This window comes from Pseudochaenichthys georgianus, chromosome 17 (assembly GCF_902827115.2).
Source record: "Pseudochaenichthys georgianus chromosome 17, fPseGeo1.2, whole genome shotgun sequence".
Taxonomy (NCBI): Eukaryota; Metazoa; Chordata; class Actinopteri; order Perciformes; family Channichthyidae; genus Pseudochaenichthys; species Pseudochaenichthys georgianus.
Genome location: NC_047519.1, coordinates 10,042,092 through 10,104,959, shown reverse-complemented (window position 1 = coordinate 10,104,959; position 62,868 = coordinate 10,042,092). Strand labels below are relative to the sequence as shown.

At 41.2% G+C, this 62,868-nt stretch overlaps 1 protein-coding gene across 1 annotated transcript; it reads left to right on the top strand.

Moving 5' to 3' along the window:
• Positions 1-21,363: 21,363 nt before the first annotated feature.
• On the top strand, positions 21,364-62,299 carry sgip1b (SH3GL interacting endocytic adaptor 1b). Its single transcript, XM_034105314.2, has 23 exons — positions 21,364-21,723; positions 28,260-28,323; positions 28,754-28,799; positions 29,168-29,224; positions 29,491-29,548; positions 30,641-30,816; positions 36,486-36,497; positions 38,069-38,080; positions 38,899-38,923; positions 39,522-39,585; positions 43,959-44,029; positions 44,141-44,215; positions 45,085-45,153; positions 45,236-46,003; positions 48,849-48,970; positions 49,645-49,795; positions 51,186-51,297; positions 52,765-52,920; positions 53,348-53,480; positions 53,570-53,772; positions 56,040-56,104; positions 57,637-57,801; positions 58,671-62,299. Exons 1-23 carry the CDS (start codon positions 21,714-21,716, stop codon positions 58,691-58,693), a joined length of 2,637 nt encoding a protein of 878 aa, XP_033961205.1. The 5' UTR covers positions 21,364-21,713; the 3' UTR covers positions 58,694-62,299.
• The last annotated feature ends 569 nt before the right edge of the window (positions 62,300-62,868 follow it).

The following is a 62,868-nucleotide window of genomic DNA, read 5'->3' as shown; positions in this document are numbered from 1 at the left end:
CTATGAAAGAAATGTTTGCTTTTAAGAAACCAGGATGTAATACTTGGTATGTTTGCGATTTAGCGCTCTTACAACTTTATAATGCAATTCACTTACACAGCATTGTCTTAAAAATGGACAGCTATACAATGAGTCATTACATAAGCTTTTCTCCTAATTACATTACTAATGATCAACATCTAGCGAGTCAACAACTTTGCCTACACAGCCGAGCAACGAGCAGGTGCATAAACAAAATACTTAGCAAGCTAGCTAATAAACTGCTACCGTAAAAGCTATGTTTCCGTTGTGCTGCTCCAATTCTGGAACAGCAACGGTGAACACCTGAACACCTTGTCGTCCTTATCACATCATTACAAAATAGATAAAGTGCAATTCACTGATTCATCGGTGTTGCTAATGTAGACAGCTAAAGCGTTACAAGTGCATTGTTACGCTAATAAACACACACTCAAAACACAGCCAAGCATGTATCACGTGCACCAACAGAAGACATAGCTAGCTAGCTACTATGACTCACTGGCCTGTAGAGGTTAGCGTGTTGCGTGGCTATGTCGCCTTACATGTCAGAAACAATGCAAACATTTCCATCACAGTTTCCAGGAAGTTGGAACTTCGCATTGCTTACCATTTGGTTTTAACAGTCACAAACCCAAAGCATTTGTTGTGTGTTTAAAGTTGTCTCTCTGCTTTATAAATTATACATTACTAAAATGAATCATTCCAGGAATAGTCGTGAATAAGTTCTTAAAATGACCCATTTGTATCTATAAAAACCCCTCCATTACGTCTGACTCATGCGGCCCACTTGCAGATTGTCATCAGCAGAACTTCTCCTGCATTGCATCTTTATCTGTGACTCAACTACGAGTCTTTACAAAGAGGACGTCATGTGTGTCAGTGAGCAAGGGACTCATGGCTGTAAGCTCAGAGAAGCTAAGTCACCTCACTCTCTTCTTCACGCGCACACGCACACACGCACACACACACACACAATCCCAGGCTTTCATGCAAAGCAACATTGAGAAGCCGTGGACTCTTTCAAGCTCCTTGCCAGTCCCCCCCCCTTTATATAAAAGGACACGACTCTCCTCGGCTATGCAGCCATCACATCAGCACTATAACTCTATTAGGCACAGCTCCAGGACACACTAAGCAACCCATAGCCCACAATGGCATCATTGTCAGTGGGGATTGCATCCATTGTCGTCCATGCTACAGGATTTATTCCCCTCCTCCCATATTGTGACCTTCACCTCTGACCCCGCCTGCTATCTCACATGCTCGGCGACTGAGAGCTTGTGAGGCTTTATGCCTTCCAGATCTTAAATGCTCCTTTTACAATGACCCAAACCTGCTAAGTGGCTTCTCTCCACAGCACCAGTGTTGAGATGATTCAGCCTCACAGCAGCAGCAGAAAGAAAGAGAGAGTTGAGATGAGGGAGGGGGGGGGGGGGTCGCAGCATGGAGTTGTGGTTGGACTGATTGACCCTTGGAAAAGGTCAGTTGGAAGGCTCGAGAGGAGAGGAGCAGCCTAAATGGCTCTTTTCTCTTCGTGTTCTCCCCCTGGTCAGGGCAGAGGCTCTGTATGGTTATTTATGAGCGTGTGGGAGAAGAGAGAGGGGCTGCAGTGAAACCCACCAGCCCTCTTTGTTTCCAGGGCTGGGCTGGGCTGAGGTGCCTGTCATTGGTTCGGTTCTGTCATATATACATGCACACGCACGCACACGCAGGCACTCACACACCATTAAGATCCCAGAGCTGCAAGGACAGAGGAGAGGACTCTGTTGCGAGGCAGATTGGGAAAACGAGGTGTGCTTCACACAATAGCTGTCAGCAGTTTGATAGATGCCTCTCAGGCATGTAAGCCCCATGAAACTTCAACAAACTAGTCCTACGACGTGATCCTGAACCAAAGCTGGCAGATATGTTAGTGTTATGTCCGAATTGTCCCCAATCAAGATGTCTGTTTTTTTAGATAAGCGTTGATAAACTTTTATCTACCTAATTGAATGTGACTGTTGTAGATTACGTGGCTATTTCTACGCAGGTGATGAATCTCGTCTTAAAAGTTTTCATTCAATATTATGCAAAAGCAGAGCCATAGCATTATCATGTTATTGTGCCTTATTGTTCGGAGAGCTATTATGCAATCTATTACTTAACACGAGTCTTACGAGAGTACAGTTTACAGGTCGTGCATAAAACGACAAAATAAAAGATTTGAGTTGTATAGAAAGATAACTCAGAGTAGTTTTGTTTGACTGGAGAAGAAATGGTTGAACTTTACCATGTGTGGCCAAAATGCATTGTTTTAATGCACAGAAATGCAAAAAAGTCGTTTAAATTCTTGAATCGTGACTGAAGTTGCAATATGAGCAAGCTGCACAATGTAGTCAAACCAGCAGTCAAATACTTTTCTTCTTATGATTTTCAGCATTGTCCTCTCCAATTGTAGCCCAACCACTTCTTAATCAAGTAAGTAGTCGATGCGTGAGATTGTCACGAGTCACATATTCCCCATGTGTTTGATATCCCAGAGAATACATTAGCTGTGCTTTCCCTGTCATGCAAAAGTGACTGTTCACACCAGCGCTGTGCTCTGCCAGCGTAACACACACCACTTCTTCTGTTTTCCCCTGAAAAAGTTAAATCAAGCTTGAATTTCACGCTGAAGTCAAATGGTCATGATGTCATGGTTTGAGGACAGAATGACTCGGTTTGTCTGTTGACTGAGAAGGCCTATTCTTGCATGTTTGGGTGGGAGCGTAGCATATAATTGCAGAGCGGGATAGCATGAGGGGATGGGGGAGGGAGAGAGTTAGCACGCAACATGAGTTTTGGCCCACAGTTGCTGGTGTGGGTGCCAAACTTGTCCAGAGGGCTGCTGTGTATATCTGTGCGCGAGCAAAGTTTCTGCTCAGCCTCGAGGCTCGCGCTGTTCCAAGACACATCTTTCATTTGCACACGCTGAATAGCTTAGGGGAGCCCAAAGGCAGTTTGGACGGGGGGACGGATCGCTCTTTTTGGGGCTTTTTCAGAAGGATGTTGGGTGGTTGCCTAGCTGTGTGTGTGCGCACGTAGGACAGATATTTTCTGGACGTGCAAAATTCTTCTGAGTGTCCCTTTTCAGCGAGAGCCGTTGCATTGTTTAGTTGTCAAGTCAGTTGTTAGGGAGCAACCAAACCGCTGTACACGTGTTGCAGCCATTTGAGGATTACACTGATCCAAAAATCTGACAGTATAAGAAGAGAATGGAAAGCTTTGTCGGGCCTTTTCATATCCTCTCAGTGGGAGGTAGAAAGGCAAGACCTCCAGACCTGGGCTTGCAGTGGTGGGTGTTAATGGGGATGGAGGGGGGGCTCTCAACTGCCAACCAGATGGACAACCAAGCCCTGTGTATTTAGGGAGATCATATGGGATAACCTTGCAAAGACAGATTGACATTTTGCTGACAAAACAAACCAACCCTGTCTCGCACGCAAGTGGCCCCCTTTCGAATTTCACCCGCACTCTCATGTTCCGGGCGTACAAATGCTTTGAGTGGTATTTGCTTACATTGGTCTTAAGGAAGTTATTTCAGCATGTGTTAAGCACTCGGCCAGGAGCCATAACAATAAGAGGATAGTACAAAAAGAGTCTAGGATTACACAACTCCTAGACAAACAATGGCAGCGCCAGTGACCTGTGTAAATGAGACAACCTTGAGCCGTGCGGGGGGCGAGTTAACTCGTTTTCTGCGTCATACACTGGGATTTATCTTGATGGTTTAAAGCCACAGGTTGGGATGTACATCCAAGAAGACTTGAGAACGTCATCATTTGTTTAACTCGATTTTGCGACCTCGTTTATTGCGTTAAAAGCATTACACTACTTATGAAAAGATCAAGTAGTGTATATCAGCAGTAAACTAAAGTAGGTCTTAAGAGTTGTACATCTAAATCTATTACGTTGGATTTATGTTAGCTAGTTAAGGAATCACACCAGATTAGATCCCTCACCAACACCATTTTTAATCTATTGATTCGTGTTGCACAGCACGATTTGCCCCTTTGTATCGTGTTGCACAGCACGATTTTAAAAGCAATGTATTTCTACTGGTAACGTGTTTCGTGCCTGCAGGCTGCAGCACGTCTTTTTCTCCGGTCGGGTCGTGGGAGACCGGAAGCTGTGTGGTTCATAAAAACATGTTCTTACTCAATATCAAGCCACAGTTATTTCGGACTTTTGTTGCCGTCTGTGAGGAAAATAAATGGGGCTCAGAGCCTCAGGATACTGAAATCTGTATTTTTAAATATTTGTTTCCTTCTAATTTGTTATTATTTTCAAAATAACACACTTTTATTTACTCACCAATAACACACAATTATCCTTGCTTTTATTTATTGGTTTAATTCCATAATCTCGGGCTTTTTTGACGTCCGTCAGGAACTGAATTTCAAAATAAAAATAACCGCAAACAGACGTAGGCCTGTAAGGGACATTTCGAGCATCATTGCGATTGTCAACATTTCTGAGTTTAGGATGGCCGAAGACACTACACTACCCATAATCCCCAGCTATCGTTTAGGACTACAGTCCCCGTAAGGTTACGCAGAGCGTCAAACAGCTGTGTGAAATGGAACGAAACCACGCCAGACTATCCAAAACTGGAATCGAACACCCCCCCCAGAACTACACATGCTGGCTATTGTGTTTCGCAAAATGTTCTATGGGACGTCTCTACTGAACGTTTTCCCCACAATTAGAAGTTGCCATTATTAAACACATTGGTGTTATCAAATGTAAAACATATAATTAATAAATGGGTGAAAATCACTTGTGTCCATAATGCGCAGCATTAATATATACCCACATGACAGCTCATTGCTACTTTGTAATTCTACTCCACTACAATTCAGAGGTTAACCTGGTATTTTTACTCCACTGCATTTATTTGAGTTACTTTGCAGATTCTGATTAATTATGTGAAATATAAACAACCCTTAAATCAGACTTTAGTTACACCTGAGTAAAATTCAGGTAAGGTGATTGTCAAGTGCCAACAATCAGGAGAGATATGTGATAGTTGGTGCTTGAGAAGACTAAACATGTATCTGCAATTGACATGAATGGAAACAAGTAATAAAGTATATTCATTACTCGTTATTCTCTACTAATAGTTAATTAAAGACTATATATTATGGCTATTTTGCACATCCCTTTCAAGATTTTCAAAGGTTTATTGACATATCATACACAACTACGGTGTAGTTATGCAATGAATGAAAAACTTGGGTCACAGGTTCCTCAACAGTGCATTACAAGACATCTATCAATATGTGTGTACCTCCACCATTAAACTGTCATATTCTGCACATTTCTTATTCTATCTACATACATAAGAGTATAATTAATGTATATAATATCAGTTAAAATAAGTGCTTCAACATAGTTAACATTGCAGGAAAGCAATATATTAGATGTTAAGTACTTTGTCAGGCTTAATATTTATCTGTAGATAGATACCCCCAAAGTTTTTTTCTTATTTAAAAGAAGACCTTAATCTGTTATTTAATGTTTAAATAAAGGTTAATTAGTTTGTCTGTTTTGCACCTCCTCCTATTCATATCTTTGGACATCCTGCACTAAACTGTTTTATTGTAGAGATCACTTATAGTATCTTCTTGATTTTTTATATTCTATATTTCTATCACAGACCTTCTACTTTCCCCCTATGAAAGTTTGTACTCTTCATATTTGTATTCAAATATTCAAATAATATTTGATGAAAAAAATATTAAGAGTACATTATTGTTTTTATGTGTTATATTATAACACATAAAAACAATAATTCAATAACATGCTTTAACCACTAGGCGGTGCACACAAGGTACACACAGCCATAATCACTTTGTATTATTAGTGTAGGACACGTTTTATTCATGCTTTCACATAATTTTACAGCATATTGCTATACTATTTCAGACTCAGTATTTACATTCTTACATTCAAAGAAAATCAGTAATATCTTTAAAAGCTACAGTCCTTTTATATCAGCTGTGCACCGTTATGGTGTAAATATAACCAATCTATGAATTAGATCAAATGTAAAAGTCAGCCGAATTAGTGTTGATACTGCAAGGAGACGTATTGTGTGAAGAGAAATTGAAGATGTTGTTTAATTGTTGATATATTTATGATCCACGTCAAGTATTCAGTTTCGGCGGCATTTTCTCAGTTTTTCCAAAGGTCTTCTCATCAGGGCTCTCTAAATAAAGAACTACGGCAGATCTGTAATATACAATGCGGCCGAACCGTGCATTACAATGCCGTTATGTGATGACTTTCAAAGAGAAAAGCAAGAACACTCGGAATTAAGTATTATTTTATTCTTTTAAAATGTTTTCCGGATTTCATATCATATAAACACCAAATCCCAGCATGCATTGCGGCTAAAACATCCGTGAGCTTAAAACCATAGCTGAGGATCTTGGGTAATCGCTCGAAATGCCTACGTCTGTTTCCGGTTATTTTTATTTTGAAATTCAGTTCCTGACGGACGCCAAAAAAGCCCGAGATTATGGAATTAAACCAATAAATAAAAGCAAGGATAATTGAGTGTTATTGGTGAGTAAATAACAGTGTGTTATTTTGAAAAGAATAACAAATTAGAAGGAAAAAAAGATTTAAAAAATACAGATTTCAGTATCCTGAGGCTCTGAGCCCCATTTATTTTCCTCACAGACGGCAACAAAAGTCCGAAATTATACGATTTAAAATAAAAGCAATAACTGTGGCTTGATATTGAGTAAGAACATGTTTTTATGAACCACACAGCTTCCGGTCTTCCTCGACCCGACCGGAGAAAAAGACGTGCTGTAGGCAGTAGAAATACATTGCTTTTAAAATCGTGCTGTGCTACACGAAAAAAAGGGGCAAATCGTGATGGTGAACAGAACACGAATCAATAGATTAAAAATCGTGTTGGTGAACACGAAATGCCGTGAGACTGGGTTGAGTATGTGGTGCCTTTTCTGTTCCTCCAGTCTAGTCAAAATAGTCCAGTCAGTTTGGGAAAATGAGTCACGGGAACAAAACATTCTCTGCCATAAAAGAACAGAGTAAATACGATTGAAATGATCAAGAGTCACTCTGCTCTGTTCCTTAAAAGTGTATCTGCAACAATCTAAACTTTACGGCCCATGAACTCCCTCCCACACCTCAAATGATACAATATCAATCAAATAGGGACAGATGTAAGACGATGTATCACACTATGTACAACACAAGTTTGTATATAATAAGGAAAGATCTACCAACAAATCCAGAAAGAGCATTGGATCTCATAAGATGAGGCATTGTTTAACTATGAGATATTATTATTATACAGCAGAGAACTATAGGAGAAATCAAAAGGGAGGTATCTAGTTTATTGGAGTCTGGCATGATTTCATGAAGAAAGTAATTAAAGAAAGTCGAGTAAGCAAGTCCAATTTTCTCACCCTTTCTTACAGCTGCTTTGTGTTTTAATGTCACACCACAATGGTCTGTGGTACATGTGTGGGACACCAGAATGTTGTGGTGACATCTGTGTGTGTCTGTGTAGACTCAGAGACTTGAGCGCAACATGTGTCCCCTACAGGGGGGCGATTTGAATAGAACATAGTTATTAAGGGGGTATTCCAGTGAAACACTTTGTGAGTCACCAGAGGCAGATTGGAACATAACCTTTTTTGTTTATGGGTGGGTTAACTGTGAAATCGTCACCATGGGGCCTTCTTATTTCATATGTGTTACTTATTCAGTCTCTTTTTCAGTGATAGTGATTGTTGGAACAACAGAATTACTATTTTATTTCTGTGTAGTTTGAATGAAGCGCATTTGACGCATCATATTACCGTTTCTGTTGACGGAGTCTGGTGGCTTTGAGGAGAGCATGTTAAATTGTTTAGTATATAAATAAATACGAGTATTTAAATCCCTGTTGATTTGATACATTTTCTGTTTACTTAAACTAACTTCATAGCAAAGGGGACTGGATTTGGCTTGTCCATCCGAGTGTCATGTTTCCATCTTAGCCAATCAGAGCTTTAGCCAATATATTTCACGTGAATAATAGTAATAATAATAATTCGAATGAATGCTTATTGTAACTTTTCCTACTTTAGATCATAAAAGCAAGATGTTAGTGGGTGCGGTAGTGTTTTTTTTGTCCGTTTAGAAATGGGCTAAAGAGTCAGAGTTGAGCACAGCAGTGTCACTCTTAGCTTAATGCTAACATGTTGTTTCAAAGTAGGCTTAGCTACGCGTGTTAGCATGCTAAAGTCTGCTGATCAGTAGGTTACCAAAGGAGTACAGCTTGGCACTAGTGAATATCTTCAAAGTACATTGTTGACAGTGTGATTGTGTAAAAGATGGCAACCCTTTACAGGCTAAGAAGTACTTCCTTTGACAAGTAAACTCGGGGGTTGTCATGTTTCCATTTCTGCCAATCAGAATTGACAAAAAGCCAGATGTTAGTGGGTTTTATGTCCGTTTAGAATTGGACTAAAGAGTAATACACAGCAGTGTCACTCTTAGCTTAATGGTTACATTCTGATTCAAAGTATGTTTAGTTGTGCGTGTTATCATGCTAACATCTGCTGATTATTAGGTTACCAAAGTACATTTTGACAAAAAGGCGACATGTCTTTTTCACAGGCTGAGAAGTACTTCCTTTGAGGAGTTTACTGTCAACGTCCTGTGTTAAATTAGTGGACATTCCTCTAATTAAAACATTGATTAAATGTGTTTATTGGGGTCAAATGTGACTTGGTCTTGTTGCCCCAATCTTCCTGTAAATCTCTCCGGCGTTGAAACAAAGATGAGCTTAGTGAGTGGATTCAATCCGGTCTCGTCATATAACGAGGATAGAGCGAGCTGCTTGAAGGTCAAAGGCCTCTTAATCTCCTATGACTACCTTTATTTGACAATTACGCATGTCAGAGGAGGTAAGCTATTGTCAACAGAGGACATGTCAACAGGTAAGCAGGTCCCTAACAGCCTTTATGGGCTTTAACTGCAGGGACGTTGTAATGTAATAGAATGTCCTGGGAGTCGGAAAGACGGAAAGACAAGCGGATAAACAAACATCACGGCAGAGAGGCAAACACAAAGATGAGACAAAGGAATCCTCAACATCACATGGTCGCGAAGATGGTTTATGTCCAATGTCTAACCCTTCTCAGTTTGATTACACTCATCATGTTCAAATGTATGTTACCCGCAGTGATTCTTGCCTGTGCTATTTTTGTAAAAGGCCGTTGCTCGGGCTTGTCTCTGACGATCCAGCTCTCTCCAGCTCTTTCTTGAACTCTCTCCATCACACACACACGCGCGCGCACACACACACACACACACACACACACACACACACACACACACACACACACACACACACACACACACACACACACACACACACACACACACACACACACACACACACACACACACACACACACACACACACACACACACACACACACACACCTCTCTCCCTTTCTCTGTCTTTCCCTCCCTACCGCTCTAGCCACATTGCCACACTAACTTTTCCATGGCCTCTCATTCCCGAGTTCTCTGCGAACTAAGTAAATGAACGACACAATCCGGAAATAGTGTTCCAGCCGGAGATGGTGGGAAGGAAAATCCCTTGACTGGTCCTGGCAGGAGGGTGGGAGAGAAAAGGAAATGGTACTGCAGCCATTCAACACTTCAGACAAAGCTTTTCACAAGACTCTCTCTTAAACTCCAAGTCCTTATGTCATTTCACTCCCAAACTGCCACTCACTACCAAAACTGTTTGGTACGGACATTTCTACTTCTGTGCGCTAACATAACAGCGTTATAAGACACCGCGTTGGCAGCTTCACGAGATGATGGTGGAGGTTAACTTATCTTTAGCCCGAGGGGTCAGAGATCAACATTAAAAGAGGGGCAGATGTCTCTGAGGAGCCTGGTGTGGAGGAGTGGAGCCTAAGGCGCTGGAGTTTGGCAGGGGGGGGGGGGGGGGGTGCAAGGTGAAGACAGGAGGTGTGCCAGCAGGTTAAAAGCAGGGTCAACTCTATACCAGGGTGTTATCTGGATTCCTCTCCACAGCTGCCAATCACAATCATACCACAACGACCCGTCGCTTGCACTTTTCTTTTCACCAGGATGGTGGTTCAGTGTCTGCACTCTAACATGCTCAGGACATGTTTCAGCTCTCTTGGAAAACCTCGTGCAACGGCCTCTTGGTCAGGGTGGTAAAATGGTCCTGCATTTGCCGGAGGATGTGGTTAAAGAAGCTGCACTGGTGAAGCAACACCGGGCATTTTAGATCAGTATAATTAAGAGTATTTTAAATGTGCCACTGTAGGATAAGCAAATAATGCCCCGTCACGCATCTTTAGTTCTGTTTAACTTGTCGAATGGCAAACAAATGCTTCGCTGACATTTTCTAAAGGGGAGGAAAGCCTGCGTGAGTACATCTCACTATAACAGTCAGTAACATGAGATGGGGAACCACACAACCGCTAAATCAGTCAAATGGGAGGCCAGAGTCACTGTAATTTGGGAGAGAGCTGGTTAACCACTCCTCATAATGGATGGTGTTTCTGTTTAGCCTAAGCGTTGGAGCTGAGGTCATATGCAAACAAGGCAGATCCAAGGCCTTGGCTTTAACACGGTGAACAATGCTTCCCTCCACTTGTTTGATCACTAAATACATTTGCATAAATATCATGCAAATATTAAACAAAAAAAGTAAGTTCCTTCTATTATTAAATGTTATATTCTACTCATTTTCCAATGCCAAAATGTTTGCAACACTTTCATTTAATGTACTTTACGTGAAACAAACTGTCTCACATATTTATTTTGCTCCAAACTAGGTACATATTTGTGAGAAATATTTGATGTCACGTTCAAATTTGCCTTCAGGACACATTTTTAGTAACCATAACAATAAAATCATGTCCTAGTATAGTATGTTGCATCCTTTGAGGAGCCTGGGACTTTTATTTATATTTCTGTAGCCATAGTACACATAACAATAACGCTTTGATTATTTGAGACATATTTCATCTACATATTACCACACACACCTTTAGACAAACATTAGAGCTGATACAATAGTCTTTATACTCAAAGACACTCAATACCTGAAATGACATGGAATCAATCGGCAGCTATTTTCATAATGGAGTAATCAAGCAAACAATGCCCACTAACACTAGCTTGTTTCAGCTACTCAATGTGTACTCTCTACCTTTGTTTCTGAACCGCTGGTCTGACACAACGAGCAATGTGAAGACATCACTTTGGTTTCTGGGGAATTGTGATTAAGAAAATAATCATTCATTCAAACGCTTGTACATGTCGTCGTCATGACAGCTCTACTGCACCCTCGCATCTTTTGTTCCTACATTTTATTTTTGCGCGAATGTCCCTTTAAAGGATTACATCATCGTCTTCGCTCCTTTTTCCCTTCAGCACATTTCTCAGTGTTCAGCCTTTTCTGCCCAGAGACAATTGGTTCATTCACCGGTGTCTAACACTGCCACCTCCTGATCCACGGTTCCATCGACACAGCTTTCACTGGCAGGTTTAGTTCGTCACGATATCATCCATCACACCTCGGATCGCAGTGCTAAAAAACAAACTGCGCTACCGTATTGAAGGCAGTTTTCATTATCACATGACACGGTGCCTTTGTGGTACGAACATGTACAGCAGATGCTTTATGTTCATGAATCCACTATAAGAGCTGATTTGGTGCTTCGGTGTTCATAGTGCTGTTGCGGCATCTAGTGGCAGAACATAAGAAAGAAACTCTCACTCCATTATCCATAAACTCAAGGACATGTTCAGTCAACAATGTTCCCCTCATTGTAAAATTCCTGTTGCTTCCTGTTTGTGTTATTTTTTTTTAAGTTGCTCAGTAGCTCTTTGTGTTGCCGACCGGGTCAGTTGACATCCACGAGTCTGTGACTTTAAGAGGCGCTCGTTCATAACACCACTACACAGCTTCCATGAACACTTAATGTCTCTTTGAAAAAGCCCCATGGAAAGCAAATGCTGGAGGGAAGATTTGTCAGCACAAAGAGATGTTGTTTGGCCACACAAAAATCCCCTTCTGGAAATATTGCACGAGCTTTGAAATATCCTCAGTAATAAGCAGACAACAATTAACAAACATAAGTAGGCCTGCCATGATAAACACTTAATAAAGAATATCATTTACATTTTAAGACCCTCTTAACTGATATAATAATGGTAATTATATAATAGCATAGTAATTCAAGAGCATGATCTAGTTAAACATTTAAAAATGATCTAGGTCATGTCAGTATATAGCGCGATATGTTTACAATTCAAAGTTTAACAATTTGATGAATAAATATGGTTCATTTCACGTCGTCAGTAAGTCAAAGAATATCTACATTAATTTATCGTGTGAAACAACACACATAAGCCAGCCTGTCATTTACACTTGTTGAATGATTTTTTGTCCCAGAACTATATCTGCTACCTGTGTGTGGACGATAAATTGATTACGTCAAAAACTGATTGAGGATATTACTTACGATAAGTTAAAGGTCCCATGTCATGCTTTTCCGGTTACTACCCGTCCCCTTGTGTGTTATGAAGGGTTTTCTGCATGTAACGGTCTGCAGAGTCACACACCCTCAAAGTACACCCTGTAGCGAGTAAAACTCTAACACAGAAAATACGTTGGAGATTTATCTTTTTCCATTGTTTTCTTCCTGGTCACAGTGACGTGCCCATACTCAAATGGACCAATCCGTGGAGCCGTTACGTTACGTCCGCGGAGCCGTTACACACACTCAATCTTTTCTCAGCTGCAGCTCCGCCGATTTCTCCTGCCTGAGACGGCGGGATGCGGCAAGGCTGTGAGTGTGTGTGTGTTCGGGCTGGGTTTCGCCGTGTCTCGCTGTCTCGCAGACGGCCACTGGGCTCACAGGGAGGGGGGGGGGCAGGAGCTCCAACAAGCTGTTTAGGACAGAGTGAATACACATACTATACAGAGTGATGCTGTATGAGAAACCAATGTGAGTTTGGAAAATTGCACAATATAAATCTATTTTAGTAGACCTTAACAATGGAATTATGATCAGTAGAAATGGCCATGACATGGGACCTTTAATCATTAACATTTTTTATTTTGATAATGTAAAAATTATCTGGGTCTTGAGAGTTTATCATACAAGTAATCAATAACGCAAAAACTCATGTTAGTATATTGTACGATAAGTCAGTAACGTTAAAATGATCGAAGTCATGTCAGTATATCGTCAGTAAGTTAAAAAACGTATTAATTATTTAGGTCATGTCATTATATCGTAGAATAAGTCCTTAACGTTAAAATGATCTAGGTCTTGTCAGTACATGGTCAATAAGTCGATACGGTTAAAATGATTCAGGTCATGTCACTATATGGTTAGGTCGATAACCTTAAAAGGATCTAGGTCACATCCATATATCGTACAATAAGTTAGTAACGTAAACTGGTTCCAGTATATTGACGATAAGTGGATAACATAAAAATAATCTAGATCATGTCAGTATATCGTTCGATAAGTCGTAATTATCGTGACAGAATCAGAATCAAAATACCTTTATTTGTCCCACAGAGTGGACATTTACATTTGTTACAGAGCCAAAGATTGCTTAATATTAATTAAGAAGCATGCATAAAATATTTAAAGATAAAAGTAGAAATTACACAATTTAAAATGTACAAAATATGCATCCAACCTATTTAAAGGTACATTCATGATGATAATCACACTTTTGGTCTAATGATATTTCACTTTCCTGCACATTTGATTATCTCTGGGTTTTTTATGTCACTAATTCAGGAAATTATTTCTGTGTGAAACAGGGATTCTTAAATCTGGCTGTAAGCTCACACGTCTAACGATAGCAAAGCAGACATCAAATATCTCATGTTATTCTCATGGTGATGTAAAAATAAAGGTACATTAGTCCTAAAAAAATAAGAAAAGCTTTTAGTTAACCTGGAGCTAATTCTATTCATACTTTTTCCAGAAGTTTCTGCCTAAATATTTTGCAACCAGTTATTCTTCTTGCCCTTCTGTTCCACCTTGTCCCAACTGAACCCCTAAAACCTCATAGAAAAGAACTGTCACTCACTCATTATGTGCCAAAACTGTGCCCTGGTTGCTGCGTGGGGTCTGCGAGACAGCGATACATCGCGAAACTCAGCCTGAGCACCATGGACGTGGGAAGGGGGGGTGCTGAGGGGGCTGCAGCACCCAATCTACCATCTGCGAGGCTCCACTATCACCCGCACCCCCAAACACGGCGCACCTACAGTGTAAGCGCACCACAGGCTCCACTAGCACCCCCCCCAGCACGCCACAGTTTCGCCGCTGAGAGAGTGTGTGTGTGTGAGGAGCTCCACGGATTGGTCCATTTGGACCAATGGGTCCATTTGGGTTGATTCACGTCACTGTACCCAGCAAGAAAAAACTCCAACGAGGCGTTCTGGGGCAGCATAGACAGGTCTTTTCTGTGTTAGAGTTGTACTCGCTACAGGGTGTACTTTGAGGGTTTGTGACTCTGCAGACCGTTTACATGCAGAAAAAGCTACATAACACAAGGGGATGGGTAATAACCGGAAAAGCATGTAATGGGACCTTTAACAACTTATTTAATTCACAAGAGATCTTTCCGCAACTCTTTTCCCTCCAAATTGGAACAACCTATTGAGTTCTAACCTGTCAAACTGAATCATTAAGTTCAGCTTGTTTCAATATTTGTCAAACTGTAGTGTTCATTCATTCAAACAAACCTTTATGTAGGCTTTTGAATCAATTCAGGGAGACCCTTATTTTTTTGATGATGTTGAGCATGAAAAAAGACATAAAACAATCATAAGATTATAAAATAGAAATATAATCATAGAAAACAACAAACAATATCAATTAAAATACTACAAGCTTAAAGTATTGAGTTTTAGGTTTATGTGGAGAGAAATTCCATGAGTCTACTACACTGTTATATTAAAAGAGATATCTGAATAAATTTTAGAATCAGAATTTATACCAAAATTATGTTTTTCTTACACTGGCTCCATTAGAACTAAACGATTTACATAAACAAGAGTAAGTGTACAATAAAACAATGTAAATAAAATAACATAAATATACTAATATATACGTACAAAGTTAAAGTACAAATGCCGAATTGCACAGTTTAAAAGGGTTTGGGTTGATGGTGAAGTCCAGTGCTAGTAAATAAACATCATCTGTCATCTGGAGAAAAGCAGTGGTTCCACTGAGGAGCCATGTTGCACACACACAGGAGTAACAATGAATTGAGAACAGTCTCTCCTGCAAGAGGCAGACATTATGTGTTGTATACCTTGATTGTGAAAATGTAACTACAGTCTAAGCTTCAAATACAGTATGACCATTTAAATACAGGGATATACTGCCGCTTTTATCAGTTCTCTGAGTACAGTATCATCTTGTAGTTTGGGGAACTTTTCAGATTTTCCAAAGTGTGCAGAAAGTTAGTGCACACACCAGTGTGGAAATTAAATTACATAGTGTCATTTAACATTCTAAAAAGAAAAGATCACAAACTGGTTTCCTGATATTGTTTGTTTGGTATTTTATTCAAAAGATTCTACTTATTTTTCAATGAAGTGATGACACCTATATTATTAAAATGATTGATGTATTAAAGAGTTTATTTTACTAGAGAGCATATACAGCTGGGTAGCTGGTACATTTCAACAAGGGAATAGAGAGGCCAAGTCACGCCCATCTACTTCCGACCCATGGGACCTTATTTCGGAAAAATTATGTATTGAAGTCAATGGAGAGAGAAAACGTATCTTTCGATCCCGTTTGAATTGTGCCACGAATTACACATATGATGTTTGTCAATCTTAAAAAATAATTTCCATGTCAAAAAAGTCACAGTTTGTCGTAAAACTGTTCAAATATAAGACTATGAAAAATACGCAACTAGAAAGACTACAAATCCCAGAATCCCGGTCTCGCATGCTGGCTCTTACGGAACCGACTAACTCCCCTTGTGTGTATGTACAGCTCTCAACATGCCCAGACTTGTAGTGATTTTCACCTCTTTTAATACTTTTCGCCTCATTCTGAAAGAAAGAAGTGAAATATGCGAACATGACGGCCGTCTCGGTGTGTGGTGTGAGATGGGAGATGTAGTTCATTGAACGGTTTCACACAAAAAAGTGTTACTTCACAGTAAGACACATTTTTATTTTTTTGACTTGCAAAATTATCTTTTAAATTGACAAACATCATATGTGTAATTCGTGGCACAATTCAAACGGGATCGAAAGATAATCTTTCTCTCTCCATTGACTTCAATATATACTTTTTCCGAAATAAGGTCCCATGGGTCGGAAGTAGATGGGCGGGACTTTGCCTCTCTATAATAAAGTTTATGCTAACTTATATAATAAAACATGATAAATGATTACTTCATAATAGTTTGTGTTAAGTAAATGAAGTGGAGTAAAAACTGTTCTTAAGAATATTACTCATAGTACTAAATGTAGTACTTTCCTCCTCTGCTGATGATGAGCTCTCAATAACTCCATCAGTAGGTGGCGGTATAGAGCCACACACAGTAAAGGGATTTACAGCACATAGTAATCCTGTCAGCCATTATATATCATCCATCGTTTTTATTATCACCCTGAATTTAATCTATATGAATATAATACAGCTTGGTTTATATGTTGAGGAATAAAACATGGCTCAACCCACATGGAAGAGGCTTTTTTTCACTTGGTACGTTGGACATATTTTCTCAAAGATATTCAGAATAATCTAAATCCATTTACTTCTTGGTTATGTCATTTAGTATACTTTTGAGGTACTTGTGCCTTAACTGAGTCTTTTATTTTTATGCCACTTTTTAATTCTATTACATACATTTCTGAGGGAAATAATGTACTTTTCAGTTTACTAGAGATATGTGACAGCTTTTTTTTACTTGAAAGTTACTGTTATGCTTTTGGGGGTTTTCCCTTTCCTGTAGTGTGTTCGAGGTTTTGGTGCATGTAAATGGTCTGCAAAGGATACAATCCCAGAGGGAGTTTCTCTCCACACATTCTTTGAGATCTCTGCGCCTGATCGAACAAAACAAACGTGGGGGAAAGGCCCTGGTTTACATGGGTTATTGTAACAGCTCTTCTCACAGTTTTTTTAGAAACCAAACAATGCAACAACAACAAAAAAGGAAAAAATGATTTGCAGAATAATACAGAATCAAAAATGGTTATTAGTTTCCGTCCAATACAATATATTTAGTCAGAAATCCAATGATATAACAGACAGTCAAACAGAGGAGAAACGTATCCACCTTTTATTTTTCATATCTTAGTACATTTCCTGATTAGTTTACTTAGTTTTAAGTAACAATTTCCTTACATAACTTTTATTAGTTACACAGTGTCCTTTTACAACCTCCCTTTACTTAAATAAAAGATCTGAATACTTCCTCCACCAACAGAAGCATTCATGATGGATTCAGTTTCCATTCTCCCCTGTACATCTGAAGCACATTTCCAAACATGAAGTCATCCTGCATGGGCCAACAGCTCTCCATGGGTTTTTCTCTGTCCAGCTCTGCTTTGTTAATCCTGCTTGTTGTCGCCTCTGACCCCTCGATGGCCTCTTATGTAAGTAGCAGGTTAAGAAAAGCATACAGGAGCAGCCCGCGGTGTATTGCCAGGTTAGGTAAGCTCATTATCAGTTGCCCCTGGATGCCCAACAACAGCTACAAATAAACCGCAGTAGTGGGGAAAGTAAATCAAGGAAGTGATGACACCAGATGAAGGTGTTAGTTTCCTAAATAGTCTGGATTTCCGGGTTTAGAGCATATCTGACTCGACCTACTCAAGGGCATTAAGGCTTATTCTCTCTATGCATACAAACAATATCAAGTAACCTACAGAGGTGTATTTGGGTCCGAGTACACACTGACACTATACCTCACTGACATACAATAGTCACGGGACAGAAACATACCATGTGTAAGGTTACAATTAGCATCAGGGTTTTTATTATTTGTTCATCTTTGAAAACGACATGACCTCCACAGCAGAAACATCCACCCCCAACACTAATACATACACACACGCACACCATGGTACTATCCTCTAACTGCCTTCCCCCATCTGTCCATCCCCTATCAGTGAGGCTGAGTCACTCTGCTCTAATAAGCAGCATCAAAGTAGCTTTTACTAAAACGTCCATTTTTTTCTACCAAAGTGTAACACAGTATCACATGTAGGAAATGTTTGTCCTCTGCCACCCTGTCTTTCTCCCGGGCCAAAATGTGAGTCATGATTCCAGCTGACAGTGTGTTCTCTGCGGTGGTAGACACACTGTCGTCCTCCAGTGTGACACACATTTCTAACAATACAAACAAACTCCCAAGTTGCAGTTACATGGCAGTTAATAAAGAGTGGTGCAGGAAAAGGTCCTGACCCTGGAAACTAGTTAGCATATTAGCAACTCAGCACACACACGTTTTGAGATTTTCACATTTTGTTCTGCGGATTGAATACGCAAGGAAATACCACACTTCTAAATACCAACACTTTTAGGTGTTTTAAAAACAGAGTTAGCTAACTAGTGGCTAAATGACACAACTAAAAGTCATTGCGCCAAACATAGAGAGTGAAGCCATGCATTCTTTAGTTAATTAATAGCCTAACATTAGACTATTATAAAAGTATACTTGTTAATATGTGGAGATTATCCTTCTCAACAAAACATCGAAGTGTCATGAACGTGTGCTTTTCACATATCTTTTTTTCTGCAATATTCTGAAATCCAATGGAAAATCCCATTGCTTTCTTTCATGGCAGCCCTTGCAATGCTAACTTCCGGGAAGACTAGTTAGCATCACACAGATTGTTGCTGGAAATGAAGTGTTAGGTAAATATGATACTCACACATTCTGTTCAGCAAGATAATCTGCAAACCACATTGTTCTGATCCATCAGCTAAAGCGCTGTGTCTGTATTTGGACTGCATCCACTCTAATGTATCCAATAGAAGACTTGGCCCCTTCCACTGGGCATTCTTGCTCATCCTTGGTTCCCGTATCCTGGAGGCAACCCGTAGGCTCAACTGTCGCTCTTATCTTCTTCTCCATTTATTTCCCCTATTTAGCCCTACTGTTCAAAAAGATGTCTCTTTTGATTAGTATGTTGTTTCCAATTCCATCTCTCTTTAAAGCCCCTAAATATGTCACGTCTTAAGTATGTTATCAAATATTCGTGCATGGATAAGCTACAGTAAAAGCAATTATTAGCTATCAGCTAAAGCTACGATTGTTCATTAAGAGTTTAACACTTAAAATCCAGAATAACAAGCTACTCCAGTAGGAGTAGTTTGATCAAATCTGCAGCAACTGTTATCCCATTCTGAATGAATGATTTCTATATCATGATTGGTCAATAGACGTGCGCGATGTCACCATGACGAAAAACTAGGCGTCTCTACACAGTTCCTGTGGAAACGTTTAATTGAGTTGAAACTGATTGAGAGAAATATTGATCTTTTGGGCCTTTGAGTACAATAGAGGGAAAAGTTGACTGATTTGAGTCAAGCTGCATTCATACGCGCTAACACAAGTCTGCGCTGACATTGCCGTTGTGTTTTCATGGAGAATGCAGTAACGCCCGACTCGTCGTAAGCACTAGCCTCGGCATCGCTCGAAAATTGTCGCTGAGCGCTGCAACGAAAGTTCAAATTATTTCAACTTTGACCTTGACACCGCTGAGCCTCCGACGCGCAACAAATCAGATGTATGTAGCGGCGCAAGCTAGCAGCGGACGAAACAATAGAAACAAACTCAACTATCTGTTTTCACTACAAGACCCTGAGCTTTTTATTGTACTATATGCTCATGTGCATTAATATTCATTGTTGGTTGCATGAACACAGTGATTTCAATAGTACTAGTAGTAGTCTGAATCTCCAGAGGGGTACTTTCAAAACGTGGACACCTTTTCCCCTTTATGTTTACCATATACATCTGTTGAATTTGCATGTACGTTTGACTGACTTAATTTAGCTCCAGACAATAATTTTGCTTGTTATCTTTGCTGTCAATTGCTTTATATTCTGGTATCACCCAGAGACTTCTCAAACCAAGCCAACACATTACAGAACTGCCCTCCCTCAGAAACCCAAGGCCTTTTATCAGGGCTTTTAACTGTCGCTCTCTCAAGGACAGAATCATCTGGTTAACCAACCCCAAAAAACATGAAATAATCTTTCCTCTTCAGTTATATATTTTTTTCAGTCTATTCATGATTTCAACAAAGGACTTAAGGAGACTTAAGGGTTTCGAAGACAACGCCTGACCTCTTATTTTTATCCTTTTATGTCTGTGGTTGAGTCATGCCTTTTTCAAAAAGATATCTCTGCTGCTCTCTGTCCTGGATATATAATAGGGGACCAAGAAGTGCTACGCTCGATTCAAGTTACAAGTACAAGTCTTGCAACATCTTACTTAAGTAAAAGTGCATAAGTATTGGCATCAAAATAAACTCATATAACAAACGTTTAATAAATCGTTATGGTAAAAGTCTAAAGTAGCATAAAATAAAAATACTCAGGTAAAGTACGAATAGCTGAAAATTGTAATTAAGTACAGTACTTGAGTTACTTTGAGGTAAATGTACTATGACATTTCACCATTAATGTGTATAAAATAATAATAAATAATTAATATCATATCATATAAAAAATATAATGAATACAATAATATAAAGAAGTAATAAAGGGCATACAAAATACAACATATAATTATACAAAAATAAATGTTTAGCTTACATATTAATATATAACATCAAATATATAATATTAAAAAAAAATATATATATATATATATATACACGCTTATATGAAAAGGTGATGAATCACATTAAAATGATTCTGCAAAAATGTACAAATGTATTTTATTTTTAAGAAAATGTACATTTAGACACACTGATTAAAATGTAGGAAATGTTCCAATTCTTATTTTCTTTCCATGCAGCCCATTCCGTGTGACCTTGTATAATATGTATGCAGATGGCTGTGGAGTGTCTGCTCAAGGCAAGCCGAGAGGTGCTGAGGGGACAGCGGTCATGTGACCGTGGCTGCAGGGATTGGCTTAGTGCAGATGTGACATCAGCAAGCCTCCCACTCCCTCCCTCCCTCCCTCCCTCCCTCCCTCCCCTCTCTCTCCGCCTCTCTCTCTCTGTACCGCTCTGCTTTTTCCCCCTCCCCTCCTTCTCCTTTCCTCAGCATCCCCCCTCTCAGAGATGGCGTGTGTCGGTGCTGCTCGGGCGGCCAGGGCCTAACGTGCACTCAGAGAGGACGCCCCCTCCCCATCCCCCGATTTGCTGCATATTCCTCGGGTGTCTCCTCTCGCCGTGTCCTCCACCGCCGCCGCCGCCACTGCTGCTTCTGCTCTTCCAACGCTCTTTACCACCCCACCTCCCTGTGCGGGCGTCTGGGAGTCGGGGGCCCTCGGGGGTGGAGGGGAATCGTGCTTCGCTGGGGGAGCTGTGCGGAATTAGCTATGCCCTACCCGAGCATCCTTTGACCGGCTGGATTTCTCCATTTCTGCGCACCAGGGGGGGGCGCCACGTAGGATGAAAAGCAGCAGTCATGATGCAAGGTAAATCATCAGTGCTCCTTTTATTCCCCATGGTTTCTTTTGCGTCCTCCTCCTGCCCTCTCGTGTCCCTGCTGGGGCCGTTAAGGCTCCTGGATCCCGGTGATGAGATCCGTCGTACCGCGAGGACCTTTGAGCCGAGCTGCATGCATGACCGGTGTGACAATGTCAGTGTGGGAGCGTGGCGTCGTTAGTGACACGTTAGGAGAACATGCAGGTGATAGCAGAGGTGTGGATTTGTAAAGGAAGAGCAGTGTAGCCCTGCCTTGCTAATATCCTGCTGTGTGTGTTTACACGTGTGTGTGTGTGTGTGTGTGTGTGTGTGTGTGTGTGTGTGTGTGTGTGTGTGTGTGTGTGTGTGTGTGTGTGTGTGTGTGTGTGTGTGTGTGTGTGTGTGTGTGTGTGTGTGTGTGTGTGTGTGTGTGTGTGTGTGTGTGTGTGTGTGTGTGTGTGTGTGTGTGTGTGTGTGTGTGTGTGTGTGTGTGTGTGTGTGTGTGTGTGTGCGCTCCCTTTAGTTACACACTTAGTCATACAAATACATGTTTCAAAAGAACAGGAAGCGGCACCAGAGCTTAATATAATATTCCAACCCATGCCTTAAACCATGCCTTTCCTTAGTGCTCGTGTTAAAGTTACAGCTGCTGTTGCAAAGTAAACAGTAGTGGAATAAAGTCGGATGGAGGAGCTGAATCATTTATCCAGCCCTCCATGACAGATGCTGGGCCCTTACCATCCATTAATGCCAACGTGGTAATAGAAGTGGGCTATTATTAGCAGAAAGGCCTGCAGTCAGCCTGCCATGATATAGTACTCAGTGCTCGAGCTATACAACAGCACACGTGTGTCACATGCTCATCTTAGCCCTCGTTAGCTGCGTTGCTAAGTCCGCTGGGTACAGTAGGCTGTCAGGTGTACTTAGTGGTGTTATCTGGACGCAGACATGTGCAGAAGGCTACATGACAACTGTTTTGTTTATGCAGCATATTATAGAACAGCTACATTAATTTAAACATACTCTGAACAAGCCTTATAATGTTAGACTGCATAGTGTAACAGAAGGGATGCTAGTCTTTGATCAAGCGTGTGCAAATGACCTTGTTTGGAACTGTTTACACTACAGTGGTTTGACATTGATTCCATAATGCTTTTTTAAAAATTGTTATGTTCTTTACCCTAATGGCTCCCCCGCCCCGTGGCTGGTTTGTTCTTAACCGACTAAAAGAGATTTCTTGAATAGATTCATAATTTTTTTTACACCATTTTTATGACGTATTAAATATAAAAACCTATTAGGACATATTTGGCAAACACAGATTTAAGGTGATACTTTTGCATGGATCTGTCTGTAACTATTGTGTATAATGTTCAACAGATCTAGTCAATTTAATCAATTAAGTGGCAGAATCGAGGTTATTATTTGAGCGGAGGACAGCCCAGATGTGTTCCATTTAATCGAGCATGGCATTGTTACCAATCTATTCAGGCTGCCTCTCGATGCAGTTAATACCAGGACTGTATGGAAATCAACTTGTCAACAAAGTGCAGCCTTATCGATAGGTGATCCATTCCAGGCAACACTATAAAAGGAAATGGATCATCCGACCACACTGTAAAGACAACTAATTGGACTGAAAACCGAGACATCATCATGTGTCATATGAATGATATTACATGTATTCATTGGTATAAGATCTCAGTAGGTGGTGGTGCCACTTGTTGTTTTGTCAACTGCAAAATAAGTGGCTTATTCTAAAATGTAACTCTAAGGATACACAATGATCTTGGCAAGTCATTGGCATCAATTGGAATTGGTTGTCATTTCCGATATCTGCACAAATCCTATATCCTACATCCCTATTTCAAAATATCCAACAATTATTAAAATAAAGGTCCAAACAGATAATAAAACCTTCCCCATTTCTAGGTGTACCTTTAAACAAGTTAAGTTACGTTTCCTTGGGATTGTGTGGAACTAGTTTTTCCCAACCTTGGTTGATTGGTTTTGTCTTTCCTCCGTAATTCAAACATATTTCTATATGACTGTAACTGAGGCGTAGTGTTGTTAGGCTGTCAGTGTTGCTTTAGCAGAGGAAGGTGTGTAAAGAATGTTCACACCTATGCACAACTGAACAACCGGTATCAATAACGTACATGTTCCCACGCTGGTTTGTTCAGATATGTTTTGAGACTCCATTATCAGAGATTTAGTAGTCCGCTGCTGACAGTCAGAGAATTTAACTTTAAGTATAATTTATTACCTTAAGATTGCCTTAAGTCCAAATCCACATTTCTTCTGGAGCTCTCAGTCTAATCTACTGTAGTAGCCTTCATCTGCACACACTGTTTGTACTCCATCTATTGATAAAGGCCACCAGATGCAGCTGAATGCTCTTGAAGAAATTCACTTCCTCCGGAGCCTTCTGCCAATAAATACTACAAGATAATGCTAAGAGAAATCTAGACCCGTGATAAATGTTTCTCAAAGCAAGAAAGTTGGAGGTCATGAAAATGATTTCAGTTTTGTAGCAAGGCTTTTGGGAAACCAACAGATGTTTTAGAGACAGTGTGCAGTGTCAGTTTTGGATGAAATAATTCGCTTTTTTCACGATGTTCGGGTTTCCCTGATACATTTGAACATTCACCAAAAATGTACTTGAGGTTTACCATGTGAAGATGAATTGTATGCCAAAGTAAAAGTGGTGGGAGTATATGTACGGAAGATTATTAGGGACAGACATACAGGGCTGAAATGAGAGGAGGAGGATATTCTTGAGAATTGAATATTATCCCCAAAAAGAAAATAAGATAAAGGTCCTACACCTCTCAAAATGTCAGCCTTCAGATTTGGGAAGTTTTTAGCAATTTTCTGAAAGCATAGAGGCATGCGTTTGAAACTCTAATTTGAAAATCAAATGATGTTAAAATTGTAAAAATATAGTAATATCATTACCTCATTATTTAGTAAAAAAGCCCCAATCTCAAGTATGTGCCAAAATAACAACAACATATTCTAGATCTTAGCAAAATATTGCCCAACTTGTCTCGCAGTATTAGCACAAATAAGACCCAACCTGAACTACAGCTAATCCTTAGTTACACTGTGTAATGAGAGTTGTAGGGCTCTCCTCAGGCACACTTGGCTTCTAAAAGGCAAGGCAAGTTTATTTATATAGCACTTTTCAACGCAAGGCAATTCAAAGTGCTTTACAAAAAAAAAAAAAAAAAAAATATGCAGCAGTTTGCTTTTTCTCCCCCAGTATGTTTACTATTCTTTTAGCAAGTGTGTCACATTCAGCTTGAATCTCTGTGTTGACTCCTTACCACACAACACACGTGCCGGTTAGGAGTGGACAGCAGGCTGGCTGTTCGGAGCTGTCTCCACTGATACAGGTTGTGATGCAGGAGTAATCCGTGCTATTGAGCAGCCCGGCTAGCTGCGAATACATCACAGGTCCTGACACGTCCTTCAGTACACTGGAGAGCTTCCTCCCAAGTGAACGGTACTGAGCTCCAGTCTTCCCTTTTATACAATGTATTCTTATCAGTGTGTGTGCTGACTCAATATTTATTAGATTTCAAATTCACTTTGATTTACTTTTCAGTACAGGACTACATATCGGACAAATAAACGAGCAATCATGTATTCTTGTTTTCAAAAGCAGCCCACAGGCGGCCTCTGAAGAGCACAACATGTTCACCACCCAACTGCCTGTCACACGTGTCCCTGTTGCTCTTGTATGGATGTGAGAACCAACTGGAAGAAACATGTTACACACCGAGCCGATGCATAAAGAAGAGAGAATGCGACTCAGATGGTTTTATTTTCTTGCAGTGTTTTATACTTCTGATCAACTGTCTTTTTGTAATTTAAGGTGTCAGACGAGTACATGTTTAATACAATCATATTTATTTTGACATTCTTAACTTAAGAGAATCAGGAATATTCTCACTTAGAGCAACTCGGCTTGTTAGACTTATTAGCCTCTGTTGTTTGTGTATCCACAGAGCAGGACAAACAAACAAACAAACAAACAAACAAACAAGCTCTATTTGACAGAGAATTCTACAACTCTCAGACCTTTTTGAATCATCAATGTCGAATGGTGTCAATGTCTAATCATCTTCTTATTTTAGCTACACTACTCAAAATGGAAATGCCTCTGTCTGTGCTCAGCTGGTCCTTCAGTCCGTCACCTTGGTCCTTCAGTCCGTCACCTTGGTCCTTCAGTCCGTCACCTTGGGCCAGACTGAAAATATATCAATTATTATTAGGAAGATTTCCATAAAAAAATATACAGACATCACGTCCAGAGAATAAATCATTCATCCCTTTCACTATTCATCTAATGTATCTACCTTCAGCTAAGCTTTATTAGGCCTAACATTCAAATGTTAACATGCTAACACATTAGCAAAACATTCATAAAGACATGGTTCACACCTGTAGGTTAGCTTGTTAACATGCTACACTTGTACCACAAAAATCCATAGTAGATGTCTGGATGTTATCATGCTAACACGATACACTATTACCATATCAATGCATGCCAGCAGACGCCTATATTAGCATGCTAACACATTAAAGTAATACCTCAACAATGCATGCTAAATATCAGTGTGAAGCATGCTAACACACTCAAGTAATTCAACAACAATATAAACATCAGCATGTGAGCATGCTTGGTTAAAGAATCTGAAAGTTTGCATGCTAACTCCCTTCAACTAGCTTCTGCTACTGAATCTTTTTAAATGTTACTGATTTACATCAAATGTATCTACACTCTTTTAAAATGTAAATATTGTTGCAGACTAAAATCACAAAATAAATCAGCTTAAGCTTAAGAGATATTCAAATGTTTTTGTCAGACATAAAACATGTAAGTACCACTGACCGGTGTGCAGTGCATGTGTGACATAGGTTGCTCATTGACACCACAAGCCAGCGTCAGAAACACAGATGAACTATTCGACTACAATTCTACATAGACATAAGTTGTTCTGCCGAGATCTTCATGCTCTGCACGTGTTGAATGATTACTTGTCTGTCGTCCCAGCCGCCCTGACTCGCTGCATAGTGCCAACCGTCTGTGCTGCAGGGTCTTGGCACCCAGTCTGGCTGACTATGGCTGCGATAGTAGATCTTTCCCCCACTCTGCCTTTCATCTCGCTAATGAAGTGGACACATTGATCAATGTTTGTTTGTTTACTTCAGTCAGGGAGGGGACACTTTAGAGGATTACGTCTGCGCTGCTTCATTTGACGTGAAGGCTTTCTCCAGATGATGTTTGTGTCCCGAATGGATTTGTTCATTGAAATCATCTTATTGTGGTTACTGCATTTCCTGCGTATCCAACAGGACAGAATCATCCTCAAGTTACTCTACATCAGCCTGTTACCCTTTGGTGTTATTTACTTTGAAGTGCATTGTAATGACAAGACTATTAGCTTTATACACTGAACACAAATATAAACGCAACACTTTTGTTTTTGCTCCCATTTTTCATGAGATGAACTCAAAGTTCTAAAACATTTTCTATATACACAAAATAACCATTTCTCTCAAATATTGTTCACAAATCTGAAAGAATGTGTGATAGTGAGCACTTCTCCTTTGCTGAGAGAATCCATCCCACCTCACAGGTGTGGCATATCAAGATGCTGATTAGACAGCATGATTATTGCACAGGTGTGCCTTAGGCTGGCCACAATAAAAGGCCACTCTGAAACGTGCATTTTTGCTTTATTGGGAGGGTCTGGGGGGGTCCGAAAACCAGTCAGTATCTGGTGTGAGGGGTAGGGTTAGGGTTAGGGTTAGGGTTAGGGTTAGGGTAATGTTGTGAATCGAGTGGCCCGTGGTGGTGGTGGGGTTATGGTATGGGCAGGCGTATGTTATGGACGACGAACACAGGCCACTCGATTCACAACATTACCCTAACCCTACCCCTACCCCTACCCCTCACACCAGATACTGATTTTTTCAGATTTGTGAACAATATTTGAGAGAAATGGTTATTTTGTGTATATAGAAAATGTTTTAGATCTTTGAGTTCATCTCATGAAAAAAGGGAGAAAAAACAAAAGTGTTGCGTTTATATTTTTGTTCAGTGTATATAAAGCTAATAGTATTTATATATATATATATATATATATATATATATATATATATATATAGGCTCCAGAACAGTGTTTCTCAAACTCTTTCATACCAAGGACCACTTAACCGATGAAAAAACACTCGCGGACCACGTAACTCCACAAATATCCAAAATCACATTGTTTTTCTAGAGCAGATGACAAATCGCCTGAAAATGGTACAAACAAGTGGCAACATGTGTGACGAAGGTGTTGCGCTGGGCTATAGCGCAACATGACACTTAAGTTTGCTCCATTGCGGAGATATTCCCGCGAGAGTGCGAAGAACTTACATTTATTTATTTATTTCAAATGTGAAATTTGACCAATATACACACTTTGAGAAACACTGCTCGAGAGCATTAATTTAATTCTTCATGATGTTGTTCTCCCTCTCTCTGCACTAGGACTCAAAAACAGAACCAGAAAAGCCCTGGGCTTAAAGAAGAAGGACAGGGATACGGATGGAACGTGAGTTTGCTCAGACACAACTAACAAGCCGAGTTTACAACCGTCCAACTCTGAAAACAGAATTGGGATGAATAGGGCTGGGTATCAAAGCTCAATCATTTTACCGACTGAAATATGTATCTACCATTGAGTATATAACTTTGCCAAATACAGAATGTTTGTTGGATGTGTGCCTTTTTTGTATTCTCTAAAACAATATTTTTTTATATAATTCAAAATGTTGCCAATTTTAGTCAATTTTGTTAAGGCAAGGTTCTTGTACCGCTGTTTGTGTTTTGACAACATTCACATTTGAGACTATTTTTGTTAAATGAAAGAAAGGGATATTGTAGAATAACATGATTATATCTACGAAAGTATAATTAAATCATTGCCAAACCTAAAATATTGTTTTCCTAAAATTTACTTTTTTGTCCTTTTGTCAAAACAGGAGTTCACCTGACAAAGAAGGAAGTGGAAGCGGGAAAAAAGGAAGTGTATGTACATTTCACATAGTTTTGTAGTTTGTTAGGTTCTTTTCTTTGTTAGTGATATACATACTATATCCATTTATTCAGTGTTTTACAATGCAACTGTTACTGCCTTTGGAGTATAACTTCCATGTATTACAACTTGCTTTACGTAGTTTTAGGCCACGGCACGACTACCAAGTCTGCCAAAGCACGAATCTTGAAAAGTCAGACAATCGAACATGTCATAAAAAGCCAACATTTAATTTGAACCACACTTTTTGAAAGTAAAAAGTTAGTAAATAAAGTAGGTAAGCACAATTGATCATTCACACGGACATGTTTATACTAACTTCTCTTTTCACTATTCTCTCTTTGGTCCATTTTGTAATTAGAAAAAAGCCAATGGAGCACCCAATGGTTTCTATGGGGAGATTGACTGGGACAGATATGTAAGTCTGCGCAGCTTCTCCTTTTTTTCAATATTTCTTACCAAGCACACTTGCAATCAGTGTCACATATCGTTAGGTTTGATATTACTGAGTAAACGTTGCAAATAGAGTGCTAGCTGCATATTCTGTGAGTCAGCAGGAGCTTCCAGCAAGACTTTTGTGAAATCTGACCCATATAAATATGCAGAGCTGTTCACAGGGAAGAGTTTAGCGACGCCTCTGTGACTGTACATCGTGTAACAGACTTTGTCCTCTCTCTTGTACAGGCCTCTCCTGACGTGGACGACGAGGGCTTTAGCCTCCGGCCCGGGGACGAGGGCGATGATATCCTTTGAGGAGAGAAGAAGTAGTCCTGGGACTCTTCTCCTGCAAAACTATTGACCTGTTCTGAGTGACTCTTTGGACGAGTACTTCGCTGTATTAAATAGGCCAAATCAATAGTCCTTCAGTCTCTTGCCACATCACATGTGTATGTCCTTGCAGTTGCACAATGACAGAAGAAGGGCAGCCAGACTAGAGTTTTGGTTCTCTGCCCTGACCCCATTGGGGCCTACTTGACCCGCAAGTTTATTTTTTCTGTCATTAATAGGGAGTAATGTTATACCATCTCTATGGCAATGGCATGTTAAATTGTTCTTACTGTGGAAAAGTGGCCTTTAAAAAAAAAACAATATTCCTTTTGGGGGGTTTCCCTTTCTTGAAGTGTGTTGTATAGGTTTTTATGTAAATAGTCTGCAAAGGCTAAAATCCCAAAGTTACCTCCAGAGGGAGTTTCTCTCCCACACTTCCGTAACAAAGTGACATCACTTTGTAACAGTCTGCCGGCCAGCTAACCAATCAGAGCAGACTGGGCTCTGGTTTCAGAGCCCAGTCTGCTCTGATTGGTTAGCTGGGTGAAAAGAGGTGCTGCAGCAAAGGCAGTATGAAAAAAAATTAAGGGCTTTTTGAACATTAAGGCATGGAAATATGTCACAGTAGAGTCAAAGACTACAAATATGAACCTGGACTTTTGCATAATAGGGCCCCTTGAATCAGAACCTGCTGACATGGTTTAGATTCGGATGCTTGGACAGAAACTTTGCAGATTCATTTAAGGTCAGGCCAGATTTGTGTAGCCCCATCTTGGCTTTAATTGAGCACACAATCATCATTAAGATTGACCGCATGTTCACTGTTTCATCAATATTTTTGCTCACGTAGGTGTCAGTGGCTTTTTGTTTGAAAAATAGTCTAAACATTTGCCCAAGAAGTATGGTTTGGAGTTTCATCAACAGCAGGTGTAATACAGTTAGTAACTGTGCAGACTGAGACACAGAGCATCGCACTCTCATTTGAAAAGAATATGCTATTTTAAAATTCTGTACAAGAGTGACTAAGCCTCCATCTGATGTTACTTTGTCCTTGACAAATGTTCACCAGCTTCCAGAGGAAAGCACTTTTTCTCCTCCAGTGACTCGGAGGACGATGAAGAGAACAAGAAGAAGTTCAAAATCAGGATCAAGCCGCTGGTGGCGGACAGTGCCAAGTGTGTCCCCTCGTCTATGGACGAGCTGAAAGCCTCGGTGGGGGGCCTGGCCCTCTCTCCGTCTCTGGTGAGCACTGCTGATCAGAACTATAGGTTACTTACGTAACCCCAGTCCTCAGAGTAACATGTAATGAGATGTCTCACGATGTGATGCGCCTCATCGCGGAGCAAACAGAAGCATCAATCTCATTACGCCAATCCTGATTGGCTGGTGATCTTGATGTCAGCGTCAGGGGAATTCACCCCCTATAAGTAGCCTGCGCCACGACGCATGCGTCATTCAAAATAAGCACCTCTTCTCGCTTCACCATAGCAAGGAGGGCCGTCTGGTGAGACATCTCACTTCATGTTACTCTGAGGACTGGGGTTACGTAAGTAACCTATAGTTCTCATTCATAACACTCCGTTCGATGTCTCACTATGGGAAATTGTAGCTCCCGTATTGTCAGACGAGCTTATCTCGAAAATCACCGATCAACCAGAACGTAACAGGTAGAGCTCTGACTCAACCAGGTGCCCAGCACTGCTTGAGTCACAATGGGAGGAGAACGTCCAGCCTGTTAAGAGGCGGACAAAAGTGAGCGGCGAGGACCAGCTCGCCGCTTGCACCAATGTCTTGGATGGTATGGCTGCATCCTGGACAGAGCCCAGGATGCAGCCAGACCCTGAGTCGAAAGAGCTCGCGGACCCGAGGGTGCCTGCGAACTCTGACTCGTAAGGGCCCCAAAGCAATTGCTTCCACAAACCAGTGGGAGAGCCGTTGCTTAGTAACAGGCTTGCCCTTATAAGGGTTAACCCAGGACACAAGGGGTTGGTCATTATGACGAAGCACCCTTGATCTGTCCCTGTACGTGCGTAAAGCACAGGCTGGACACGGCAAATCCGGCCGATGTTCCCCGGAGGAATACAGTGGCGGGGAGGATGCCTCAATGTCAAATGTGGTACCTGAACCAACCGCCTTAAGATAAAGGCAGGGTTGGGCTTCAACCACACTCTGTTTGTCCTGGGGCGAACCGAGTGCATGAAGACTGTACAGATAGCGCATGAGTGCCACTGGCTCGCTTGGCAGCTGCCAGGGTCAGCTTCATGTCACACTGTATTCAGATTGTACCACTCACGGGCCAGGCCCACAGAGCCAAGCACTCTGGGTGTGGGTGAAAGATCGCCCCCCCCCGCTTGGGACAGTATGTCCCCGCGTAGTGGGAGCTGCCATGGCTGCCGCACAGCAGCTGATATATCTCCGCTAGCCAGTACATAGCTGGCCAGTGCGGAGCTATCAGGATAAGTGTGTGGCGTTGCTCTCTCACTCTGGCCAGCGTTGGGGGTATCAGAGCCAGGGGTGGGGAACGCGTACAGAAGGCCCGGGGGCCAATCGTGTGCGAGTGCATCCACGCCTAACGGTACATTTAGATCGCGCATCGAAAAGAACAGCTGACACTGAGCGTTGTCTTTCGATGCGAACAGATCCACCGCGGCTCTGCCGTAACGCACCCACAGCTGGCTCACAATCCTTGGATGTAGAGTCCAGTCTGCATAAAGTGGTGTACCTCTGGACAGTAGATCTGCCCCGAGGTTCATCACTCCCGGTACGTGCGTCGCTCTCAGAGAGAGGAGACGTCTACCGCTCCATAGGATCAGTTTGCGCGCCAGTGTGTGTAACTGGAGAGAACGCAAACCCCCTTGGCGGTTTATATACGATATTGTGGTCGTATTGTCTGTCCTCACGAGGACGTGATGTCCCCTGAGGAAAGGCAGAAAGCGTTTTAGGGTGAGGAACACCGCTAAAAGCTCCAGGTAATTTATGTGCGCCCACTGGAGGTCTCTGCTCCAGAGACCCCTCACCGGGCGACCTTCATAAATACCTCCCCAACCTGTCAGACATGCGTCCGTGGTGACCACCTTCCGTGAAAGGACAGCACCCATAGGCACACCTCGTACTAGAAAAGTCGGGTGCAGCCAGTGGCGCAGTGCCATTACGCATTTCACAGTAACCATCACTCTCGGGGTTTAGTTTTAGGGCGGCCACCCAGCGCTGAAACTCCCTCATGTGTAAGCGTCCCAGTCGTACGACCAGGATGGCTGACGCCATGATCCCCAGTAACCGCAGGCATGATCTGAAGAGAACATGTTTGCGCAGCTGGAAAAGAGCAAGACAAGCTCTGAAAGCTTTCACTCTTTCCGCTGACAGGCGGGCTGTAAAGGGCACCGAGTTCAGGCGTAAACCCAGGAAGAGTATAGTCTGCGCGGGGCACAACATGCTCTTCTCTGTGTTTATTATGAAACCCAGGTTGAGCAGGTGCTTTACGAGGACATTTGTCTGCGTAACAGCCTCCTGCTCCGACTGTGCGAGAAGCAGCCAGTCGTCCAGGTAGGTCGCCAAGCGAATACCCTGTTGTCTTAACGGGGCTATCTCGGCTTCCGTACATCGTACAAAGACACTCGGACTGAGAGACAGGCCGAAGGGGAGTACTCTGTATTCGTAACAGATCCCCTGAAATGCGAATCTCAGATATTTCCTGTGTGGGTAATATACTTGGATGTGAAAATAGGCATCTTTCAGGTCGACTGATGTAAACCAGTCGTCTTGTCGCACGAGCCGCAGCAGAGATGTGTGAGTGAGCATTCTGAATTTATATCTTTTTAGATATTTGTTCAGAGCCCTCAAATCAAGTATTGGCCGAATTTCGTTCCCTCCCCGTTTGGGAACGAGGAAGTACTTGGAATAGAAGCCGCCCTGACTCTGCTCGGCGGGTACAACAGATATAGCCCTCTTTTCTAGGAGTGAGAGAATCTCTCTCTCCAGAATATGGGCTGACTCTCCTCGGGCCTGCAAATACAGAATGCCCGAGAAGCGAGGGGGGGTGACAGCGAATTGGAGTCTGTAGCCCCGTGTTACTGTCTTGAAAACCCAAGCAGATGTTGCGAGCATCTTCCACTGTATGCTCCTTAGAGCCAGTGGAGATGTCACGTCTCTTCCCCTCTGAGTCTCTATTTGTTGTGTTATGGGGCCCTCTAGTGTCTGAACACAGTGGTGCCCCTTTTCGACAATCCCCACCGACACTGCGCATGCGCGTGACGGTGGTGCCTTCACAGACCCGTCAATTGTCCGCCCTTTGAGAGAGGCCGTAGCTGCTCTCAGAAGGGGAACAGTTGACGGACTGTTTATTGTTTTTCTTTAAAAAAAATTTGAGCTGCGCCCTTGGCTCGAAGCCTGTATGCGTCAGCGGAAAATGTTTTATGACAGAAAAATCAATAAGTGTGTGACATGTGTTTATGCGGACTTGAGGATGGTGTTGAGGCATCTCTCGAGGCGGCGGGAACACATTTAGAGCTGGGGAACCGTGGACTTCCAGCTCTGTCACAGAGGGGAGAAGGAGGGGCTGTCACGCCGCTCGCTTCTTCTTCCTCGACTGCTGGCCGAAATTCTGGGTTGGCTGCGCCTGGGCTGCAGCCGGAACGGAGATTTTCTAGGCCAGCTTGCCCTTGTCTCCAGCCTGGGCTGGGGACTCGGGGCGGGCTGCGACCTCTGCGTTTTCGGTATTTTGAACCGAGCAGGGTTCGGGGCAGCTTGGGCGAAGGGCTGCCGCTGTGAAGGCAGCGGCTGGGCCCTTCGAGGGAGGCAGAGGTGGAGGGCCTCGTCCTCCTTCTTTTTCGACTCGCATCTCCTCTGCATGGAGGCGAGAGCGGAGCCGAAAATCCCCTCGGGAACGATGGGCATGTCAAGCACATCCTCCTTTTCCCGGTCTGGGAGGTTGGTGAGGTTGAGCCATCTAGCTCTTTCCTGCACCACCACGATCCCCATTGTTTTGCCCGTGGCCTGGACGGCGCAGTGTTGGACACGGAGACAAATGTCTGTGACCAACTCGTCCAGAACGGCCGGTCCAGGATTACTCGACATATCCTCACAGAGCTCCGCTTGGTATGCGGTTAGCAGTGAGGAAACGTTCAGAGCCCTGGCGGACAATGCTGCGGCTCTGTAGGCCCGTTCAGTCATGGTCGACTGGAAACGGTCCACCTTCGTTGGCAGCGTGGGGTTCCTGCTTGGTGACGGGCCCATCCTCGGTAGGAGGTGGGCTGCCACCAGCAGTTCCATCGGCGGTATGCGGAGCAGGCCGAGCCTCTCCATACCGTCGCAGTCTAGGGAGGAGGCACCCTGGATTGGGGCCTTGTTGCTAAAGGGTCGGTCCCTCCACGAGACCGACACCTCATCCAACATCTCCGGAAATACAGGGAGGAGTTGCCTCTTCGTCCTCGTTGCTTGGGGAGAATGTTTCCCCTCGTAACGGGACCTGGCGGTCTCCTTGGCCATTTCGTGCCACGGGATGTCTAGCCTGGACGCAGTGCGCTGACACGCGGCCTGCAGGTCCATGCTCAGACAGGGCGAAGCTGGTGTGCTATCGCCCGGGAGAGCAGCCATCGCTCCCGGCTTTGCCGTTTGAGCCGATGACATGAAGATATCTTCTTCTTGCTCATCCGAATCAGACAGGAGGGACTCAGAGGTGTCCTCTTCGTCCTCCATGTAGTCTAATTCCAGGACATCCTCCGCGGGCGAGACCATGGTGAGGTCTCGCCGGGAGCTCCCGCCTGGTGAGGCGTGGGGCTCCGTTCCCGCGTCTCTTGCCGCCACCGGGTTCCGGCCTGACACGGCGTGGGATCCCGGTTCCGCAGCTGCCGCTGTTAGTGAGCCCCAGACCGACACAGTGAGGGGCTCAGTCTCTGCGGCGGACGCCCCCGTGTCTTGATTGCCAAACGGCGAATCAGTGGACATGAGGGAGTCCTGTTCCAACAAGCTAGCTTGGTGTGCTAGCCGTCGGTGGAGGCTCTTTCGGGTAAAACGGGCACAATGCCCGCACGAGCCGGAGTTGTCGATAGCCTCCTGGGCGTGTTCCAGCCTGAGGCAGGACGAGCAGACCTGGTGTGAGTCTGTGCCTGCTATCTTCAACCCGCAGCCGCATGACCGAGCCTCCGAGTCCCTGACTCCTCTGGTGTGAGGGGGAGAGGCGTCCATCTTGTTCGCCTCGTGGCTTGGAGAGGACCCGCTCGTAACAGGTACGTCGTTGAGAGAAAAGTGTTACCAACCCGTCCTTAATCCGGAGAAAAAGGGACGGTGTGGGTCCTCTGTTCTCATAGAATATTGACTGGTGTGTCAATATACTTCTAATCCTTTTCTCCTCCGTGGGAGAGAAAAAGAAAAGCGTCCTCGCTACCGTGGTGTCGGTAGCGAGGACGCTACAGGTGTGTTGCTAGCTTGAAAAAAAATCAGACCTACTTTACTTTCCGGAGAAGAGAAGGGCGAGGTCGATTTCAATACTAACTGGCGTTAGTATTACCGTCTTCCTGCAAAGCAGAAGGAGTAGCCGGCGAGCGCCCGTCGACCGAAATGGTTATATTTGGGTTCAGTCTGTGGACAGTGAAGCTTGCCCGGCTACTGTAGAGATGTGCTCTGAAGCGAGAAGAGGTGTTTGAATGACGCATGCGTCGTGGAGCAAGCTACTTATAGGGGGTGAATTCCCTGACGCTGACGTCAAGATCACCAGCCAATCAGGATTGGCGTAATGAGATTGATGCTTCTGTTTGCTCCGCGATGAGGCGCATCCCATAGTGAGACATCGAACGGAGTGTTATGAATGAGAACCCTTGTTCTGCTACACAGCACTGAAGGTTCATGACGTGTAACAGCTGTTAAAGTCTGTATTTGTTTTGTCTTTTCTTCACTTTTCTGCTGTCGTCTTGTAGAAGAGAAGTCCGGTAAGTCTTTTTTTATTTATGTTTCACCAGCAACAGCGGTCGTATGGCATGAATTGACTTAAAAATGAGAACGTGATAATTCCCTTATAAACACTTTTTTTGGCATGCAGTCTCTCTCACCATTTCTAATCCCTCAACTTCTTTTTGTTGACTTTGGTTTCTGTTAAGCTACAGCTTTACTTGAACCTGAATGGCAAAGCGTTACATAATGCAGATTAAACATAACACCAGTGGTGGAAGTACATTTACTCAAGTACTGTTTTTACAAACTTGTACTTGAGTTTTTCAATCTATGCTACATTATACTTCTACTCCATTACATTTTGGAGGCAAACATTTCATTTTAACTCCGCTACATAAGTCACTTTGTATAAATATAAACACATGATAATTCTTCTATGATGCAATACTAATCTACCCAGTATTTTAAGAAGTAATTGGAAGTAATTTGGTTCAAAATTGACAAAGAACAAAGAATTTAAGATATTAAATACGGCGGCTGATTGGTGCAAACACGGCCAAAACATTTTCGCGAAACGATGCAATGATAAAAACACAAAAGTGCCAAAACACATGCAAATGAGGAAACATCTTCAACAACTTGATAACCCATGCGCAGCATTTAGAAAACATTCACCAACTTGACGAAATATGGGCAAGGTTTAGTTAAAAAATATGTTGCAAAAAGCTCAAAACACAACGGAAACGGGGACACTAAAAAGTGATGCAGCCGGCTGGGAGTGGAGCACTTGTTGATGTTCGTGGATTATAAAGTTGACCCACTGTCACTGTCACTGTAAACTTACCTAAAATGTTAGTTTTATTCGTTTATTTTAACAATGTGATCGCATGATTCCTGCAAACGTGCTGTAAGCGAGGTAGTTTACGTAGCTGACCTAGTAATTTCAAAGAAACTGACAAAACACTTACAGTTATGAAAAGACTAACTCTGCAACAGTGACAGTTGGCCAGCTTTATAATCCCTGAACGTCAACAAGCACTCCGGTCCCAGCTGTGTGCATCACTTTTTAATGTCCCTGTTTCCGTTGTGTTTTGAGCTTTTTGCAGCGTTTTGTATTCGCAATGTTTCTCCTAATGGAAGTGTTTTGGGCCGTTGCAGCGCATTTGCACCTGTCGGCGACCGCATGATATCGTCAAAAGAGCCATCCTGTGTACTGAGTACTTCTACTTTTGATAGTAATCTAAGATGGTAGTATTTCTACTTGTATTTAAATAAAAGCAAACAGAGGGTATACACTACTTAAGTAAAGGATTTGAGTTATTCTTTCTCTACTGCATAAGAGACACCCACACATAGACCCATTGATTTGGAGCTAACATGCGGAGCAACTTGCTACATTAACCACTGTGCATGTCGGTCGTAAGTGATGCTGGTATTTTCCTCATAATCTCAAAGGGTGTTATGGCTCATGCTGCTGCATTATGAAAGCTTTGTGGTGCAAGTAAAGTGGTGCGATGTGTGTGTGCAGTTTTAGTTGGTGTCCATTTGACTGATTTGTCACTCACTCTCTGACCCAGGTCTGTTCTCTCTTCCTTTTTGCTGGTCTCAGAGACGCAGCCCGGTGAGTTTCTCTACACCCTCTGCTGGCTGTTTCAGAGCCAACATCCTGAAACACAGCTCTCTAATCTCTGCTGTCTAAATCAATCATTCAGTTATAAAGGGAACATTTGGTATATTAATCTGGACCCACTTTTCACATGTGTTGTGTCAATGTGCCCTTTTTGATTAGAGCGATTAGTAGATTGACAGATTTCTTTCATGCAAAAATGGCAGAAGAAGAGATTTCCTGCTTTTTTTCTGATGTATATAATCCTAAACTCAATATCTTTCAAACGGTTTAGGGTAAGGGTTTGTTTTTGTGTCTAACAAAATCTCGCTCAAGGAAAAGTCCTTCTGAAATGTCACATTGCCGAAAACAGCTAAATGTTTAGCCACAATATTATTACATTTTCTTTTTTAGATAACACTAATCTACACTTTTTGTACTCCAACACAATATGACAACACTGGCCTTCCAATAACAAGTCCTTATGACATACTAAATTTGACTCTTAGATTATATAATATAGTCCAGGCTGAAAGGTATATTATTGTCCCTAAAACAAGTGAAATGTGTAATGTTTTGTCTAGATCTCAGTTTTTTAAGATTGGTAATGTTTCTTGATATGACTAAATTGACCTGCCTTATTTAAAAATATATATTTGTGCCTCAGAAGTTATCATACATAAATGTTTATGAATTTCACTTCTTTGTCACTTGTTTTAAGAAAATAAAACGTGTTATAATTGAATGGAAGAATGAAATGAGCTGTGACGTGCTTGTGTTGTACTATTGTCTGTTTCTTATTTTACTTTTTGTTTGGATTCTATTTTTTACAGGGGCAGATGAAAAGGAATTTGTCCTGTAAGTACACCTACTGCTGACATATTTTGTTTACAAAAAGATGTATGAATGGGAGTGGAGAATGGGAATGAATCATGTTAACCATTTTAGCTTAGCGTGTTAGCATGCTAACATTTGCTCAAACTAATTGTTTTAAAAATGTTTTATCTTTATGGAATACAACACATTTACCAGAAATGTAAAAATGTTTTCAAAATCTTCATATAGTTGCTCCAAAAGCCAGGAAAGTTATTATACTTTCTTTTGTCAATATGCAGTAAGCTAGTCTCTCCAAAGCTAACATTTGCTAATTAGCGCTTAACACAAAGTGCAGCTAAGTGTAATGGAAATGCCAGTTTTGCACAAATAGAATGTTTCTATTTTCTTATAATATCTCCTGATGAAAAGTAACAATCACCCAAGTGATTGTAATATATGTATCAAATTTGGGGTCAATCCAGATATATTATATTCCAGTCCAGACTAAGGTGGTGGACGGACAAACAGACCAGCATGGCCATCCATCGAGCCACACCACAATTGCCAATTTGTATACATTTGATGTGATAATATTAAAAGTGCAAAGAGCAACAACTGAGTTTTTGTTGTGTTCCTGCAGGTGAAGAGATTGCCAGACCCAGACGTTCCACCCCAACACCAAGTCCCGCCCCCGAGACGCCGAGGTCTGTCCTTATTCAACCCAGTCTCACGGCATTTCGTGTTCACCAACACGATTTTTAATCTATTGATTCGTGTTCACCATCACGATTTGCCCCTTTTTTTTTTCGTGTTGCACAGCACCATTTTAAAAGCAATGTATTTCTACTGCCTGCAGCACGTCTTTTTCTCCGGTCGGGTTCATAAAAACATGTTCTTACTCAATATCAAGCCACAGTTATTGCTTTTATTTGAAATCGTATAATTTCGGACTTTTGTTGTCGTCTGTGAGGAAAATAAATGGGGCTCAGAGCCTCAGGATACTGAAATCTGTATTTTTTAAATCTTTTTTTCCTTCTAATTTGTTATTATTTTCAAATTTAAAAATAAAAATAACCGGAAACAGACGTAGGCATTTAGAGCGATTACCCAAGATCCTCAGCTATGGTTTTAAGCTCGCTTATTGGATTTTTTAGCCGCAATGCATGCTGGGATTTGGTGTTTATATGATATGAAATCCGGAAAACATTTTAAAAGAATAAAATAATACTTAATTCCGAGTGCTCTTGCTTTTCTCTTTGAAAGTCATCACATAACGGCATTGTAATACACGGTTCGGCTGCATTGTATATTACAGATCTGCCGTAGTTCTTTATTTATAGAGCCCTGATTAGAAGACCTTTGGAAAAACGGAGAAAATGCAGCCGAAACTGAATACTTGACGTGGATCATAAATATATTCAACAATTAAACAACATCTTCAATTTCTCTTCACACAATACGTCTCCTTGCAGTATCAACACTAATTCGGCTGACTTTTACATTTGATCTAATTCACAGATAGGTTATATTTACACCATAACGGTGCACAGCTGATAGAAAAGGACTGTAGTTTTTAAAGATATTACTGATTTTCTTTGAATGTAAGAATGTAAATACTGAGTCTGAAATAGTATAGCAATATGCTGTAAAATTATGTGAAAGCATGAATAAAACGTGTCCTACACTAATAATACAAAGTGATTATGGCTGTGTGTACCTTGTGTGCACCGCCTAGTGGTTAAAGCACGTTATTGAATTATTGTTTTTATGTGTTATAATATAACACATAAAAACAATAATGTACTCTTAATATTTTTTTCATCAAATATTATTTGAATATTTTAATAAAAATATGAAGAGTACATACTTTCATAGGGGGAAAGTAGAAGGTCTGTGATAGAAATATAGAATATAAAAAATCAAGAAGATACTATAAGTGATCTCTACAATAAAACAGTTTAGTGCAGGATGTACAAAGATATTAATAGGAGGAGGTGCAAAACAGAAAAAAGAATTAACCTTTATTTAAACGTTAAATAACAGATTAAGGTCTTCTTTTAAATAAGAAAAACACTTTGGGGGTATCTATCTACAGATAAATATTAAGCCTGACAAAGTACTTAACGTCTAATATATTGCTTTCCTGCAATGTTAACTATGTTGAAGCACTTATTTTAACTGATATTATACATATGAATTATACTCTTATGTATGTAGATAGAATAAGAAATGTGCAGAATATGACAGTTTAATGGTGGAGGTACACACATATTGATAGATGTCTTGTAATGCACTGTTGAGGAACCTGTGACCCAAGTGTTTCATTCATTGCATAACTACACTGTAGTTGTGTATGATATGTCAATAAACCTTTGAAAATCTTGAAAGGGATGTGCAAAATAGCCATAATATACAGTCTTTAATTAACTATTAGTAGAGAATAACGAGTAATGAATATACTTTATTACTCGTTTCCATTCATGCCAATTGCAGATACATGTTTAGTCTTCTCAAGCACCAACTATCAAATATCTCTCCTGATTGTTGGCACTTGACAATCACCTTACCTGAATTTTACTCAGGTGTAACTAAAGTCTGATTTAAGGGTTGTTTATATTTCACATAATTAATCAGAATCTGCAAAGTAACTCAAATAAATGCAGTGGAGTAAAAATACCAGGTTAACCTCTGAATTGTCGTGGAGTAGAATTACAAAGTAACAATGAGCTGTCATGTGGGTATATATTAATGCTGCGCATTATGGACACAAGCGATTTTCACCCATTTATTAATTATATGTTTTACATTTGATAACACCAATGTGTTTAATACTGGCAACTTCTAATTGTGGGGAAAACGTTCAGTAGAGACGTCCCATAGAACATTTTGCGAAACACAATAGCCAGCATGTGTAGTTCTGGGGGGGTGTTCGATTCCAGTTTTGGATAGTCTGGCGTGGTTTCGTTCCATTTCACACAGCTGGTTGACGCTCTGCGTAACCTTACGGGGACTGTAGTCTTAAACGATAGCTGGGGATTATGGGTAGTGTAGTGTCTTCGGCCATCCTAAACTCGCAATGATGCTCGAAATGTCCCTTTATAGGCCTACGTCTGTTTCCGGTTATTTTTATTTTGAAATTCAGTTCCTGACGGACGCCAAAAAAGCCCGAGATTATGAAATTAAACCAATAAATAAAAGCAAGGATAATTGTGTGTTATTGGTGAGTAAATAACAGTGTGTTATTTTGAAAATAATAACAAATTAGAAGGAAACAAACATTTAAAAATACAGATTTCCGTATTCTGAGGCTCTGAGCCCAATAGAGTCTGGCTGCAGACCGCAGCAAGGAGGCTGATCGTATAGGGGCGGATCGTATAGGGGCGGATCCTATAGTGAACGACGGGAGCCGGCTCTCGCCCGCGAACGAGCCGTTTTTTGTTTTGTTTTTGCGGAGGGATCGAGATCGGCATGAAGGCACATTATGCAATGTGGACATTATCCCGCTTATTACACATGGCCACATTCTCAACAAAGTAACAACATGACTCACAATAATAATTGAAATGCTTTTATGGATTTAGAAAAAGATTTTATTGATTTAAAAAATTGTTTTATGTATTGATTTAAATTGACGTGCATCCGCTAAGAAAAGTAGTCCGTTGTTACTGTTTGAACTAACGTAACAACGGCAGGAACTGCTTCTATAGTGTTTTTGAGGAGCTTTTTGATTACAGATTTGAAAACATCGTTGCTTGCTTTAAAAGTAGCACAATTCATTATGTCAAACCTTGGAAAGTATCTAGATATCCCTGCCCTAATGCCAAAAGTAACTGGCAACTGAATATGTGTCGCCGTTTGATGTCTATGTCTGGACCGCTGCGTAAAAAGGAGGGTTTCTGCCCCGTTACTTCTCTTCTTACTTCTATAAGAATAAAACACGGAGGACGGAGATCTCTTTTTGTCCTGCTCTTCTCCCCGCTGCAGCCTAGCAGCTGATCTCAAAGCACGCTCCCCTCTTCTGCAGGGAGAAAAACTATATTTATATACTTTATATAGGTTGATACAGTAGCCCCTTTTTTAAAATAGTTTTTATAGGTGTTGCTATCTGTTTTGTGTAGCGTGGTTCTACAAGCAAGTCAATGCATCCATTGGGTGGTATCAGAGAGTTACACGGGTCTGTAAATGCAATGAAAACAATTGGCCACAGCAAATAATTTATAACATGTAATTTTTACTTTTGAATACTTCAGTACAAAGGATGTATTGAATAATTTAAGTGATATATGTGTACACATATAAATCATTAGTCAAAACAGCGCTACATTTGATTGAATTAAAAGGTATAATATGTGGTAAACTGAAGAGCCCTTTGGGAGCCGAAAGAGCCGGCTCTTCTTGGTGAGCCAAATGATCCGGCTCACCAAGAAGAGCCGGAATTCCCATCACTAGAACAATGACTTCTTCTGCGAGGATTTATAAAAGCACCCGGAATCCCTTAAGTTGCATTACTGCCACCTACAGTATGTATTTCTGCTGAGTGTCATTATTCTATTGGATAAAAAAAGTTAGGAAACGCCCCTATACGATACGCCCCTATACGATACGCCCCTATACGATCCGCCTCCTTGCTGCGGTCTGCAGCCAGACCCATCTCCTCTGAGCCCCATTTATTGTCTGAGCCCCATTTATTTTCCTCACAGACGGCAACAAAAGTCCGAAATAACTGTGGCTTGATATTGAGTAAGAACATGTTTTTATGAACCACACAGCTTCCGGTCTCCCACGACCCGACCGGAGAAAAAGACGTGCTGCAGGCAGTAGAAATACATTGCTTTTAAAATGGTGCTGTGCAACACGAAAAAAAGGGGCAAATCGTGATGGTGAACACGAATCAATAGATTAAAAATCGTGTTGGTGAACACGAAATGCCGTGAGACTGGGTTGCCTTATTTTAGCAATGTTGCCAACTGATTGGACTAGTACACTTATATTCAGTGTGTAATATGTTTTTGGTAAGCTGTTGATATTTCAATTGTAATTGAAGGTGAAATGTTTTTTGTGGTTTTTCTTATTACAGTGACAGGCTCTCGCAGAACGTTCCTGCCTTCTTTGGCCCGCCTTCAGAGACCAGATATGCCAGATATGATGGTCTGTCCTTTATCCATATTAAGCCACATTCATTTATACTAACCAATTCACGTAGGAGCTGCCAGTTAAATATGTGACATTTATTGTCTGTTTATGGCTATCCAATCACAGTGGTCCCTGCAGATGCGTGGGGAGAATCCAGACCGCACTCAGAATCCCCGCTGAGCAGAAGCTTCCCAATAGGAGGTGAGTCAGCTTTAAATACAACTATGTTACCCTTTCTATAACTCTTATGTCTATAATGCGTACTTGTTATGTGTTATAAGAATCTTATAGAGCTGTATAATCACAGTTATAATGGTCACAGAACATTGCACATGACTTTATAATGACTATATGTTATACAACTTAATAACTGCTGCTCAATCACTGACATTTTATATTTATTAGCTATTGTTTTTAATTCACAATAAGTGCTTTAATTAAAGCAAAAATATAATGAATACAATATAATCACATTAAAATGTATTATAACAGTGATTATAAGGCATTATACAAATATATGATAAGTCACAGTATGTGAATTATAATACACTGTTGCCCATACGGTTGGAATACAACCATTTTTACACCTTCTCATGAAATGATTGTGACAATGTGATTTATTCTTGATAGATAAAGTGTATATCTTCTCAAAACTTTATTGATCAATCTCTTCCAAACATATCACAGTGAAAATTAAACCATAATTAAAAAGACGAATGTGTCAGGGCAACAGTGTATATACTGTGTCATGCTATTACAAACAATGTTAGTGTGTGTCAGCAATTAGGCATCACCATTTTTTTATGATGATATTTGATCTTATAAGTTATTGTAAAACACCTTGTGTTTGATTATTAGCCTTAAGTTAATTGAAAATAATAATGCTTATTTTAATTGAAGAATCTTATTTTTGTGCAACCAATGCCTTTATTAAACAGACAGAGTTGAACCAACACATGGGCTGCTAGCTCTACCAATTGAGCATTATGTTGGTCTTGATGTGTTCATTTCTGTCTATGTTGATATCTGAACGTCATGCTAAACTTGTCTGAACTTTCATCCCTGTTCAGCTCCTCCTCCGCTTCCTCCAAAAAACATTCCATCCAGAAGTCATTACGGCTATTCTTCGGACTCTGCTGGTAAATATAAAGCTTTCAATATAATTCATCCGGTAAATCCTTTCAAATCTTTGATCTAAAGTCTACCTTTAACCCTTTGCAGCTGATCTACCCAATGGCAGGGCAGGTCGCAGTTCCGCCCCCATCTACCTGAACGTGCTGTCCCCCGCCTCGTACCGCGGCCCCCCGCCCCCCGACCTGGACGACGTGTTCGGCCCGACGGACGGGACCCGCCCCAGCGAGGAAGCGATGTCTCCCAGATGGGTTACATTCACCAGCGACAGACCCCCGCCTCCAGATGAGCCCGCCCCCCCTCCGCCTCCGGACTCCCCCCCTCCGGACACGCCCTCATCCACCCCCTCCACCCCTTGCCTCTCTCCAGGACCACCGCCAAACGAGCCCCCTCCTTCACCTCCCCTCCTCTCTCCCAGGACTCCTCCACCTTTCACGCTGCCTGAATCCCCCCCCTCCATCATGCTCAGACCTCCACCCCCAGATGAGCCGGCCCCTCCCCTGCCTCCCGACTTCTCCCCCTCCACTTCGCCTACGATGTGTTTCGACGACGATGCGATCGACGAGGAGGTGCTGCAGTTTGCAGAGGCAATTTACTGTTCGTCCCCGGCCCCCACCAGCCCGGTGCCCCCTCTGCCAGCAGAGCGGAGGTCTCCTCGGACAGGAGTCATATCCCCGCTGGTCCTAGGGGGCTTTGGGGGGAAGAGGACTCCAGAGGGAGCGTACCTAAGGGATGATATCTCAGACTTTGTAGGTTCTCCCAGGGAGCTGACGCCGAGCTTCAGGGGCACGCCCCCCCCTCTTCCTCCTACCACCTACAGGTCTATCATGTCTTCCCCGGGACCCTCCTCAGGCAGCCGTGAGTACTCTTTCCACATCTTCACAGTGGGTCATGCAGCCTGCACACAAAGGGTGATGGTGTATTCAACCCTTAAATGAGCAAACACATTTATATTTTGGAAAACAAATGGATTTTTTCACGATATCTTTCAAAATATCTTTATTTTCTAACTTACCCTCTGTATCTTGTGAGATACATTGCACATTTTATACATTATTAAACATATATTACACCTATATTACACCATTAATACACAATATCACACCTATATTACTCATGGACAAAGCCTGTCAAATGAATGTTTTCCCCAGCAAACCGAAACCATTTAAGGGTTACACTTTGGAGAGTGCTTGCGCCTGGATTCTGAGCAGAAATTGAAACGAAAGCAGCCAACAGTGCTACATGTATACCTTGGCCAAAATCATTTATAATAATGATTTCGTCAATTTTTTTGGCAAATGAATTACACTTAAAAAAAAAAAGTGTAGGGATGTAGAGAGACAGTGTCTTTAAAAAGTGTACTAAAAGAACAAAAACACTAATTGACAGCGAAAAAGTAACTAGATGAATGGTCCAAGCGAAATGTAAAGAAGTGAAAATAGTTTGAGGTGCTGGATTATTTACACAACATTATCTTATGTGTATTATAAACCCAAAAGTTCACTCATTAAATTCAAACAAGATACACTTTTAGAGTCTGCGGTAATGTTCTGCCAAACTAAAAGTTGGATATAGTTTTAGTTTGGCGACAATTCAAAAAGTAAACCTGTCACTATTAACAAACAATTATATCCTGCTTGAATCACACATAACAACTCCTTACCACCGCTGCGCTGCCTAATGTGTTTTCGGTGATAGAGATCTGATTTCAATTTGGTCCTAATCTGAACCAGCTACAGAACAGCAGTCACCATTTGAGTTTACCATTTGTTCTGTACATATAAATATGATTCATATCTTGATGCCTCCAAGTCAGTGAAAGCCAAGGCGTAATGATTTGGGTCGTTGTCCATCGCTCAATTCTTGTTAAGGAAGGCAATATCTCAGGAACCCCTGGAGATCATTTCTTTAACTTGGTCAACAAGTCTGCATGGACTCAAGGATAAACTAACTCACATTTATATTTCCCTGTGATGGAGAATACATCTGCTATTTATGACAATTATATACACATCTCTAACAGGATAAAGTGCTGAAGTGAGGACATTTTGAACACACATTGGCGTAAACTGCCAGATGACACCATGATGTTATTATAGTCACTGGAAACATCACATGGCATGATTTAATTCTAAGTTACTTACTGACATCTAGTGGTATGAATATAGAGTAACAGCCTCTGTGTTCTTAACCCTTAGCATTAATATGTAAAACTACATACTTCTATCATTTCCCTCCAGTAACCTTATCACAGATTGTGAAGCTGACCGTTGAGCGGCGCGACCAAGTAAGGAGGCAGAGGCAGAGAGTTCAAATATAACCTGGTGTGGGCATGTATTCCTCTTTGTGGTACCGGATACACAGCCTCAATATGACTGTCTCCCCTGAACACAGTCACCAGCCACAAGGACCTCACACACACACACTGGTCGTTTTTCAATCTCGAGGATGCTGGCTTGGTAGTCGCGTACTTCCAAGTCACTTCCTTCAGAAACGAAGCAAGTATGCTTCCAAGCCACGGCTTCGGAAAACGAAGAAGAATGGAACAGACTAACAAGTGTGCCACTCTCTCTAACGGCTTCAACATAAACTGTACCGAAAATAAATACCTCACGATGTCTATCTAATTATGAACTTGCCTTACTTTCACGGAACACATTTTTGGTGATAACAAATGTAACAAAGTAACATATTTACCAACACATGTTCTACGCCACTACATACTTACATTTCAATGTGTGCTGCGTCGGTTCAGCCATTCTCCGCAAGGGTTTTTGAAATTGGTCCGTGCGCAAAGCATTGTGGGGATTTTAAGGACGCGAAGTCTACCCATGTGCAGCCTCGAAATTACCCCCAAACCAAGGACGCGGCCTCGGTGGAATTCCAAGTATGCTGGAGATTAGAACAGTCCTTCGGCGGCACTCGATGACGTAGCATCCTTGAAATATTGGCTTGGAAGCCAGTATCCTCGAGATTGAGAAACGGAACCGAACAAGCAAACAGAACCTAAATACACACAGAATAATCAAACCAACAAGACACAGGTGAGGGGGGAGGAGACAACACAGGGCACCAGGTGACCACAATCACCAGTAACAGACAAGACGGGAGGGGGAACACTTTTGAAAATAAAACAGGAAACAGAGACAGACAAACTAAAACACCAACGAAGCTATACCATCCGTAACGGAGGCCGAGATCTATGGCCCAGAGATCACCTCCGTTACATAGATGCTAAACTATATTCTTAATTTAAGATACATAGGACATTGGTACACACTTGACACTTGGGGGTGTGTATTAGGCAATGTCAATGGAGTTATCAAATGGGTATATTTATCACATACTTCTAGATAAAGTAATAAGTGATTGTGTTGGCATCCCAGAACAGCTGCCCTCCTTTTGTGTTGCTGAGAAAGTTAGGTATTTTCTGTTAAATGTATCAATTGTAGAATGGAGATTTGGTTAAATATCACAGACACCTTTTCAAAACCTCATTGGTCAGAAGTCAAAGGCCGTCCACACCAAGAACAATAATTATAAGATGGTGTGAAGGGCCCTTTACTGTCCGAAGCACGCTCCTGTGAGGTCATCTCGCTCTGTGAGTGACATGAGTGGAGATGTAGGAGCTGATGTTGAATGATAACCTCTCTCGCTGTGATCTGAAGGCCGCGCTAACCACAGACACTGGTATGTGCCGCAGGCCCCTCGTCCCCCGCTCGTCCCGCCACGCCTCAGTCTCGAGGAAGCCCGGTCCCCCCGCCTCCTCCTCCTCGACCGTCCTCGCGACCAAAGCTGCCCCCGGGGAAGCCAATCACAGACCTGGTACGTGTGAAATGTCCTTTCATTTTTCTGTTAAAGGCAAAACAGAAATGCAAAATGCACTTTTAGATGTTTTTATACATAAATATGTGTCCCCAGTGTGTCAGTAGACTCACAAAGTGTCCGGAAATACAACCCTTTCTCTTTTCCTCCTTACTCACATCTCTAAAAACGGAGGCACAACGGAGCTGATCCAGATTTGCGTCCGATATGACGTAATATCGGAAATGTGGGCTGGCTTTACGCCCACGGCCCTATCAGAAACGTCCCTATCAGAAACAATGCGCAAGTCATATGTGTGTAAAGAAGCCGGATATACTCACCTTGTGGTAAACACGTGAGAGAAAAAGCTTTTGAGCTCCATACTGTTTCAGAAATAATCCTTGATGTTTAATCATGTGAGCGTTTAGCTGAGTATCTGGGTAGAATTCTCCTGCATGAGCTCTCGTCACTCGGTTTTTTTTTTTTTAAAGCTACGGACCCAGAATCAGCACTTCTCTAACAGGCTGAAATAGAGGGGTATGAGGCATGGCTACACTGTTTGGTATTTTGAGAAAAACACTGCATAGACATGTTTTTTATATATCTGAGACCTATAATATATGCATACAAATAGTATAATAGGAGACCTTTAAAACTGATATCAACTGATTTCTAATTCAACGTTCTGTGTCCAGTCTCGGCCCTTCAGTCCGCCGGTGTCATGCAGCCCCCCGCCTTTCGCCCCCCTGGCCCGGGCAGAGAGCTCCTCCTCCCTCTCCTCCGTCAACCTACACAGCGCAGCGTCCACTCCAACCTTAGGAAGGGACCTTAACATGTCCGGCGCAGGTACAAAACTAACAAGTCATCGTGCTCTTCCTGTTTTTCATCCGTCCATGTTGTCTGTCGCTCATCATGCCTCACAGTCTTGTCCCTCTCCATGACTCTCTCTTCCTCATGTCTCACTCAGAGGCCTCACAGCCTCTAGTATGGTTTGACCACGGCAGGTTTTATTTATCTTTTGAAGGTGAGTCGAGCCAGAATGTAGTCCCAACAGTGCATGGGTTACCCTCTGCCTAGCTGCAGTCCTCTTCATGTTCACCTTCAACGCTAGGAACTGCTGCCCATCCCACTCCATGTCCTGCTTAATCAGAACATGCTGCTTTCTAGATGCATTATTGAGTTATGAGTTTTTTTTGTTAATCAGGGTACCTGCAGGGTCTTAAAAGTGTTAAAGAATATTTTTTAAAGTATTTATATTCCTTAAATTAAATGGATTTTTCCCCAAAGACGTTAAATCGTTTTTATGGTCCTTTATAAAAAACTGAAATATCATATAAACATCATAAATAACTGCTACAATTGTATAGTGTGTCAGAGCTCTGACCGCAAATCAGTCAGTTGATCAGTCAGGAATGATAACGAAACACCTTGCATATTGCTGCTAACAAGTTAACGTCAGCTTAACGTCTGTGTGTGCGTGCGTGTGTGTGTGTGTGTGTGTGTGTGTGTGTGTGTGTGTGTGTGTGTGTGTGTGTGTGTGTGTGTGTGTGTGTGTGTGTGTGTGTGTGTGTGTGTGTGTGTGTGTGTGTGTGTGTGTGTGTGTGTGTGTGTGTGTGTGTGTGTGTGTGTGTGTGTGTGTGTGTGTGTGTGTGTGTGTGTGTGTGTGTGTGTGTGTGTGTGTGTGTGTGTGTGTGTGTGTGTGTGTGTAGTTAGTTGTATTATGTGCATGAGTTCTGGCAGCAAATGTGTTAGTTGTCAGAAAAATAAACAAAACTTTGCGCACTCTGCTACTAACACGCTAACATTAGCTTATCACATCAGTGTATCATTTTTTTTGTAATCATAAAATGTTCTGTATGTGTGTGAAGTTACAATTAAAAAGTGTGCGTGAACTTAAGCTGTGAATCAGACAGCTCGAAATATCTTGCACCTTGCTACTAACAAGCTAACGTTAGCAGCTAGCTTCAAAATGGGCAACTGTCGTTTTAACATGGAGCCACATTTTTACCAACAGAGCAGACCGCCAAGACCGGAAAGCTTTTGTGTGCAGTGACAGTTACTAACATACATTATTAAAGTTGAATACATCTTCACTTGAGAACCCTGGGGGTACCCTGTTTTTAATCCTCTCCTATCATTTGCGTATAACCCATAGCTGAACATTTGAGCATATGAGGAAAAAGCCCAGAGAATACTCCAAGTGTATTAAAGGTATCATTTGTGTGTGTTTCATCAGGATGCTCCAGAGGACCCAGTCCGCTCACCATGGGGCCCCAGGACACTCTACCAGTGGCAGCTGCCTTCACAGAAACCATCAATGCCTACTTCAAAGGCGCAGACCCCAGCAAGTAGGCCCACATTTCTCTGTTCTAAACACGGTGTCCTTTAATAATAATAATAATAATAATAATAATAATAATTCCTTATATTTATTATAGCGCTTTTCCAGATGCTCAAAGCGCTTTACATATACACATTACACATATTTTGTATACATGCAATGGTCACTGTGGACAATACCCACAGGAGCAAGTTCAGGTGAAGTGTCTTGCCCAAGGACACACCGGCTTTACAGACGCAGCAGCGGCGGGTTTCACCCCTTTACCCTTCTAATGACCAGTATGCATTGATATGCAATGATTTTCATTTTGTTAAGAGTCGTTTTTAGAGGAATGATACATTCTTGGCAGCTACACACCAACTTTGCTGTTCAATTTGGACACTAATGCGGCTTTCACACCAGCGCTTTTCAGTTTCTAGCTCCGAGCGGGAGCTTTTCTGGTTCAGCTCCAGTTTCCCTTTTCAGCTCCCGCTCTGTTCACACCGCCCACTGGCGCCCCAGAGCTGCCCTTGCTGCGTCATGACGTCACCGTTTACATTGCTGATTTGCCCTCCAACGGCAGCTCACAACAACAACAACAACAACAGCGTCGGGTCGATGATCGTGTTGCTTTTAATCACACGAAGCCAGAATAAATTGAATAACGACTTCTCCAACCTTATACTTTTCTCCAGAGTGCCGTGGTTCATTGTTTATTAATGTGTTTCTGCAGCATTTACCGACCGCTGCAGTGCTGCTCTTCCACGGGAGTGTATTCTCCCGTTAGCTCCCGGTTAGCTCACACTGCAGCGGCCGCTCTAAAGTATTCACTGTCCGACTCACACAAGCAGCTGATGCATATCCCCAGTTCCCCTTAGCCTAAGTGAATGTGTGTCAGTCTGAATTGACACTGTTTGGTATCACAACGCTGTTATGAAAGTTTCTCTGGTATAAAACGGGTGATGTTAGCATAGCAACCGAAGCTAAACTGACTACTTGCATCCGATAGCTGCAATAATACAAAACAACACGTCTGCCTCTCCACAATGATCGATAACAGTGAACGGATGGTCAAAGTAAGGCACAAATAAACAGAATCACACGAAGCCTGGTTAGTGTTGCCTGACTTTATAAAGTGTGTTTATAGGCACTACTGCTTGTAGGCAGGCATAACAGTCGACCCATGTTCAGGGGAGGTGGGTTTAGTTTCCTGCACGCCTCGACGTAAAAGAGACGTAAGCGACGTCGCCTCTTAGCTCCAAAGCTCTTGCCTCTGGACCGACAATTTTTTGGAGCTGGAAATGAAGCGGATTCCGGAGCTAAGAGCCGGCGCAGCTCCGGTGTGAACTGGAAAACCCAGCGCTTTTCAGGCTCTAGCTCCGAGCCGGAGCTGAAAAGGCGCTGGTGTGAAAGGGGCATAAAGGGGTGCTGGGAGTGTGTTTTCTTTTGTTCAGCATGATCTCTGAGATCTGCCTCTTCACTCCCTCTGTCCCAGATGTGTTGTGAAGATCACAGGGGAGATGGTGCTTTCCTTCCCAGCGGGCATCACTAGGCATTTTGCCAGCCACCCGACTCAACCCATCCTCACATTCTGCATCAGCAACTACAGCCGACTGGAGCAGGTCCTCCCCAACCCGCAGCTACTGTGCTGGTAAGAATAGCATTACAGGCACACAATAGTCTCACTTGTCTCTGTATTTTTAATACATGCAGGGCAGGGCTATTAGGGCTCTTAGGGGTAGGGCTTATAATGGCATCTCAATATTTTTAGGCTTCTGGTATAAGATACAAATCTTGACATTTTTGTATATCTTCTCCATAAAATATGTTTGATTTGTAACCTTTGGAAAGTATGATCATTCAGCATCGTGGTGGTGTTTTACTGTTTGTTTTAAGTCTCTGAGATTGGTCACAGGAAATGTATTGTTGAATATTAATATTTTTCATTTGATTTATTGGATTTTTATTGACTGATTAACTTTCACTCTACTTGTATATGATATAAGTGTCTTATATTAATGCTCACATGGTAAATGGAGTAGATTGTTTGAATCAAAAGAATCCCTCTCGTCCCTCAGTGATTCCACAACAGAAAGTGTAGACACCAAGGAATTCTGGGTGAATATGCCAAACCTGATGAGCCATCTGAAGAGAGTGGCTGAGCAAAAGCCTCAGGCGACATACTACAACGTGGACATGATCAAATATCAGGTACCAAATATCCCCTCGTCTATGTATCTAGTTGATCTATAGTATCCATCCACATGACCCCACCCCCTCATTGTGTCCATGATTCTCAGGTGGCTGCAGAGGGAATCCAGTCCTCTCCTCTGAACCTGGCGGTGAGCTGGCGAGGCGACGCCACCAGCACAGACTTGAGAATAGACTACAAATACAACACGGAGGCCATGGCCGCCCCTGTGCCACTACACAACCTCCAGTTCCTGGTTCCTGTGGACGGAGGCATGGCCAAACTCCAGGCCATGATCCCCCCCGCCACCTGGTAAGGAGTCCTTTCATAAAGCACTATCTCTAGGCAGGGGCGGACTGGCCATTGGGTTTTCCTGGTGGGCCGGTGCTGCGCGTGGGCCTAAATCCTACCGGCCCACATTTGTAAGTGTTCCGGCCACTCCCTGGAGGGGTGTGGTCCACACCCCACTGGGCTGGGCTGGGCAGGGAAACGGGGTTCAGGGGAGTGGCTGTACCCGTAGGATAGAAAAGGGGGAAGTGACGTCTGACTCAGAGGTCGCGCCGCTGTGGAGAAGAACGTGTTGCCCACATTCTGTTACTGAGTTTAGGCTAGTTACAGTAGCTAGCAGGTTTATTGTTTTGGGTGCAGTCACTTTTGCCTCCACTTGCTGTTCAAATAAATGTTGGAAGAATAAGTAAATCTGTTTACAGTTCAGTTTCATATGGGTGTTGAGAGATGTATCCATAGATTTAGTCCCTAATTTTGCTCTCAAATTGCACTAGATTGACGCATTTAAAAAAAAAATCTCCACGGTGGAGCATGCCACCGGACCCCCCTAGAAGAGGTGAGGTCCACCACCTGCCCACACCCCCTGTTAAATTGTCCCACATTAAGGATGCTTCCTACGCCCATGTTTTATTCCATGCGTCAAGTCAGGCAAATTGGGTCAAAATGTTATTGCATCAATGATCTGTTAACATTAAAATCAAGAAGTATATGCTGTAACTATTTTTGCTCTAGGCAACTCAAGGGCTCAGGTAATGTGATTACTATATGAATAATGGTCCAAAATAACATTAAATGCATAGAGTTTTTTGTTAAGTAACATACTTTCGTCGCCGGCCAGCCGATACATGCAGCGCATTAAGTGGGCCTGTCTGTCAATTCATCCCCAGGCCACTTTGTCCCCCAGTCCACCCCTGTCTCTAGGGGCTGAAGGGGAGGCCGTTGTGGGGAGTACAGCTACAAATGTTAAATGATGAATCGGGTGCACTGTAGTGGTAAAGATCAGAAGAGTGGTGCAGGGATGAGTCCTAAAACCTGGAAATTAGTTAGCATTTGACCACTTACAGTGCGGTTCCCTCGTCATGCAGGCAATGTTTTTATGCAGTAATTTGGTCCGATACTTGATATGAGATATGTGGTTAACAGAAGCTTAAGATATTTTAACTTTTGTTCTAAAACATGAAATATGTCAGTAAATACCCCACTGGTGAATGTCAAAAAACAGTAGTTGCAAACATGTGGCTAAATAGGACTACTAAACATCCTCACGCTGAACATTAGCCGCCTTTAGCCTAGCGGCGGTGACATGAAGTCATATACCTGTGATGTTGTTCATTTATAGCCTAGCGTTAGCTTTTTACTCAGTGTGATACAGTTACACTTCAAAAGTGTTGTTATTATATGGAAATGTTCCTGCAGCAAAAAGTTTGCCACAGAGCTTATTTTCTACAATATTCCTAAATCCAACGGAAACATCCCATGCTTATTGTCGAGGGAGCCCTTGCTATGCTTACTTCCTGGTCGGTTTACACAAATATGTCACTGCACCACTCGATTGAAACAAAGCAGTGGCACTCACACATAAAAGTTTGTATAGAAGCTAACTTATTATACTTTGTTTGCACTTCTGCCAAAGAAACGGAATGTTTAGATGCTAGGTTTTGATTTTAAAATGTAAATGTTTCCATAATGAAGTGGAAAATGGTATATGTGTCAACACTATCTTCAAGTTTTCCCGTAATAATGGAATAAGGCCAAATTTACTTTCTACCAATCAAAAGAATACCCAAAATGATCATTTGTATATCAATTACTCCCCCCATGTTACCTTGAATTCTTGAAGAAAACTTTGTCACCTCGCATTAGTGAACGCAGAATATAATAATTCATAATAAGTTCACAGTTTACTATATCAAAACGCCCACATAAATAGTCTCACACTTGTGCAGGTGCACTTTTTGTCCATGCTTGTTAGGTTTATGCTGTTTAAAATAGTACAGTTTTAGTAAAAATGTGTGTTTGTGAAATAGTGAGCCGAGAAGTGGATAAATAAGACTTGGATTATACTGCACAGGTTTTATAAGAGTTTATAAAAAGATATCTTGCTATTTGTTCCGTTTCTGATTCTTCCTTCACCGTGGAGGCTTGTAAGAAAAACAAAGTTATCTTCACGAAATAAAGGTAACACAGGGTGAGTAGTTAGTACAAAAGGTGATTTTGTAGGTAAACAGTTCCTTTAATGCATATCAGACTGCAACATTGTCTCTGTAATGTGGAATCCCTTTCTCATGAAGGAATCCAGAGCAGCAGACGATACAGTGGAAAATCCCCAGTCTCTCTCACAGATCAGAAAACGGAGGTACGTTTTCATTTTTGTGTTCATTCATATTCTTCTTGGTGAAGTTCCTTTGTCCACCTTAAATGTCCAAACGTAACCATACTTAGTTATATCTGTGTGAAGCTGGTCTCTAGGGTGTTGTGTTCACATGTATCCTCCTAAAATCTGAGATTCTAACACACTTGGTAGCTGTGGTGCGTGTGCTCAGTCAGGACAGTTTGAACTGATAAACTGGGTCAAAGTTATGGGCTTTGGAAAATATTTCCCCGATACTAGCTACAAGCTACAAGCTAGCTTACGTGCGTCACAAATTGAGCAAAACCCAGTCGTATACGTCAATGCATACATATACTGTACCAACAAGGAGGGTCTTCAACACAACAGAGTCCTGCGGGCAATGTGTAGAGTGGGCTTGTGGTACAGCGAGGAGAGTTAGCATTAGCATCGTGAAGGTTTTGACAGCAAACATGGAAAAGAAGACAGCTTTTTATGTAAATTGGACGCTGGAGCTTCCTTCCACTATCTACAAAAATAATCCACTAGATTTTATTTGAATAATTTACAACCACTAACATTTAATAAACCACTGAATGATTTATCTAATAGTAATAATTCATAATAATTCCTTACATTTATTATAGCGCTTTTTCAATGACTCAAAGCGCTTTACATATACACACATCATTACACATATATCATACATGCAATGGTCAGATACTGTGGACAATACCCACAGGAGCAAGTTCAGGTGAAGTGTCTTGCCCAAGGACACACCGGCACATCTAGCAATGTACACAAATAAGAAATGCTAACTACAGACTCATCTTACTCAAACATGTTGGGACAGAATTTGTCATTAAGGGAGTTTTTATTTATTTCAGACTTGAGAAATGTCAACGAAACAAAATGTCAAATTAAATATTAATCATAACATCATTTTGCATTTCTCAAAACATGTATGGAAGGGAAACCAAGTTTAAAACAAAATCAGTTCTCATCTTATCATATTCTCCCTTATGCTGGACTGAACTGAAATCTCAGTTACAGGCTAGAAGTGTATTACTATCGTCTTTTTAATTGATTTCTACATTTTGAATCATTACTTTATTAATCTCGGGTGAAATTCAGTTTCTTGGCAGTTACTGCATTTTAGAATGAATAAAATAATAATAATACATGTGATTTATAGCGTTTTCCTGGTGCTCAAATCGCTTTACACGCAAGTAAAGAAGAAAAATAACAACAAAAGTAAAAGGTGCTAAACTAAGTGGAATAGGGGCGAGGGGTTAGTGGATTAGGAGTTGAAGGCAAGAGTGAAAAGACGTGTGATTTTTTGAATGAAGTGCGAGTGTTGGCAGATCAGATGTGGCTGGGAGGGAGGGAATACAAATATTCATAGCATAAGAAGTTCAAGTTATGTTGTGCAATACAAAAAAGATAAAATTAAATATTTGAAAGCTTCTATATAAGAAATTAAAGCAACATTTGCAAATATAAAGTTAAAGTTAAAATGTGCACATTGTACCCATTAGTACTGTGTATGTGTCCCTCAGGAGTAGGGGCTCTCCTGGGCCGGTTCCAGATGACAGAGGGTCCCTGTAAACCCTCCCAGCTGGCCGTGCAGTTCAGCAGTGAGGGCTGCACTCTGTCGGGCTGCGACATCCAGCTTCTAGGGACGGGCTACCGGCTCTCGCTGATCAAGAAGAGATTTGCTGCAGGTCAGTTTGAGCATCCAGTATTTATGTGACCTCTTTAGGGCAGCATTCTGTTCAGCCTGACATTAACATGTGATCCCATCGCAGTGCACAGCTTTACAGGTGATATACAAGGTTTAGTTAGTTTCCAGTGTTTGCTAGCTTTATTTTAATTAGTTTTAGTTGATTTAATATATTATGTCTTAGTTTTTTTACAAGCTTGGATAACTATGTAGTATGTTTTGACACAGCAATTAACTTGATTCCTCTTTCACCATCTTACTTAGAAGAACAGGACCACAGTGGGTTAAAAGTTATATATACAGTCTATGGTTAAAACTAGCATAAGCACAATAGTTCATGTTTATGTAATTTTATCTGCGACAATATTTATATCTGTTAAGTATGTTCATTTTCTGTGATTTAATTTAAAAAACTAGAACTCAAATTAATTCACTTTCTTCTTCATTGTATTTTAATTTGTACTTAATATATATATATATATTAACCGGGGAACATTGTTTCAGGTTTTCTTTATAAGGATATTGTTTTTATATAGTTTAATTTTAGAGAAAACAATTCACGGCTTATTTTCATTTTAGATTCTGTTCTACCCCACGATAATAACCCCGGTTCCTATTACACGACAAACCTCTCCAATACAATAGGACAATGTGGATTTGTATCGGTGCCTCCTGCTGGTTAAAACAACAACACATTTGTTTTTTGCAAGCAGAAAACATAAATGTGTTTTTTTGCATAAAGGGCTGGGAAGTTATACCTAACCACAAGTGGCCACTTACTTAGGGAGAGGCATTTTAATGTCAGGGCTTCAATGCACAGACACAGATGAACCTTTCCGCTTCTCTGACATGTTTTGTTTTATTTCACAGGGAAATATTTGGCGGATAATTAGCGGACCTGTTTGGGAACAGAACCAAAAGAATCAATGGCATTTGACTGTGAAGACTATGGATCCATCCCATGTTTAGTGCATCTGAAACCTCATCTTAGGCAACCATTAAAATAACTGGTTGTTATTTTACAGAATAACAGAACACACACACACACAGGATTATTTATTTCATGACATCATCATTCAGTAGACGGACTCCTGCTGAGTTTATGCAAGTAAAAACAAATCATTCGTTGTGTGCACTAATGGGCTTATATGGAGTAAAACATTGCGAAACCCTGATTCTTTGTTCGTGTTAACATATGTGTGGATTCATACAGTGATCCAGCCTTATTCATTGCAGTTTCTGTTGTCATTGCAAAATGCACTGTAAAGGATGATGTGAGTAGATTATATAACGCAATTTTGAAACAAGGTGGAAAAGACAGGAAAATGTAAAAAAAATGGTGTATTATAGATTTGCTATACAGTTGTATTCCGATAAGTTGTAGGTTTCATGGTAATATCTGATATACACTGCCACCTCAAATCAGAGTTTTTTTCCACCATGAGTGAGATCTCACCGGCCGTCTAAGCAGAATTGATGTTTCTGTTTAGACAGCCTTTGAAATGTCACAGTCCATTCTATCAGTCTTGTGATTGAAGGGGATTGGTCAGTTCACAGTTCAGAATGACCCGCAGCGCTGGATCAGCACTTTTAACCTGAAGGTGCTTTTTATACGGAAATATATTGGTGCCTCAATCTGGAGCACATGGTGGGGAATTTGAGGACAGTAAAACTTTGTGTGCAAGCAGGTTAATATTATTTTGTAGAGTTTGAGCCATGCAAATAAAACATTTATTTGAGCATTGGAAGAATTATACTTATTTTACTTATCTCAAATTTAAATTAAATTTAAATGTGAAAAAGTTATAATTAATATTTTTATATTAACACTGTATCACATAATTACAGGCGGCTTTTTTAAGAGTAAAAGCTCATTCAAACCCATCGTACAACCTGCCCAGCAACAAACAGATAGCATCATAGTTAGTACACTGGCTAGAAGACGCCACAGTGACAGTGATCCTCAGGAGTTGGTAGGAACAAGAAAACATGATTTAAAGGCGAGAAAATATTGGACTGTCAAACATCAGGTGACCAAAAACACAACTCCAAAATGCTAATGTTACTACTTATTCGCTGGGTGTGTTTATCAGGGCTAATACGCTAAAGTGTTGATCAAATCAACTTAAAAGCTGATTAAATGTCAGTGTTTCCGAAAGGAACCAGAAAATCATCAAATTGCAGGTTTAACTTAGCTTTTTTTAAGTGACTATATTAATTATTATAGTTCCATGGCTGTGTATCTGACCATTATGACATTAGCCAGCTAGCTTAGTTAGCTACGGCATATCTAGCAGCCTTTTGCTAGCTAGCTACAAAGATAGCTAGTGTTCTTAATGACTTACCACCAGTTTCATTAAATGTGTGTATGTATTGTATAAAACATACTTTATTTGTGACTGCTTTCCATTCTACAACCAGATAAGTTTATTGTTGTGAATTTTATTTGGCTCAGCTGATAACCCTTAAATAGCTGCTCCTCATGGCCGACATCAATAGGATGGCCGATCAATTTCCCATTTTTGTATTCTAAAAGAGAAGTTCATAACCTGGCTGAGATGTAGTGAGCTAAGAAGGAATGCAATACAATCCCATAGTTCTGACCTAACCAAATGAAAGTGGCATCACTATTGTTCATTTACAATGAGCCTCCTCAATTGCTATCACATTTTTTTCTGGTAGAAGAATTGAATTGCAATCATATTGTCGTATACTGCGAAATTCTTCTACACTGGTGCAAACATAGCTTTCTAGAGTTTTCTTCTTCTTGAATTTTTTTCAAGTCAATGAAAGTAATTTCAACTGTTCGTGATAATACACATTTCCTGTTATTGAACAATTACTTATTACCCCGATTTATATTGTGCATCCCTTATGAATACTCTACAAAATATCATTTATGTGCTTGCAACAAAAATACCTTATTTAGTCCCATCCTGCATTCAATATTGAAGCACTTACTGTATAATATACAGTAAGTGCTGTGCAGTGGTAAAGCTGCATGTGTACAATTGTAGCATTACATATTATGTAATGCTACAATTTTATACATGCAGCTTTTCCCACTGCAACAATGGCATTTTGTCTTTAAAGGGTCATGTGAACAGAAAGTTGAAGCTATCTGCTGAAGAACAAAAAGCATTACATAACCACTACGGGCACGTGCAATGCTGAGATACATCAACTTCCTCACACCACAGGACTTTTAAGTGGTATTTGTTGTTGTGAATGGTCACATTGTGTAACAAAAAGGCGAAACAGAAGCTGCTACTTTCACTGGAAGGTTAATTTTATTCTGTTAATGTTACAGAAAATATGTTTGAAAAGGGCCTTAAGACGCATACAGAGCCAGACGTGAGTGCCATACAGTGGGGAGGAGGAGCTTTAAGTTTCAGGAGAAATCTAGAAGGGGTTGAAAAGTGTAGGAGTTGCCTTTGATGCTGCTTAAAAAAGTCGGCCACTTCCTTTGACCACTATCTTTGATAGAGGTCTTGGCGAGGAATATCGGGGACCTCACAGAGTAACAAAAATAAATGTCTATGAAGAGGACAGCACTATTCATGTCCCTGTTTCCTTTCCTTCCTTTCCACCACGTTGAATACATGTTTTATCATTTTCTAATAGCAATATTTAAGTGTATAAAGTGTACATAAAAAGCTATGTTTCGAATATTTCTCTGGGCATATGGATGTGTCTGTGATCGTCTTTTGGGTTTATCGATGTCAGCACTCATGATGAATTCTGTAACAACACCAACACTCATCTATTGTTTTACATGTGGGTTTCTGTACCAAAAAATACCTGCAACTGTTGATGAATATCTCCAAACGGTGCCGCATGAAATCTGCATTCGTTCCATTCCAGTCTTATCAATGCAATTCCAATGTATCCATTTCACTAAGGTCATGATGCGTGTGTTATTGTATAATCGTGCTATGGGAGGAGACTTTCTGCCTTCACTTAAACATCCACTCTGTTTTGCTGTTGTTGCACCTTCAAAAAGCTCGCCGTCCATACATTTGGCATGTATTCATAGATAATCCCATTCCATGCATCTGATGTTCTCCTGTTTGACTTGCACACAACACACACTCATCCCATTAAACAACCCATGGGCTCATGTCACATATGTGTTTGAACCATTTTATACAATGTTTTCATGTGTTGACTCACAATTTGGGCATAGGTGTAATATTTCATTATGTCTTAGAAAAAGAAAAAACGATATTTAAGTCATTTAAGAAGGACGGTTTTCAGTGTTTCTGTTTGTTATGCTTATATTTTTCTTTGCCTTATTTTTCAGAATACACTTATTCCTCCGATGCGTGAGGGTTTCTGTACGTTAATTTTTTCTACAACTTTTATGGCTGTATTCCTTTCACTGCATTAGACACAGAATATGCAAACATGTCATGTAAATTTCCCATCCAAAGATTTTGAAAGTAAATATATGAAAAAAAATCAATATAATGTAATACCTGTTTTACTTGGTAATAAAGAAGAGGAAATATGTGACGTGTATCTCACTTTCATTTGTGCAAATATAGAAAAGTATATGCTTGTTTTGTACAACATGTTTTAGTGGGGCATGTTCTTGTGAAAGTGAATCACTCAACCTGATTTCCACTGGTTAACTAAAAGAAATATATAATTTATTTCAGGATTTATTCCTAAATGCCACCAGTGGTGGAAAGTAACTAAGTGCATGTATTTAAGTACTGCACTGAAGTACATTTTTGATGTACCTTACTTGAGTATTTTTCTTTTATGCTACTTTATACTTCTAATCCATTACACTTTGGCGGCAGAAATTGTACTTTTTACTAACTTTATTTATTTGCAAACATTAGTTACTAATTACTTTTGCAGGTTTATATTATAAATACAAAAATTAAATCAACCAATACACCATGATGTACTATCATGGATGCAGATACCAGGCAGAATACAAAGTTATCAATGTTATATCATCCTTTAACCCTGTAAAGCACAAATATAGAAAACCATTAGCACATTTTTTACATAATTAAAATGATAGACATATGAATCCATCTATGCTTTTGTACTT

Excerpts from the sequence above, each read along its gene's own strand:
- sgip1b (XM_034105314.2), top strand. Across the intron at positions 29,549-30,640 it reads GCCCGGGGACGAGGGCGATG|CAGCTTCCAGAGGAAAGCAC; the intron begins ATATCCTTTGAG and ends ACAAATGTTCAC. Across the intron at positions 46,004-48,848 it reads GGGACCCTCCTCAGGCAGCC|GCCCCTCGTCCCCCGCTCGT; the intron begins GTGAGTACTCTT and ends TATGTGCCGCAG.